The sequence below is a fragment of the Mobula birostris genome, chromosome 10 (assembly GCF_030028105.1).
Source record: "Mobula birostris isolate sMobBir1 chromosome 10, sMobBir1.hap1, whole genome shotgun sequence".
Lineage (NCBI taxonomy): Eukaryota > Metazoa > Chordata > Chondrichthyes > Myliobatiformes > Myliobatidae > Mobula > Mobula birostris.
The window spans coordinates 4,015,195-4,087,283 of NC_092379.1; the positions used below are offsets into that span (position 1 = coordinate 4,015,195).

Here is a 72,089-nt window from a genome sequence, read left to right on the forward strand (position 1 = left end):
GTAACACCAACACACTGTAACACTGACACTATTACACCTACATACTGTAACACCAAAACTCACAGGCTGATGCACTGTAACACTGACACACGACACACTGTGATACCGTCACACCCCTCACTGTGACACTGACACACCCCCCACCCCTCACCTCACACCAGAGCGTTGGAATGTGTGGCGTCTCTTGCGGGCTGCCCTCGCACAATCTTTGGTGTGTTAGCTTGTCAGTACTTGTTTATGTATAACGTTTCATAAAATGTTGGTATATTTCGACTTTATCTGAAATAAAATTAATCTCAATGCAGCATCTGGGAATATATAGGTACTTTGATGACAGCATTGCTGTGAAATTTCGAGGTTCCTTGTGTGACTGGGCTTTGACTCTTGCCAGCCGTGAGTCACAGGTCGGTTTTGCAGCGGGTCCCGGGCGGGGTTCGCGTCGCGTTCGCCTGCTCCGCCCGGCACCCGTAGCCGGCGGGAGGGGGGCGCCGAGAGCGGGCAGTGCTGCGCATGCGCCCATGGCGGCAGCCATGGATTTCGAAGCGGGCCACGGCGGCCCCGGGTTCGTGGGGATCCGGTTCTGTCAGGAATGGTGAGTGTGGCCGGGGCTGGTCGGAAAGGCGTGGGGACGTGGGGTGAGGAGTGGGTGTGTGCGGAATGCTGGGGTTGTGTGTGCAGGAGAGAGCGGGGCGGAAGGATGGGGTGGACGGGTCCTGTGACCCTTGGGGCATTTTCTGATCAATAATTAACGATGACCCTTTTTTGTTCTCTTGTTTCAGCAATAACATGTTGTACCCGAAAGAGGACAAAGAGAACAGAATCCTGCTTTATGCGGTGAGTTCGAGCATGAATGACGAATGGGGTTAAGGATGTCTCTCTGTCATACTGACATCATAATCATAGTCATAGTCAGACTTTATTGATCCCGGGGGAAATTGGTTTTCGTTACAGTTGCACCATAAATAATTAAATAGTAATAGAACCATAAATAGTTAAATAGTAATATGTAAATTATGAAATAAGTCCAGGACCAGCCTATCGGCTCAGGGTGTCTGACCCTCCAAGGGAGGAGTTGTAAAGTTTGATGGCCACAGGCAGGAATGACTTCCTATGATGCTCTGTGTTGCATCTCGGTGGAATGAGTCTCTGGCTGAATGTACTCCTGTGCCCACCCAGTACATTATGTAGTAGATGGGAGACATTGACCAAGATGGCATGTAACTTGGACAGCATCCTCTTTTCAGACACCACCGTCAGAGAGTCCAGTTCCATCCCCACAACATCACTGGCCTTACGAATGAGTTTGTTGATTCTGTTGGTGTCTGCTACCCTCAGCCTGCTGCCCCAGCACACAACAGCAAACATGATCGCACTGGCCACCACAGACTCGTAGAACATCCTCAGCATCGTCCGGCAGATGTTAAAGGACCTCAGTCTCCTCAGGAAATAGAGACGGCTCTGACCCTTCTTGTAGACAGCCTCAGTGTTCTTTGACCAGTCCAGTTTATTGTCAATTCGTATCCCCAGGTATTTGTAATCCTCCACCATGTCCACACTGACCTCCTGGATGGAAACAGGGGTCACCGGTACCTTAGCTCTCCTTAGGTCCACCACCAGCTCCTTAGTCTTTTTCACATTAAGTTGCAGATAAATCATGGGACCAAGTTGAAGTTTATTGTCATCTGACTGTGGATATATAAAACCACACGGAACAGTGTTTCTCCTCGTGAAACACGCTGCGGTGTGACAGTAAACAGCTCACTATCCTTGTGACGAGGCCTCGGTGGTGGCAGGGTACTCTCACAACCCGAGGGAAGAAGCTGTTACCCAGTCTGACAGTCCTAGTCCTGATGCTCTTGAACCTCCTTCCCAGTGGTAGTGGGTCAAAGAGATTGTGGGATGCTTTGGCTCTTTGTATAAAATGTCACAACTAGGTGGGGTTGGTGGTGTTGCTGAAACCCCGGTAATCCTCTTGGCAGCATCTTACTTCAGACTTGGTTGCCAAGTTCTCGGCTGGATTTAAGTTAGCGTTCTCGCCTTCCACGCAGTCATTGCACACTACATATCAACAGAATATGTTTCTGCAAAGTGTGCCTGTGTCATGAATCGAAGTGCCCGGGCCAGCTGTGTGATGGGCACTTTTCTGTAAAATGTTCAAGTGATCCCTGCCCCACGTCACCGCAATTTTAGCTGGAAATTCACCCTTACGCAATTAGTAATCCGCTCCTCAAAAATTTCAGAAACGGTGCAAAGTTTGTCCTCTCAGAACTTATGTAAACTCTACTGCCCCAACGAGCCCCCCATCAGAATCAGGTTTAATATCAAATTTGTTAACTTAATGCAATACAAAATAGTAGAAAAGCTGAATTATATTTTATATATTAAATAAGTAGTGCAAAAATAGATATTAAAAAAGTAGTGAGGCAGTGTTCATGGGTTCAATGTCCATTCAGAAATCGGATGGCAGAGAGGAAGAAGCTGTTCCTGAATCACTGAGTGTGCGTCTTCAGGCTTCTGTACCTCCTCCCTGAGAACAAGGCAAATCCTGGGTGATGGGGGTCCTTAATGATGGACACCACCTTTTTGAGTCATCGCTTCCTGAAGATGTCCTGGATACTACAGAGCCTAGTGCCCAGGATGGAGCTGATTAAATGCTTAACTCTTTGCAGCTTATTTTGAAACTGTGCAGTAGCCCCTTCCCCACCCCCACCGAATACCAGACAGTGATGCAGCCAGTTAGAATGTTCTCCATGGTACATCTGTAGAAATTTGCAAGTGTTTAGGTGACGTACAATATCTGCTCAAACTCCTAATGAAATATAGCTGCCATCATGCCTCTTTGAAGCTGTATCGATATGTTAGGACCAGGTTAGATCCTCAGAGATGTTGACACCCAGTAAATTGAAATTGCTCACACTCTTCACTTCTGACCCCCCCCCCCATGAGGACTGGTGTGGGTTTCCTCGTCTTACCCTTTTGAAGTTTGCAATCAGTTCTTCGGTCTTACAGATGCTGAGCACAAAGTTGTTGCTGTGACACCACTCAGCTAACTGGTGTATCTCGCTCCTGTACATCCTCTCATCGCTGTCTGAGACTCTGCCAATATCGTCAGCAAATTTATCACCGTGATCAACTAGCCTGCACATCCCTGGATTGACCCACAAGGGGAGAATGTGCGATCTCCTTACAGACACGGTGGGAATTGAGCCTGGCTTGCTGGCTGTGTGACAACACTGTATGACCAACTACACTGCCATGCTGCTTGAAAGGGGCTCCCCCATCAGTGTGCAAATGGAGACGCCTGCTGAAGAGGTTTGATGCAAGTGAACCTCCCAATCCATCCGTGCTTTGCAACTCCAAAAAAAGCTCAGGATTTCATGTTGTGCAAATGAGTTATAAACACAGAGAAAACCTGCAGATGCTGGAAATCCGAGCAACACCCACTAAATGCTGGAGGAGCTCAGCAGGGCAGCATCAATGGAAATGAGTATACGGTTTATGTTTCAGGCCAAGGCCCCTCCTCAGGACTGGAAAAAAGAATGAGGTCAGAGTAAGAAGGTGGGGGATGGTAGGAGGAAGTACAAGGTGGCAGGTGAAACCGGCAGAGGAGGCAGGGTGAAGCAAAGAGCTGGGAACTCAATTGGTGAAAGCGATACAGGTCTACAGAAGGGGCAATCTGATAGGAGAGGTTAGAAGACCATTGAAGAAAGAGAAGGGGGAGGAGCACCAGAAGGAGGTTATGGTAGGTAAGGAGATATGATGAAAGAAGGAAACAGGAATGGAGAATGGTGAGGGGGAGGGGGCAATTACTGGATGCTCGTGCCATCAGGTTGGAGGCTACCCAGACAGAATATGAGGTGTTACTCCTCCATCCTGAGAGTGGCTTCATCGTGGTGGTAGAGGAGCCCGTGGACCGACATGTCGGAATGGGAATGGGTAGGGGAACTGAAATGGGCGGACGAGATGTCAAATGATTTGTATCTTACCTACAGTGTCGAAACTGTGACTACCAACAGGAGGCTGATAACAGCTGTATCTACGTCAATAAGATCACGCACGAAGTTGAGTAAGTAAAGCTCGAGCTCGTCTGTTGTGTGTTGGTTTAAGCTGTGCATCATTGTGATTTAAGTTCAAAGTCAATTTTATTGTCAAAATGCATACACGTAGCTGCTGAGATTCATTTCCCCGCAGGCATAATCTGTAGAATAGTAACTGCAAACAGGATCAATGAAAGATCAACCAGAGTGCAAAGACAACAAATTCTGCAAATGCAAAAATAAATAGCAATAAATAAGAGAACATGAGATAAAGAGTCCTTAAAGTGAGATCATTGGTTGTAGGAACATCTCAATGGATGGGCAAGTGAGTTTACACAAGACCCTGATGGCTGAGGGGTAGTAACTAGTCTTGAACCTGGTGGTGTGGGTCCTGAGGCTCTTGTACCTTCTACCTGATGACAGCAGTGAGAAAACAGCATGACGTGGATGGTGGTGATCTCTGATGGATTCTGCTTTCCTACGAGTGTTTCATGTGGATGTGCTCAGTGGTGTTAAAGGGCTTTACCAGTGATGCACTGGGCCAAATCTGCTACCTTTTGTAAGATTCTCCGTTCAAAGGTATTGGTTTTCCAATTCCAGGCTGTGATGCAGCCAGTCAATACACTCTCCACTACACATCCACAGAAGTTTGTCAAGGTTTTAGGTGTCGTGCCGAATCTCCACAGTTTCCTCAGGAGGTAGAGATGCTGCCGTGCTTTCTTCGCAATTGCATTTACATGCTGGGCCCAGGACAGGTTCACTGAGGTAGTAACACCCAGGAATTTAAAGTTGCTGACCCTCCCCACCTCTGATCCTCTGATGAGTACTGGCTCACGGACCTTTGGCCTCCCTCTCCTGAATTCTATAGTCAGCATCTTGGTCTTGCTGACATTGAGTGCTTATGGTTTCTTGGAAGGACAATAGACTGCAAATTCTGGAATCTGGAGCAACATACAATCTACTGAAGGAACTCAGTAGGTCAGGCAGCATGCGTGGGGGGAGGTGGACGGTTGGCATTTCAGATTGAAACCCTTCATTGGGTCTGAATGATGGAGGGGAGGTAGCAGGCACAAAGCAGTGGAAGGAAGGGTTCGGAGCCAGGGCTGGCAAGCAGTAGGTCGGATCCAGCTGAGGAAGGGTGGGTGGTAGGCAGATCGGGGAAGGGAGTTTTGGAACAGCGAGGTAGGCTGGCTGAAGGTGATGATGGGATCACATAGGCGAGGAAATTGGAGCATGGAATGAAGGGAGAGTGGTTGAAGGTGGGGGGGCAGATGGGAACAGTGGGGAAGATACATAATTTACAATAAGTGTATGAAAAATCCATTAAATAAGTTGCACAAAGAGAGGAGAAAATACCAAGGAACTATTCATGGGTTTATTGTCCGTTCAGAAATGGGATGGCAGAGGGGAAGAAGCTGTTCCTGAGTCGTTGAGTGTGTGTCTTCAGGCTCCTGTACCCCCTGTGTGGTTGCAATGAGATGACAGCATGTACTGAGTGACCCGGGGGGGGTCCTTCAGGATGGTTGCCGCCTTTTTGAGGCATCGCTCCTTAGAGATGCCGGGGAGGTTGGTGCCCGTGCCCGTGCCCGTGATGGTCTGACTTTCTGCAGCTTATTTCGATCCTGTGCAGTGACCCTCTTCCCCCCATACCAGACGGTGATGCAACCAGTTAGAATGCTCTCCACAGTTTATCTGTAGAAATTTGCAAGTGTCTTCGCTGACTCACCAAGTCTCCTTACACTCCGAATGAAATTTAACTGCTGTTGTGCCTTCTTTATAACTACATCAGTGTGTTGGGCCTAGGATAGATTTTTAGGGATGTTGACAACTGTTCACCCTTTCCACTGCTGATCCCTCTATGATAGGGATTTTAATGCCATGGACCTCTACTGTTAATTGAGAGGTCTGTGGTCCCCAGATTGGGAACCCCTGCTCACTGAGGGCTGGTTCGTGTCCCCTTGACTTGCCCTTCCTGAACTCCACAATCAGTTCCTTGCTCGAAGAGTTGGAGAGCAGCGGAGCTCACGGAATGGGAGCAGTGGGAGAGAGTCTCCCTGAACTCCTGTCAAAAGAAAGATGTAAATTTCGTCAGGGTAGGCGTCCCTCAAAGAGACTGTACAGTGTCCTTCTGAATTGTACTGCGTTTCCGAACCTCTGATGCTGGAGGTTGTCGGGTTAAAGCCTGATTTATACTTCTGTGTGAACTGGACACCATAACCTTCGCCAGTGACTTACGCGCGTTGTGAGCATTCATACTTGTGTGTTGGTGTGTCTGCGCCGCTCTGCAATTCGGGCATGTCACGCGTGCGCACACACCTGCCTGTGCAAGGCTTCATGGTCATGGTAGTCTTTCTCGGGGTAAACAAGACGCGAGCTTCTTTTTTCGTAAAAACAAAATGTGTCCTCCATAATTTCAGAGGTCTGTAAAGCTTTATGGAAAGCATTGCAGCCAGAGTTCCTTCCCTGCCCTTCAGTCGTCCATTGGGAAGCTATTGCAGTGTAGGAGGAAATGCGGACCAATCACAGTTCTTACGATCTGCGTTGCCGCGAGACGCGGTTACATTTTGGGAGAGATGCACGTCGCGGCAACGCAAGCTCTCGCGTAGGCTTCCGCGTTGGCTTTGCGTAGGGTTTGCGGTGACGCGTTGACGCAGAGGTATAAACCAGGCTTTAGTCTGATTACTGGCTCATGTGCAAGGTCAGGACAGAAGTTGTGCATTTATCAGTCTGCAGCTCAACGTGATGAATGGCTGGTTTCTGATTCACCAGACAACGGTACGTGTCCAAATATCCGGAGGTTTTCTGCTTCCTCCATCAGCTGAAAAGGAGTGGTCAAGTGTGTGCTTGTTGCTGTCACCTAATAATTAGTGCATTTCCAGCATTCCATTAATTAGGAGTAATATCCTCATATTAAAAATTACTTGGCCACACCAGCAGAGGCTGTTGGCTTACTTGCACTGCATCATTTTTTCATTGCTCTATTTATTCTGTAATCAGAATCAGGTTTAATATCACTGGCATATATTGTGAATTTTGTTGTTATGTGACAAGAGTACATTGTAGTAAAATCTGTGAATTACAGTAATAAGTATATATAAAATAATTAAATAAGTAGTGCAAAAATAGAAATAACAAAAGTAATGAGGTAGTATCATGGGTTCAATGTCCATTCAGAAATCGGAAGGCAGAGGGGAAGAAGCTGTTCCTGAATCGTTGAGTGTGTGCCTTCAGGCTCCTGTACCTCCTCCCTGATGGTAGCAATGAGAAGAGGGCATGTCCTGGGTGACAGGGTTCTTTAATGATGGACGCTGCCCTTTTGAGGCGTCCTTCCTTGAAGACGTCCTGGATATTACAGGGGCCAGTGCCCATGATGGAGCTGACTGAGTTTACAACTTCCTGCAGCTTATTTTGAACCTGTGCAGTAACCCCCCCCCGGTGGTGCAGCCTGTTAGAATGCTCTCCTCAGTACATCTGTAGAAATTTACAGTAATTTTATGTTTTGGCACTTTACTGCTGTCACAAAGCAGATTATCACAGACTGATAATAAGCCTGATTCTGACACATCCTTACATTGAGCAACAACTTGTGTTTTGTCTGGGTAGCCTGCAACCCTGATGGTATGAATATTGATTTTTCCTTCTGGTTTAAAAAAACGTTTTTCACTTCCCTTCCCCTCCTTCTATTCCCCACTCTGGCCTCTTACCTCTTCTTACCCACCTACCACCTCCACTTGGTTCCCCTCCTCCTTCCCTTTCTCCTATGGCCCACTCTCCTCTCCTGTCAGATTCCTTCCTCACCAGCCCTCGACCTTTCCCACCCAACTCGCTTCACCTATCACCTTCCAGCTATTCAGCTTCCCCTCCTCCCACCTTGTTATTCTGGTGTCTTCCCTATTCTTTTCCTGGCCTGATGTAGGATCTCGGCCTGAAACATCGACTTTCCATAGATGCTGCCTGACCTGCTGAGTACCTCCAGCATTTTGACTTTTCTTTCTGACAAACCCCTTTAAATGCAGCTTGAGGACAGAAAGGTGCTGAGTTTTGTCACAAGGGGGCACCGGAGAGCTAAGTTAACATACAGGATTTCAGGTTTATTTAGTGTCATGTTTATTCAGGGTAGAGCACGGCCCTTTGAGTCGCACTGCCCAGCAACCCCCGACAAACCCAATTTATCCCACCACTGCCTGTAAGGAGTTTGTATGTTCTCCCAATGACTGCCTGCATTTCCTCCGGGGCTCCAAAGGCATGCTGGTTGATAGGTTAATTGGTCATTGTAAATTGTCCTGTGGTTGGGCTAGGATTAAGTTGGGGGATTGCTGAGTGGTGTGACTCGAAGTGCCGGGAGGGCCGGCTCCAGGCTGTATCTCTAAATAAATAAATCCTAAACTAGTTACCGGACAATTTACAGTGACTCATTAACCTACAGTGGCATGCAAAAGTTTGGGCACCCCGGTCAAAATTTCTGTTACTGTGAATAGCTAAGCGAGTAAAAGATGAACTGATTTCCAAAAGGCATAAAGTTAAAGGTGACACATTTCTTTAATATTTTAAGCAAGAAAACTTTTTTTTATTTCCATCTTTTACATTTTCAAAATAGCAAAAAAGGAAAAGGGCCCGAAGCAAAAGTTTGGGCACCCTGCATGGTCAGTACTTAGTAACACCCCCTTTGGCAAGTATCACAGCTTGTAAACACTCTGCTCTTTTGAGGTCTATCCACCGATTCTCGATGATGTTTAGGTCGGGGGACTGTGAGGGCCATGGCAAAACCTTCAGCTTGCGCCTCTTGAGGTAGTCCATTGTGGATTTTGAGGTGTGTTTAGGATCATTAGCCTGTTGCAGAAGCCATCTTTGGCTTTTTTATAGGTGGTGTGATGTTTGCTTCCTGAGATTGCTGGTATTTAATTGAATTCATTCTTCCCTCTACCAGTAAATGTTCCCCGTGCCACTGGCTGCAACGCAAGCCCAAAGCGTGATCGATTCACCCCCGTGCTTAACAGTTGGAGAGGGGCTCTTTTCATGAAATTCTGCACCTTCTTTTCTCCAAACGTACCTTTGCTCATTGCGGCCAAAAAGTTCTACTTTAACTTCATCAGTCCACAGAACTTGTTTCCAAAATGCATCAGGCTTGTTTAGGTCTTCCTTTGAACCTTTTGAATAGAACTTTTTGGCCCAAACATGAACTGAAAGACTCTTAGCTGGCTACAGAAAGCGTTTACAAGCTGTGATACTTACTAAAGGGGGTGTTACTAAGTACTGACCATGCAGGGTGCCCAAACTTTTGCTTCGGGCCCTTTTCCTTTTTTGTTATTTTGAAATTGTAAAAGATGGAAATAAAAAAAAAATTATTGTTTAAAATATTAAAGAAATGTGTCATCTTTAACCTTATGCCTTTTGGAAATCAGTTCATCTTTTACTCGCTCAGCTATTCACAGTATCAGAAATTTTGACCGGGTTGCCCAAACTTTTGCATGCCACTGTACTAACTGGTACGTTTTGGACTGAAGGTAGAAACCCACCCGTTTTCGGGAGACTGTACAGAATTGAACTCTCAGCTATCTGCTACGCTACTGTGGCTGGCCATATGCACCAGGGAGGAATGAAATTCCTTGTGCAATGTGCACAGTAAACAGTTGGCAAGGTACTAATAATTACAGCGATGAGCACGAAATGGGATGGTGCAGAGATTCAGTGCAGCCTGAGTGCAAATACAATGGTAGATATGGACATAAAGCTCTTAGTACATAGCTCGTTCATTGCGAGACATGTCGTATGACGTGGGTGATCATGGTCTCTCCATGATCATGATTGTTCTGCAAATTTTTCTACAGAAGTGGTTTGCCATTGCCACCTTCTGGGCAGTGTCTTTATAAGATGGGTAACCCCAGTTATTATCAATCCTCTTCAGAGTTTGTCTGCCTGGCGTCAGTGGTCACATGACCAGGACTTGTGATCTGCACCGGCTGCTCATATATATTGCAGTTGTTTTAGACCCATTTCTGAGGATGCTGGGATTGAACTCTGAACTCGCTGATACCGTGGCAGCACCACCTGACCCCATGGGCTCACATGACCCTGATCGGGGGGGGGGGGGCGCTAAGCAGGTGTTACACCTTGCCCGAGGGTGACCTGCAGGCTAGCGGAGGGAAGGAGCTCTTTACACCTCCTTTGGTAGATACGTATCTCCACCTCGCCACATTGACCTTCCTAAATCAAAGTAATGAGTCCAGGAGTTGAGATTTTATGCTGAAGTTGTTTAAAATATTAGTGTGGTGAAATTTGGAGTGTTGTGTGCAGTTCTGATTATTGATTATGTATCAATAAGATTGGAAGAGTGCAGAGAAAATTTACAGAACTTGAGTTGTGGGGAGAGGTTGAGCAGGTTAGGACTTTATCCCCTGGAATGTAGGAGAATGAGGGGAGATTTGATAAGGGTTTGCAAAATTGTGAGGGGTAAAGGTAGAGTAATTACAAGCAGGATTTTTCCACTCCGGTTGGGTGAGACTAAAACTAGAAGACATGGGTTAAGGGTGAAAAGTGAAATATTTCAGGGGAACTCAGAGGATGGTGAGAGTGTGGAACGAGTTGCCAGCCGAAAAAGTGGTGGATGAGGATTCAATTTCATCGTTTAAGAGAAGTCTGCATCGGTACATGGATGGGAGGGGTTCGGAGGGTTATGGTCCCAGTGCACATTCATAGGACTAAGCAGAGTAGCAGTTCAGCACAGACTAGATGGGCCAAAGGGCCTGTTTCTCTGCTGTAGCGCTCAACAACGGGAAGAAATGCTAACAGAGAGAAGCAGAATGAATGTGGAGAACGTGGCAACACCACGGCAAACGGCATGAAACAGAAGTGGTTACTTCAGATGATCAGTAGCAGTGGGGAAAGAATGGTTCAGTAGATGCTGTTTTTAATGTTAATTATTGATTTTGTGATCAGCCATGCCGAATGTCTGTTGCCAGTACTCGTTTCAGATTCAGATTTATTTATCATGCGTCCATAAAAACATTGAGTGAAGTGTGGTGTTTGCGTTAACAACCAACAGAACCTGGGATGTGATGGGATCAAGTCCACAAGCGTTGCCACACGTTCTGGCGCCAAAATAATGTACCCAGGATGCTCAGCAGAACACCACAAGCAACAACAACAGCAGCAAAACAAACCCCTTTCCCACCCTCCCACGAACACAGACAGGCTTCAGTCCCCAGAATAGGCTGCCTCCAAGCTTTAGCCCTGGACTCACAGTTATCGTGTCTCCCACCTCCATTCCCTGCCCTGGACCCACAGTCATCAGGCTCCCGAGCTCACAGACTCGCAATTATCGGGCCTTGGGCCTCAGACCTCCAGTCCATGGCCCAGACTCGCGGTCATTGGGCCTCTGATCTTCAGTCCCTAGCCCGGACCCCCTCTGGGCCACACTCAGTCATTGGGCTCCTGACCTCCAGTCCCTGCCCCGGGCACACAGACTCGCAGTCATCGGGCCACCAACCTCCAGTCCCCGCCTCAGACTCACAGATTCACCGTCCCCGACTCCTGACCCCCACTCCCTGCCCCGGACTCTCAGACTCACAAGGCCACCTGGGGATTTTCACCTGGCAGCTTTCTACCTCTGGACTTGCTGACTTTGTCAGTCTTCACATCAACAAGTATTAATTCTTTTGTTTCATCCAAGCCCCTTGCCCTGCGTATAATCATAGTCATAGTCATACTTTATTGATCCCGGGGGAAATTGGTTTTCATTACAGTTGCACCATAAATAATAAATAGTAATAGAACCATAAATAGTTAAATAGTAATATGTAAATTATGCCAGTAAATTATGTAATGTCCAGGACCAGCCTATTGGCTCAGGGTGTCAGACCCTCCAAGGGAGGAGTTGTGAAGTTTGATGGCCACAGGCAGGAATGACTTCCTATGACGCTCTGTGTTGCATCTCGGTGGAATGAGTCTCTGGCTGAATGTACTCCTGTGCCCACCCAGTACATTATGTAGTGTATGGGAGACATTGACCAAGATGGCATGCAACTTAGACAGCATCCTCTTTTCAGACACCACCGTGAGAGAGTCCAGTTCCATCCCCACAACATCACTGACCTTACGAATGTGTTTGTTGATTCTGTTGGTGTCTGCTGCCCTCAGCCTGCACACAACAGCAAACATGATAGCACTGGCCACCACAGACTCGTAGAACATCCTCAGCATCGTCCAGCAGATGCTAAAGGACCTCAGTGTTCATGAATGTCTCCTTTTTTTCTTCAAACAGTGAACTGACACAAATAATAGCAGACGTGGCGCAGGATCCGACGCTGCCCAGAACAGAAGACCATCCTTGTCCAAAGTAAGTAGAACTTCACCACAACTTCTAGCCTTGCTGTCCTGTCTTGTCTTTGTCTACAGTGGGAGTGCATTTCACTCTATCTTTTGATGTCCATGTGACAAATATAGCTAATCTTTAAGTAATCCTTCCATTTCCTGCACTTTCATGTACCTATCGAAGCACCTCTGTTGAATTTGCCTCCACGATGACCCCAGGCAGCTTATTCCAGGCACTCATCACTCTCAGTAAGAGCAAAAAAAATATGCCCTGGACATCTCCTCTCAACTTGTGCCTCTCACCTTAAATGTATGATCTCTGATTTTCTTTGGAATGTGTGTCTAAATAACAAATGTTATGACATGTGCTGGTGATATTAAACCTGATTCTGAATAAGTAGTGCAAAAAATGAGGTTAAAAAAAACGAGGTAGTATTCATGGGTTCATTGTCCATTCAGAAATCTGATGGTGAAGGGGAAGAAGCTGTTTTTAAAACGTTGAGTATCTATCTTAAGGCTCCCCTACCACCTCCTTGATGGTAGCAATAAGAAGAGAGCACGTCCTGGATGATGGGGGGTCCTTAATGACGGGTGTGCCGTTTTGAAGAATCACCTTTTGAAGGTGTTTTCAGTGCTGGGGAGGCTGGTGCCCATGATGGATCTGGCTGAGTTTGTGACTTTCTGCAGCTTTTTCCGATCCTGTGCAGTGGCCCCCTCCATTCCAGATGGTGATGCAACCAGTTAGAATATATCTGTAGAAATTGTGAGTGTCTTTGAGGACATACCAGTTCTCTTCAAACTCCTTTGTAATTGCATCAATATGTTGGGCCCAAGATGGACCTTAGAGATGTTGACCCCCCCCCCACCCCCTCCAGAAACTATTCAAGCTTTCCACTGCTGATCCCTCGAAGGGAACTGGTATGTGTTCCCTCAACTTCCCCTTCCTGAAGTTCACAATCAATTCCTTGGTCTTATTGAAGTTGAGTGCAAGGTTGTTGTGACATCACTCAACTGGCTGATCTGTCTTGCTTCTGTTTGCCTCCTTGTCACCACCTGAAATCCTGCCAACAATTGTGTCATCAGCAAATGGATAGATGGCATTTGAGCTGTGTCTTGCCACGCAGCCATGGTTGTAGAGGGAGTAGAGCAGTAAGCTATGGAGCATCCTTGAAGTGCATTGGTGTTGATGAAGAAGAGTTGTCATTTCCTATCTGGACTGACTCTGGTCTCCCAATGAAGAAGTCAAGGATCCAATTGCAGACGGAGGTACAGAGGCCCAGGTTTTGGAGTTTGTCGATTAGGACTGAGGGTATGTTTGTGTTGAACAGTGAGCTGTAATCTGTGAACAGCGGCCTGATGTAGGTACTGCTGTTGTCCAGGTGATCCAAGGCCGAGTGTAGAGCCAGTGAGATTACGTCTACTGTAGACCTGTTGTAGCAATAGGCAAATTATGGCAGGTTCGGCAGGAGTTGCTATAATTTGCCTGTACTTACTTAGGCAGGAGTTGATTCTAGCCATGACCAACATCTCATAGCACTTCATCACAGTAGATGTGAGTGTCACTGAGTGATGGTATTGAGGCAGCTTACCCTGCTCTTGGGCATTGGTATGATGGGTCACCTTTTGGGAACCTCTGACTGCATCAGTAAGAGATTGACGATGTCCTTGACCAGCCGGTTGGCGCAGGGCTTCGGTGCTCTACCCAGATACACCATCAGGGCCTGACACCTTGCAAGGCTTCACCCTCTTGAAAGATGTTCTGACACTGGCCTCTGAGACAGATCATAGGGTCACCGGATGCCTCAGGGATCTGCACCGGTGTGGTTTTGTTCTCCCTTTTAAAGTGTGCCTAATAGGCGCTGAGCTCATCTGAGGGTGAAGCATCACTGCCATTCATGATGTTAGGTTTTGCCTTGTTGGTAATAGTTTACAAACCCTCCCGCAGCTGACATGCATCTGATCCTGTCTCTAACTTCAATCGCAATTCTTTTTCCCGTAGCTCGTACCTGGACTTGAATGCCATTGATAAGACCATAAGATATGGGAGCAGAATTAGGCCATTTGGCCCATCAAGTCTTCTCCGCCATTTCATCATGGCCGATCCAATTTTCCGCTCAACCCCAATCTGCTGCCTTCATGCCTTGACCAGTCAAGAATCTATCAACCTCTGCCTTAAATATACATAAGGGCTTGGCCAGCACAGCTACCTGTGGCAAAGAATTCCACAGATTCACCACTCTCTGACTTAAGAAATTCCTTCTCATCTCCATTCCAAAAGGACACCCCTCTATTCTGAGTCTGTACCCTCTGGTCTTAGACTTTCCCACCAGAGGAAACATCCTCTCCACATCCACTCTATCCAGGCCTTTCACCATTTGATAGGTTTCAATGAGGACATCTCTCATTCTTCTGAATTCTAGTGAATACAGGCCCGGAGCCATCAGACGCTCTTCATATGACGAGCCATTCAATTCTGGAATCATTTTCGTGAACCTCTTCTGAACCCTCTCCAGTTTCAGCACATCCTTTCTAAGATAAGGGACCCAAAATTGCTCATGATACTCCAAGTGAGGCCTCAACAGTGCTTTATAAAGTTTCAACATTGCAGCCTTGCTTTTATATTCTAGTCCTCTTAAAATGAATGCTAATGTTGCATTTGCCTTCCTCACCACAAACTCAACCTGTAAATTAATCTTTAGGGCATTCTGCACAAGGACTCCCAGGTCCCTTTGTGCCTCAGGTTTTTGTGTTTTCTCTCCATTTAGAAAACAGTCAACACTTTTATTTCTTCTACCAAAGTAAGTGACCACATACTTCCCATCTGCTGCTTCTTTGCCCATTCTCCTAATCTGTCTCAGTCCTCTGTAGCCTCTCTATTTCCTCAAATCTACCTGCCCCTCCACCTATCGTCTGCAAACTCTGCAACAAAGGCTTCAATTCCGTCAGCTAACATGAAAAGTAACGGTCCCAGTACAGACCCTTGTTAACACCACTAGTCACTGGCAGCCAACCAGAAAAGACTCCCTTCATTCCCACTCTCATTCTCCTGCCAGTCAGCCACTGCTTGATCTGTGCTAGAATCTTTCCTGTGATACCGTGGGCTCGTAACTTGTTAAGCAGCCTTCTGTGTGGCACCTTGTCAAAGGCCTTCTGAAAATCCAAGTACACAACATCAACTGATTCTCCTTTGTCTATCCTGAATGTTATTTCTTCAAAGAATTCCAACAGATTTGTCAGGCAAGATTTTCTTTTGAGATCTAGCTCTCAATGGAGGGCTAGATCTCCTAGTTGGATGAATCTCCTAGTTCATCCAACCTCCAACCTGATGGTATGAAGATTGACTTCTCAAACTTCCGCTAATGCCCCACCTCCCCCTCGTACCCCATCCGTTATGTATTTATATACACACATTCTTTCTCCTACTCTCCTTTTTCTCCCTCTGTCCCTCTCACTATACCCCTTGCCCATCCTCTGGGTTCCCCCCCCTTCCTTCTCCCTGGGCCTCCTGTCCCGTGATCCTCTCATATCCCTTTTGCCTATCACCTGTCCAGCTCTTGGCTCCATCCCTCCCCCTCCTGTCTTCTCCTATCATTTTGGATCTCCTCTCCCCCTCCCACTTTCAAATCTCTTACTAGCTCTTCCTTCAGTTAGTCCTGACGAAGGGTCTCGGCCCGAAACGTCGACTGTACCTCTTCCTAGAGATGCTGCCTGGCCTGCTGCATTTACCAGCAACTTTGATGTGTGTTGCTAGTTCATCCACTGCTTTTTGTGGTATGTCTGGTGTGTTCTCGAAGGTATGCACTCAGGTCTTGATGAAGCCCATGACAACTGTGACGTAGTCATTTGGATTCGAAGATGAATCCTTGAATATTGTTCAGTCCACTGACCCAAAGCAGTCCTTTAAGCACTCCTCTGCCTCCTTTGACCATACACCTCAACACTGGTGCTGTGGTCTTTAGTCTCTGCCTATTTGCTGAGAGTAGAAATACAACCAGGGGATCAGACTTCCCAAAGTGTGGCTGTGAGATGGCTGGTAAGCGCCTTTGATGTTTCTATAACAGCGGTCAAGTCTGTTGGCGCCTCTGGTTCCACAGGTGATAGCTGGTGGTAGTTGTTCAGAGACTTCTTCAAATCTCTTGCAATGATAAGGAAGGCATCAGAGTAATTTGTTTCGTGACTGCTGGTCACGGTGCTCAGCTCCTCCAGTACCTGCCTGATGATGGCCTCAGAAGGAATGCACACCACCACCAGAGTCTTGGCAGCAAACACCCTCGGCAAATAAAATGAATGACACTTGATTGCTCGATGAGCAGTACTGGGCCAGAACCGCCATGACTGTGCACCAAGGCGAGTTAAACATAAAGCACACTCCACCTCCTCTGCTTTAAAAGATTCAGGTGTCCTGTCTTTGCAATGACTGGTGAAAACCTTGGGCTGCAGCGCTGCATCCAAAATGGCCACATTTCTGTGAACCAAATACACAGCAGTTGCTGATATCTCTCTAGATGTTCCCATACCTCTGTGAAGCTCCATAGTTTACATTCTTTGCATCCTTTATTCCACAATGAATACTGTTAATCTTTCTGTCACGTGCAATCATTAAATTCTGAAACTGTGTTTTGCTCATTTTTGCAGGTGCGGACATAAGGAAGCGGTATTTTTCCAATCACACAGCGCAAGGGCTGAGGTATGACAAGTCCCAACGCAGCTTAATCATGCAGCTGTCGTGGTATCTAGTCAAACCATATACATATCATTCTTAATACAACTAATAACTTAACAATTATTTATTTCCACCATTTTCGTTGGGAATAAGTCTGAATTTTATCCTTTTGTGAATAGAAGTCAATATTTTAGTTTCTGATTTTCTTTCATTGGTGAAGCTCCTGCTTGCCGGTTGTGGGAGTGCAAGTATTCAGATTATTGCATTCAGAGTCAGAAGTGCTTTATTGCCAATATAAGGAATTTCTTTAGCCAGAGAGTGGTGAATCTGTGGAACTCGTTGCCACAGGTGGCTGTGGAGGCCGTTGGGTATATTTAAGGCAAAGGTTGAAAGATTCCTGATGGGTCAAGGCATGAAGGGAGATGGGGAGAAGGCAGGAGAATGAGGTTGAGAGGAATAATAAATCAGGCATGATGGAATGGCGGAGCAGACTCACTGGGCCAAATGCCAAATTCTGCTCCAGTGTCTTATAGTCTTCCTCCAAGAGGACCACACGGAGGCTTGCGTGCCTCAATGGCCCTATGTTGGCTGGAATCGGGGCTTTATGCTTTGGGTCTTGGCAGGGTCACCCATGCCAAACAGGTCAAAGGGTAGAGGGCAGACTAAGAATGATCCACCGGTCCTCCGAGTTCAAGGGTTCAACTCTGGGCCGACAGCCCTGGCTGGTTAAATGAAACTGTTACGGAAACAGCAATGAAGAATCCTTCTCCATTTGAGTGGCCAAGGACAGGCAATGATGGAGGACCTTTACTGCTGCCCTGAACATCAGCAGTGTGACGGGCAGCAAGTAAGTCTTACGGACTTGCGTCATCCCTTCCACGTTGCCCTCCATTTTTCTTTCATCCATGTGCCTGCCCAAGAGTCTCTTGAATGTCCCTAGTGTATCTGCCTCTACCGCCACCCCTGACAGTGTGCTCCACACACCCACCCCTCCGTTTAAAGAACACTAACTCTAAGCACAAGTAAGACTGCAGATGCTGGGAATCCAGAGCAACGCACCGCAAGATGCAGGAGGAACTCAGCAGGTCAGGCAGCATCAATGGAGAGGAATAGGTAGCCGACAGAATTCTGTCAGCACCTCCATACTTCCTTCCAATCTATTAGCCGTTCCCACACTGGGTAAAAGGTGCTATCTCTCCACTCTATGCCTCATCACCCTAATATTTCTAACAGCATTTTGTATAGAGAGGAAGACATAATACTGACTACCTATGTACATAGAGCTTGCTTGAAAGCTCAGCCCTCCTCTGGCACTCTCACACCAGTGAAACAGAGTCGGATCTGATGATCTCTCAATCCGCAGGTTCTTTCAGCAGTCCAAGAATGAGTTGAAGACATGTTGCTTTGCAATCATTCATTGGAAGTTTAAATAAAGCAGCAAGGTTAGGGTTACTAAAGAAAAGAACTGAGAGCAAAGACAAGATGGTGATTTTTGCAGAAAAAGATACTGTTATACTGAGATCAGGTAAATTCCCAAGATAAACAAGGGCCAGTTAGAAGACAAAAATGTTATACCTGTGTAACACTTAGTCAATGAAAAATGAAAGATGATAAACTGTTATGTGACTGTCATAACATTTTCCCACCAATAGGTGGAATGTAATTGTGAAAAATAAAAAGTTAGAGAAGTACGAATTATATGTTAGTGAAACTACAAATTTAGTCTTGCTACAAACTCATTAATTCAACTAATACTTTTTTTAAAAAACATAAAGAACAACCAATCCCAACAGTGGTCTTGTGCTGCGTGGCTTGGGGTCAAGTGTATTCTGGTGAGGACTGAAGCAAATAGCACTGATGCTTATCACTAAGATGTGGGGTCCAGGCTGTTTGCTAGTTTGCAGAGTTACAATCAGCTTTGTTATCAGTAAAATAGGTCATGAAATTCATTGCTTTGTGGCAGCAATACAGTGCAAGACATAAATAATTATAAGTTACATTATTGTATAAATACAGTGGATTATGGTTAATTGGGTCATATCGGGTCCAGTATATTTTGGTCCAATTAAGCTGGTGCCTTAATTAGCCAAAGTTTCATGGAAATAGTTAAAAAGGTATAACAAAGGCAAACTGCTGTTTAACTGAGTAACAGATTATGTATTTAGATACAGACCAAATTAGAGCACCACCAATAATACTGGTGGTTGCCGTCACATCTGACAATGACAGGAAACCTGTGCGGGAGGTTTTTAAAGTGGAAAAGCCGCTGCCCTGGGCCAGTTCCACTCTCTCGACCTCAGGAGTCTGGATCCAGTGCTACAAACTGGGGTCTTCCTCGGATGTGGTGGATGACCATGAAGTCTTCTGTGACTCATCATGCTCTTCGCTCTCCATAGAGCGTTGCAAAAGTGCCTTCCTCACTGTAGATCACACACCCTTCTTCTTTAAAAGAAGAAATAGCGAGGCTTCTGGAAAGAAATGACTCCATGGGGTAGCCGCAGCATGGATTCAGCAAAGGCAGGTCCTGTTTGACAAACTTACTGGAGTTCTTTGAGGATATAATGAGCCCAGTGGATAGAGGGGAACAGATGGACGTTATTTACTTGGATTTCCAGGAGGTGTTCGATAAGGTGCCACATAAAAGACTTATCCATAAGATAAGGATGCACAAAGTTGGGGGGTGATGTTTTAATGTGTATAGAGGATTGGTTAACATAGAACATAGAATAGTACAGCACAGTACAGGCCCTTCGGCCCACATTGTTACGCTGACTCTCAAACCCTGCCTCCCATATAACACCCCCACCTTAAATTCCTCCATATACCTGTCTAATAGTCTCTTAAATTTCACTAGTGTATCTGCCGCCACCACTGACTCAGACAGTGTATTCCATGCACCAACCACTCTCTGAGTAAAAAACCTTCCTCTAATATCCCCCTTGAACTTCCCACCCCTTACCTTAAAGCCATGTCCTCTTGTATTGAGCAGTGGTGCCCTGGGGAAGAGGCGCTGTCTATCCACTCTATCTATTCCTCTTATTATCTTGTACACCTCTATCATGTCTCCACTCATCCTCCTCCTCTCCAAAGAGTAAAGCCCTAGCTCCCTTAATCTCTGATCATAATGCATACTCTCTAAACCAGGCAGCATCCTGGTAAGTCTCCTCTGTACCCTTTCCAGTGCTTCCACATCCTTCCTATAGTGAGGCGGCCAGAAGTGTGGCCTAACCAGAGTTTTATGGAGCTGCATCATTACCTCGCAACTCTTAAACTCTTATCCCTGGACTTATGAAAGCTAACACCCCATAAGCTTTCTTAACTACCCCATCTACCTGTGAGGCAACTTTCAGGGATCTGTGGACATGTACCCCCAGATCCCTCTGCTCCTCCATACTACCAAGTATCCTTCCATTTACTTTGTACTCTGCCTTGGAGTTTGTCCTTCCAAAGTGTACCACCTCACACTTCTCTGGGTTGAACTCCATCTACCACTTCTGCAACCTATCAATGTCTCTCTGCAATCTTCGACAATCCTCGACACTATCTACAACACCACCAACTTTTGCGTCGTCAGCAAACTTGCCAACCCACTCTCCTACCCCCACATCCAGGTCGTTAATAAAAATCATGAAAAGTAGGGGTCCCAGAACCGATCCTTGTGGGACACCGCTAGTCACAACGCTCGGAATGTACTCTCTCCACCACGACCCTCTGCCTTCTGCAGGCAAGCCAATTCTGAATCCACCTGACCAAACTTCCCTGGATCCCATGCCTTCTGACTTTCTGAATAAGCCTACCGTGTGGAACCTTGTCAAATGCCTTACTAAAATCCATATAGATCACATCCACTGCACTACCCTCATCTATATCCCTGGTCACCTCCTCAAAGAACTCTATCAGGCTTGTCAGACATGATCTGCCCTTCACAAAGCCATACTGACTGTCCCTGATCAGACCACAATTCTGTAAATGCCCATAGATCCTATCTCTAAGAATCTTTTCCAAAAGCTTTCCCACCACAGACGTAAGGCTCACTGGTCTATAATTACCCAGATTATCCCTACTACCTTATTTGAACAAGGGGACAACATTCGTCTCCCTCCAATCCTCCAGTACTATTCCCGTAGACAACGAGGACATAAAGATTCCAGCCAGAGGCTCAGCAATCTCTTCCCTCGCCTTGTGGAGCAGCCTGGGGAATATTTCATCAGGCCCCGGGGACTTATCCGTCCTAATGTATTTTAACAACTCCAACACCTCCTCTCCCGTAATATCAACATGCTCCAGAACATCAACCTCACTAATAGAAAGCAGCGATTTGGGATACATGGGTGTTTCTCTGGTTGGCAATCAGTGGTGAGCAGTGTGCCGCAGGGGTCGGTGCTGGGCCCACAACTGTTCATGATATACATTAACAATCTGGAAGAGGGGACCCTGTGTAGTGCATCTAAGTTTGCTAATGATGCTAAATTGAGTGGAAAAGCAAATTGTGCAGACGATATGGAGAGTCTGCAGAGCAATGAAGATAATTTAAGTAAGTGGGCAAGGGTCTGGCAGATGGAGTACAATGTTGGTAAATGTGAGATCATCCACTTTGGAAGGAAAAATGGAAGATCAGATTATTATTTAAATGGTAAAACATTGCAGCATGCTGCTGTGCAGAGGGACTTGGGAGTGCTTATGCATGAATCACAAAAGGTTGGTTTGCAGGTGTAGTAGGCTATCAAGAAGGCAAATTGGATGTTAGCCTTCACTGCTAGAGGGATTGAATTTAAGAGCAGGGAGGTTATGCTACAACTGTACAGGGTACTGGTGAGGCCGCACCTGGAGTACTGTGTGCAGTTCTGGTCTCCTCATTTGAGGAAAGATATACTGACTTTGGAGGAAGTGCAGAGGAGGTTCACCAGGTTGATTCCAGAGATGAGGGGGTTAGGCTATGAGGAGAGATTGAGTGTCCTTGGACTGTACTCACTGGAATGAAGAATGAGAGGAGATCTTGTGGAAACATAAAAAATTATGAAAGGGATAGGTAAGATACTGGTAGGTGAGACTAGAACTAGGGGACGTAGCCTCAAGATTCGGGGGAGTAGATTTAGGACGGAGTTGACCAGGAGACATAGGAGCAGAATTAGGCCATCTGTCCCATTGAGTCTGCTCCGCCATTCAATAAGAACATGGCTGATCCTTTTTTCCCTCCTTCTCAACCCCAGTTCCCGGCTTCTCCCTGTAACCTTTGATGCCATGTTCAATCAAGAACCTATCAATCTCTGAGGAAGAACTGCTTTTCCCAAAGAGTAGCAAATCTGTGGAATTCTTTGCCCAATGGAACAGTGGAGACTACCTCAATAAATACATTTAGGACGAGCTTGGATAGATTTTTACATAGTAGGGAATTAAGGTTTATGGGGAAAAGGGAGGTTGGTGGAGATGAGTCCATGGCCAGATCAGCCATGATCTTATTAAATGGTGGAGCAGGCTCGATGGGCCAGATGGCCGACTCCTGCTCCTATTTCTTATGTTCTTATGTGCAGCCAGTCTGCTGGAGCTAAGTTCACATTGCTAGGACAGGCATGTCCCTATCTCACCGGGGTATGAGGCCACCAGCTACCCTCATCTGGTTTAGCCCACCTGTCGAAGCGGTGTACCGGGGTGTGGTCACTGTCACACGCAACAGCTACTGCAGTCACAGGTGAGAGCTGAGTGTCCGGTGGGGACCGAAGGTAACATTCAAGATGATTGTTTTTGCTTTCAAGTCCTTCGTAGTTCCTGACTTGATGAAGTAGTGAAATTGTTCCAGTTTCACTCCCAGCTCTTTCTGACATCTCCAAGCCTGAATGCTTGAAACTGAAGAGCAAAACAGTTCTGAATTGTCTAACCGCTTATTTCTCACCAGCTATCAGTGACAAAAATCACTGCTTTTTGAACACAAGCACATACTACTGACGCTGTTTAAAAACTACTTGCTTTAAGCATGTGTAGTGTTTAACAGACACACGACTGAAATCTAGTTAGAAGCTGTTCAGTAACAGTCTCCTGTCCCAGTTAGGCAGCATAGTGTCCCAAATAAACGTAAGGAATCCCGGCTATCTTATTGATTTGTTTTTGTTCTCTGAGAGTTGGCCCAAATCAGCTGCTGCCTCAATTAACTGGAATCCACTGTATTGCAAAAGAGGAATAGTGTGGTAGTGTTCATGGACCATTCCAAAATCTGAGGGCAGAGGGGAAGAAGCTGTTCCAAAAACACTGAGTGTGGATCCTCAGACTCCAATGGTAGTAAGGAGAAGAGGGCATACACGAGGAAATCTGCAGACGCTGGAAATTCAAGCCACACACATCAAAGTTGCTGGTGAACACCAGCTGCCTGGCCTGCTGCGTTCATTTATTTATACACACACACTCTTTTTCTGTCTCTCCTTTTTCCTCCCTCTGTCCTTCTCACTATACCCATTGCCCATCCTCTGGGTTTTCCCCCCTCCCCCTCTTCCTTCTCCCTGGGCCTCCTGTCCCATGATCCTTTCATATCCCTTTTGCCAATCACCTGTCCAGCTCTTGGCTCCATCCCTCCCCCTCCTGTCTTCTCCTATCATTTTGGATCTCCCCCTCCCCCTCTCAAATCTCTTACTAGCTCTTCCTTCAGTTAGTCCTGACGAAGGGTCTCGGCCCGAAATGTCGACTGTACCTCTTCCTAGAGATGCTGCCTGGCCTGCTGCGATCACCAGCAACTTAGAAGAGGACATACCCTAGATGGAGAGAGTCCTTCGTGATGGTTCAAAATAAATTTATTATCAAAGTTCCTGTATCTTACCATATGCAACCCTGAGATTCATTTTCCTGTGGGCATCCTCAATAAATCCAGTAGAACCAATGAAAGACCAATGTGCAAAAGACAGCAAGCTGCAAATACAAAAAGAAAAAAAGAGGATAATGGTAAGAAATAATAAGCAATAAATATCAGGAACGTGAGATGAAGAGTCCTTGAAAGACTACACATGAATCAGAATATAACCATATAACAATTACAGCACGGAAACAGGCCATCTCGGCCCTGCTAATATGATGCACCTTACAATGTGGTTATAATCATATTACAAAATAATCAGAAGCGTTTACATTAAATGCGGTATACAAACAACATACACATTTTTTTTTAAGGCATCCGTTAGTCTTGCGAGACCATGGATCTGCGCCTGGAAAGTCTTCACTCTCCAGGGCGCAGGCCTGGGCAAGGTTGTATGGAAGACCAGCAGTTGCCCATGTTGCAAGTCTCCCCTCTCCACGCCACCGATGTTGTCCAAGGGAGGGGCATTAGGACCCATACAGCTTGGCACCAGTGTCGTCATATTTACACATCCCATTACTAAAGTGATGGAATATTCTGCCGGATATGGTGGAAAAGGCACTGTAAAGCCAACCCAAGTGCATCAGCTCAGTTTGGGGCCCGTTATGTGAAAATATACCAAGGAAGACGTCGACAAGCGTACACTTAGCACTACGGCAACGAGAAGGCAATGTTTGTGTGTGTGAGGAGTGCGTTCATTGAGTACTCTCTGTCAAATGCTACGCTCATGGGTCCCTGTTACGGTATGTAATACATGTCCCAATGATGTGCAAGTAAGTTCAGTGGTACCTGTGACTGGTTGGTGACAAGGATTGAGAGTTTGCTGCATGTCTCCAATACACCCTTTCCCTCCCTGCAGGACGCCATGAGACTGTACTACGTGTGCACAGCCGTACACTGCGGCCATCGCTGGACTGAGTAAGAACACGGTGGTGCCCTCTTATCGCGTTGTTGTACCTGTACCGGCTGTGGTATCCACCCAACTTGTCAGCGGCTCACGTCAGAGACTGTGTACAAGTTATGACTGAATTAAATGCTGTGATAAAGTATTTACCTTCTTGAAAGCATTTTTTTCTAGTTTTCTAATCTTGTAAATCTTGCAATAAAATTTTTTTTTAAAGTTGGAGTGGTGTACTTTAATGGGTCTTTGTGTGATTTGTTTCACTGCTGATCAGGTCCATTAGGATCTGGTCTGCATCCTCCCTGTTTTACTTCACTGGATTCTGTCTCTTTGTCTTGGATTTGATTTGCCCATATTCTGTATCCTTCTCTAATACCTTCTCTGTAAAGCTATGGGATGTGTCCTGTATGGGTTAATGAACCTTGACTCCCACCTTTAGGACCCTCTCTCTCTACCCATCTCTGTATCTCTTTGTGTTTTGGCTACTTATTCCAGTAACTCCTCTGTCACTTTGGTGTTACCCAAAGAGATTCAAGACGCTTTGCATTGAGAAAGTTAGTGGAAGAATGGCAAAAGAAATTTAGACCGTAAGACACTGGGGCAGATTGGGCCAGTGAGACTATTGAGTCTGTTCCATGATTCCATCATGACTGATTTATTATCCCTCTCAACCCATTGTCCTACTTTCTCCCAGTAAACTTTGACACCCTTACTAATCAAGAACCTGTCAACCTCCTCTTTAAATGTACCCAATGACTTGGCCTCCACAGTCATTTGTGGCAATGAATTCCACAGATTCATCACTCTCTGCCCAAAGAAATTCCTCCTCATCTCTGTTCTAAAGAGATGCCCTCTGGTCCTAGGCTCCACTTCTATAGGAAGCGGTCTCTCCACATCCACTCCGTCTAGACCTTCCAATATTCGATGAGGTCCATCTGTATTCTTCTGAACTCCAGTGAATACAGGCCAAGAGCAATCAAGGCGGGGTTCATTCTTGTGGACCCTTTCCAGTGCCAGCATATCCTTAGATAAGGGGCCCAAAAATGCTCACAATGTTCCAAGTGCATCTGACCAATGCCTTATAAAACGTCAGCATTACATCTTTGCTTTTATTTTCTAGTTCTCTCAATAAATGCTAACATTGCATTTGCCTTCCTCACCACTGACTCAACCTGCAAGTTAACCTTCAGGGAATCCTATACGAGGACTCCCAAATCCCTTTGAACCTCTGATTTCTGAATTTCCTCCCAGTTTTGAAAATAATTTGTGCCTTTATTCCTTCTATCAAAGTGCATCATCTTTCTTTGCCCATTCTTCTGATCTGTCTTAATTCCCTTGGCAGCCTCCCTGCTTCAGTACTACCTACCTCCGTATCGTCCGCAAACTTGGCTGCAAAACCATCAATTCCATTATCCAAATCATTGATATAATGTAAGAGGGAACAGTCTCAACACCAATCCCAGCGGTACGCTAGTCACTGGTAGCCAATCAGGATAGATCTCTTATTCCCACTCTTTGCCTCCTGCTAGCCAGCCAGTTTATGAATGTCTGTACACCAGCTTTCCTGTAATATCATGGACTTCTTAGTGTTTGTTAAGCAGCCTCCTGTGTGGCATCTTGTCAACAGTCTGAAAATCCAAGTAAGCAACATCCACTGACTCTCTGTATCCTGTCTGTTATTTACTCAAAGAATTCCGACAGATTAGCCAGGCATGATGATGATGTCAACTCAGACCTGAGATTTCCCTTTAAGAAACCCATGCTGTCTTTGACCTACTTTATCATGTAACTCCAAGAACCCCAAAATCACATCCTTAATAATGACTCCAGCATTTTCTCAACCACTGAAGTCAGACTAACAGGCCTATAATTTCCTGTATTTTGTCTCCCCTTACTTCTCGAAGAGTGGAGTGACATTTGCAAATTTCCAGTCTAGTGATTCCTGAAAGATCATTACTAATTGTGCTGTATGTTTTCTAATGCAGCTGCAATCTCTTCAGCTACCTCTCAGAACTCTTGGGGTGTAGTCCGTCTGGCCCAGGTGACTTATCTACCTTCAGACCTTTCAACTTCCCAAGTACCTCCTTAGTAATAACAGCGACACTCACTTCTTCCCCTTCCTTCATCAGGTCTCCGCCTGAAACGTCGACTGTTCATTCCCTTCCCTTAGATGCTTCCTGTCCTGCTGCGTTTCTCCGGCCTTTTGTGTCGCTCTGGATTTCCGGCATCTGCAGAATCCCTTTTGTTTATGATAAACCATGCAATGCCTTTTCGTTCTTGGATTCATAGACTATGTGTTAAGCTGTGTTCACATACGTTCCTTAAAACCAGTAGTTGAAGTTCAGTTTATCGTCACTCAGTCATACGCATGTATACCACCAAAGGCAACGATGTTCCTTTGGACCAAGGTGCACAGCACAGTATGTATAACACACACAACTGTACACATGTATACCTCCAAATGAAACAACATTTCTCCAGACCAAGGGGCACAACACAGTACATATAACTCACACACAGCACATAAAGTAATATTACCACAAACAACTTAACAAATAATAAGGTGCATTTAAGACAAAGTTAAAAAGTAAACAGTATAATGTTACTGGTACTTCATGTGTGATGAGATCTGGGTGGTGGCAGCGAGTTCAGTAGACTTACGGCCTTGGGGAAAGAAGCTGTTACCTACCCTAGTGTCTAAATGTTATGATACAACTTTGTTGTAATTTGGAGGCCTGCGTGCCTCAATGACCCGGAGAGCAATATTGGCTGGAGTCAGGTCTTTATGCTTTAGCTCTTGGTAGGGTCACCTGTGCCAAACAGGTCAAAGGGTAGAGCCAGACTAAAAGTTGTCCACTGGACCCCCAGGTTCAGGGGTTCAGCTCAGGGCTAACAACCCTGACTGGTCAAACAAAACTGTTACGGAGACAACGATGAGGAATCCTTCATCTGAGTGTGATGGTATCCCTGAGTCTTCACCTGAGACTTGTATGACAGCAGTGAAAAGCAAGAGGTGCTACTGACACAATGAAGGAAGCCCTGACCACCGCCAGAGATGGAGGACCTTCATTGCTGCCCTAAACGCCAGCGGTATAACAGGCAGCAAGCACCTCCTGCCTGGTGGTAAGGGGTCAAAGATTGATAGGAGGGATCTTTGACAATGCTAAGGTCCCTGCATATGCAGCACTTCTGAAGCACCCCGCAGTGGGTAGGACTCCTGCCACTCGTATGCCCCCCTCCCAGGGTGGTACTCAGCCATAATAATTGAGGGGGCTTCCTCACCCACTCTGTCCCATTGCAGAAGAACCCTACACTGTGGTGCTTTACTGATTCCCGTCTGACCTCTGCCCCAATGTCTGGTCGTGGCGGAAGAGTGTGAAACCTGACCACTTAACTATTTCCATAAAGTACATACACACACTTCAAAAACACAAATGGTTAGGGTATGAATTGCAAATGTGTTTTGGTAGATTTGGATGTCAGTTCAGTCGTTGCCTGCTCCCTCATGATTTGTGTTTGCATCTTATTTGTGCCCTGTCTGTCCAGGTGTTCCACCAGTTTTATTATTCATTTTTCTTCTCCACTTTTCCTCAGAAATCATTATTTAAATATAAACTGGTGTCCCTTTATGTTTCTTTTTCAAAGTTCAAAGTCTATTTATTATCAAAGTACATACATGTCAGCATGAGATTCATTTTCTTGCGGGCATACTCAATAAATCCAGTAATAATAAACATCATCATCATCATTATGTGCCGTGTCGTATGACATCATCATGCTGTGCCGTATCATATGATGTGGGCAAACATGGCTTTCCATCACTATGATTGTTCTTGGCAAATTTTTCTACAGAAGTGCTTTGCCATTGCCGCCTTCTGGGCTGTGCCTTTACAAGACGGGTGACCCCAGCCATTATCAATACTCTTCAGAGATTGTCTGCCTGGCGTCGGTGTTTGCAAAACCAGGACTTGTGATACACACCAGCTACTCGTACGACCATCCACCACCTGCTTCACGTGACCCTGAATGGGGGGGGGGGCGCGGCTAAGCAGGTACCACACCTTGTCCAGCAGGTTAGTAGAGAGTAGGACTGCCTTACACGTCCTTTGGTAGAGACATATCTCCATTCTTCCACCCAAATAACCATAAGTGAATCAATGAAGGACTACACCAACCAATGTGCAAAAAATAGCAAACTGGGCAAATAAAAAAGGAAGAATTATAATAGCAATAAATAGGCAATGAATATACATTTTGTAAACTTGCTTGTAAATTTACAGAAAGTTGATGGATTCAACAAACTTTTGCCAGTGGTATTTTGTTTACAGACTCTAGTGAAATTTGGACGAGGCAGTCGCTGACCTCGTTGAGGTTTGGGAGGAGGATGTGGAGAAAGATGCAAGGAAGGGCCTCTGTCACGCTTCATCCTGAGCAGCTGCGTGACAGAGAACTCCCTGATCTACACGGGAAGGTTCTTCAGATGCTGGAAATCCAAAGCGGTACACACGCAAAACGTTGGAGGAACTCAGCAGGTTAGGCAGTGTCCATGGAGAGGAATAAACAGCTGATGTTTCGGACTGAACCGCACACACACAGATGAACATCAGGTGCTGTTGGGAGACCACCATCTCACTGAATGACGCTCTGTGGTCTCCCCAGAAACCTGTTGGTCGGTCAGCGCATAGGGATGTCCGTAGAGAGGAATGTTGCCGACTGTCCATTCCACACTGAAGCTCTGGCCTGCCACCGTGTGGGCTCGATGGGGAAAGATTGGTGTTGGGTTCTTCTCCTAGTGGACAGGGAGGGGCCGGGTTAGGTGAGGAAGCCCCTCAGTTAATGTAGTGGCAATTGTTACTATTGGTTTTAAAGTAGATAAATGCATTGTCTGTTAATGTAAGAACAAAAGGCAGCGCACGGTTTATTTTTAAATATATAAGACATAGGAGCAGAATTAAGCCATTCAGCCCATTGAATCTGCTCCACCATTCCATCATGGCTGATCCCGGACAGCAATCAACCCCATACACCTGCCTTGGCCGATCAGGAAATGATCAGTTTCTGCCTTAAATATACCCACAGACTTGGCTTCCACTATAGATTCACTACTCTCTGGCTAAAAAAAAGTCCTCCTTACCTCTATTCTAAAAGGTTTCCCCTCAGTTTTGAGGCTGTGCCCTCCCATTCTGGATACCCGCACCAGAGGAAACACTCTCTCCACACCCATCCTATCTAGTCCTTTCAACATTTGGTAGGTTTCAATGAGATTCCACCCCACCCCACCCCTGTATTTTTCTAAATTCCAGTGAGTACAGGCCCAAAGCTGCCAAACGCTCCTCATATGTTAACACTTTCATTCCTGGAGTCATCCTTGTAAACCTCCTCTGGACTCTCTCCAATGACAATACATCCTGTCTGAGACATGGGGCCCAAAACTGTTGACAATACTCCAAGTGCTGCCTGACTAGTGTCTTATAAAGGCTCAGCATTATCTCCTTGTTTTTATTTTCTATTCCCCTTGAAATAAATACCATGATTGCATTTTCCTTCTTTACCACAGACTCAACCTGTGGATTAACATAGAATCATAGAAAACCTACAGCACAATACAGGCCCTTCGGCCCACAAAGCTGTGCCGATCATGTCCTTACTACAGAAATTACCTAGGGTTACCCATAGCCCATGTACCTATCCAGGAGTCTCTTAAAAGACCCTATAGTATCTGCCTTCACCCCCGCCGCCGGCAGTCCATTCCATGCACTCACCACTCTCTGCGTAAAAAACTTACCCCTGATATCTCCTCTGTATCTACTTCCAAGCACCTTAAAACTGTGCCCTCCAGGCCATTTCAGCCCTGGGGAAAAAGTCTCTGACTATCCACATGATCAATGCCTCTCATCACCTTGTACACCTCTATCAGGTCACCTGTCATCCTCTGTCGCTCCAAGGAGAAAGGGTCTTCTGGGAGTCTTGCACAAGGGTTCCAAGGCCCTCTGCACCTCTGTTGTTTGAACCTTCTCCCCATTTAGATAATAGTCCTCACTACTGTTCCTTTTACCAAAATGTATTATCATGCACTTCCCAACACTGTATTCCGTCTTCCACTTTTTTGCCCATTCTTCCAATTTGCCTAAGTCCTGCTGAAATCACATTGCTTCCTCAGCACTACCTACCCCTCCACCTATCTTTGTATCATCTGCAACCTTTGCCACAAAACCATCAGTTCCATTATCTAAATCGTTGACAAACAATGTGAAAAGTAGTGGTCCCAATACTGACCCCTGAGGAACACCACTAATCACTGGCAGCCAACCAGAAAAGGCCCCTTTTATTCCCACTGGCTGCCTCCTGCCTGTCAGCCATTCCTCTCTCCATGCCAGTATCTTTCCTATAACGCCATAGGATTTTATCTTGTTAAGAAGCCTCTTATGTGGCACCTTATCAAATACCTTCTGAAATTCCCAGTAAATGACATCCACTGCCTCTCCTTTGCCCACCCTGCTTGTTACTTCCTCAAAGGACTCTAACAAATTTGTCCGGCAAGATTTCCCTTGACAGAAACCATGCTGACTTTGACTTTTATTTTATTATGAATAAAATTCAAAATTGATTTTGATTTTAAAAACTGTTCCTCTATGGTAGGCCAGATCAGCCATGATCTTATTGAATGGCGGGGCAGGCTCGATGGGCCGAATGGCTGACTCCTGCTCCCGTTTCTCATGTTCCCATCAAGTCTGCACTCAGCACCTACATCATTTGTCATCAAACACCGTTGAATCGAGGCTATAGAGGGCAACACAAACTTGCTGCACTAATATCTTTTGCCATGTTCCTCACAGCTGGCTGACCCGAATTCAGACCAAGGTTACTCAATTCACTTCTCACATTGTAAAATTATCTGTTGGAGGAATCGTTCACTCAGAGGAGCAGCACCTCATGGCATGAACATCGATTTCTATAACCTCCGATAATTTCCTTCCCTGCCCTCCCCAACACTTCTTTCCTTTTCCATTTAATCCTCACCCGCCCATCACCTCTCCCGATGTCCTACCCTCCCTTTCTCCCATGGTCCACTCTCCTCTCCAATCAGATTCCTTCTTCAGCCCTTTACCTCTTCCTCCTATCACATCCCAGTTTCTCACTTCATTACCTCCCCCCCACTTACCCCACCTGCTCACTATTGCCTTTATCATTTAAACACAAGAGATTCTGCAAAAGCACACACGCAATACTGGAGAATAACCCTCCATTGATGCTGCCTGACCTGCTGAGTTCCTCCACCATTTTGTGTCTGTGCAACTATCAGCTGCCTGCCTAGGCTTCTTCCCCCTTTCCCTCCCTTCTTCTTCTGTTTTCTTCCCACTTCCTCTCCAGTCCTGATGAAGGGTCTCTGCCCAAAACGTTGAGCGTGCATCCGTCTGTTGAGTGTTTATGCCCGACCAGCTGAGTTCCTCCACCACCTTGTGTGTGTTGCTCTGGATATTTTTATGAAGGACCTGTCCTGGCCTCAGCACGAAATGCAATTACGAAGAAAGTACAACAGTGCTTCTACTTCCTTAGGAGTTTGAGAGATTCGGCACAATGTCTAAAACTTTGACAAATGTCTATAGACGTGTGATGGAAAGTATATTGACTGGCTGCATCACAGCCTGGTATGGAAACACCAATGCCCTTGACTTCACTCAACTTCGCTTGCCCCATCATTGAAATGTCCCCACAACCAATGGGCTCACTTTTAAGGACTCCTCATCACATGTTCCCGATATTTGTTGTTTATTTATTTACTTATTATTATTTGTATTTGCACACTTTGTTGTCTTCTGCACTGTGGTTGAACGCCCTAGTTAGGCAGCCTTTCATTGATTCTATTATGGTCATTATTCAGTATTCCCACAAAAAGTGAATCTCAGGGTTGTATATGGTTCTTTGATAATAAAATTTACTTAAAATAGGGCTTTGGTGAAGGTCCGGAGGAGGTTCACAAGAATGATTCTGGGAATGAAAGGGTTAATGTGGGCCTTGAAGGACTCCATCTTGCTCCACTGGGCCTGGACTCACTGGAGTTCAGAAGAATGGGGGGGGGGGAATATATGAAATATGAAATATATTGAATATTGAAAGGCTGAGATAGAGTGGACGTGGAGAGGTTGTTTCCTACAGTGGGGGAGTCTAGGACCAGGGGGCACAGCCTCAGAATAGAGGAACGTCCATTTAGAACAGAGGTGAAGAAGAATTTCTTTAGCCAGAGGGTAGTGAATTTGTGGAATTCATTGCCACAGATGGCCGTTGAAGTCAGGCTATTGGATATATTTAAAGCAGAGGTTGATAGGTTCTCGATTAGTCAGGGCATCAAAGATTACAGGTAGAAGGCAGAAATATGGTGTTGAGAGGGATAATAAATCAGCCATGATGGAATGGCAGGGAAGATTTGATGGGCTGAATGGCCTAATTCTGCTCCTATGTCTTACGGTCTAATGGATTTAATTACTGAATGTAGGAAATGTGTGCAGCCGAATTTGGAGCATTCCACACAGTTCTGGTACCCTACCTACAATAAAACTATCAGTAAGATTGAAAGAGCACAGAGAAAATGTATGAGGATGTTGCTGGGAGTTGAGGGCCCGGGTTATAGGGAAAGATTGACTTTATCCCCTGGAGCATAGGATAATGAGAAGAGATTTCATAAATATATACAACATTATGAGGGGTACAGATAGGGTAAATGCAAGCAGGCTTTTTCCACTGAGGTTACGTGAGAGCACAACTAGAGGTCATGGGTTAAAGGTGAAAGGTGAAATATTTAAGGGGAACCTGAGGGGGGAACTTAGAACATAGAACACAGAACAGTACAGCACAGGAACAGGCCTTTTGGCCCAAAATGTTGTGCTGAAACAGCTAAAAAGTACATCGAAAAAGCCCCGAAAAAATAATCCCTCCTACCCACACAATGTCAACATCCCTCCATCTTGCTCCTATTCGTGTGTCTGTCAAAACGGCTCTTAAAAGCCTCTAGTGCCTTCACTCAGAGGGTGATGTCAGTGTGGAACGAGCTGCCGGTGGAGTGGTGGATGTGGGTTTGGTTTAAAATTGTAAGAGAAATTTTGATAGGTACCTGGATGGGAGGGGTATGGGGGGAGGGAATATGGTCTGGGTACAGGTTGTTGGGTTTTGATGGGCTGAAGGGCCTGTTTTAGTGCTGTACTGTTCTACTACTATGATATTGGCCATTTGTCAGTTTTTATGTATAGTTTTTCATAAATAACATTATATTTCTTTATTTTTCCTACTGATGTCTGCAAGAAAGTGAATCTCAACGTAGTTTGATAATAAGTTTTAGTTTGATAATAAATTTCACTTTGACTGTGAATTTTCACAAGTAGTGTGGGAAGAGCAGCATTCCAATTCTGTTCTGGACTGGCGTGCGTTTCCGTAGGAACTTGCACAACGCGGGGTTCGTGGGGTGATTGTCCCTGATGTGGAGGAAGTAGGTGTCACCCTGAGTCGCCGTGAAACCGCACTCCTCGCACACGAATATCTTGGAGCGGCGTTCCCGGTAGGCGTAGTTCTGGTGCACGTTGTGAATCTTCTTCAGGTGTGACTCCAGCGAGCATCGCTGCGTGAAAGCCTTCTCACACCGGTCGCACCTGTACGGCCGAATACCTGTTTGAGCAAACGGGGAGGCGTTGAGAACATTCTGAGCCCAACTGCAAAAGTGCGACACAAAAATATAAAGCGTCCTGGTCTCCTCGTTATAGGGAGCTTCAGAGAGAGTGCAGAGGAGATCTACCAGGACGTTGCCTGGATTAGAGGACATGTCCTATGAGAAAAGGTTGAATAAGCCAGGGCTTTTCTCCTTCGAGCAAAGGAAGATGAGAGGTGACTTGTTAGATGTGTGAAAGATGTTAAGACCATAAGATATAGGAGCAGAATTAGGCCATTTGGGCCATCGAGTCTGCGCCACCATTTCATCATGGTCGATCCATTTCCTCTCTCAGCCCCAAACTCCTGTCTTCTCCCCCGTAACCCAATCAAGGCACCAAAGCACAACAAGAGGCAGAGATACAGCAGACCTTTTCCCCAGGGCTGAAATGGCTAACACACGGGGGCATAAGTCCCACGCTGATGTTTTAGAGAGGGCGCAGAGGAGATTCACCAGGATGGTGCCTGGATTAGAGAACGTGTCTTATGATAGGTAAGTGTGCTAGGGCTTTTCTCTTTGGAGTGAAGGAGGATGAGGGGGTGACTTGTTAGAAGTGTACAAGATGATAAGTGGGCAGCCAGAGACATTTTCCCAGTGCAGAAATGGCTAGGTTGCGTAATTTTAAGGTGCTTGGGGGAAAGTGTGGTTGGGGGATGTCAGAGGTAGGTGTTTACAGAGAGTGCTGGGTGAAGGGAACAAGCTGCCAGGGGTGGTGACAGAGACAGATGCCTTACACAAGAGACTCTTTGTTAGGCACGTGGACGATAGAACAACAGAGGGCTATTTGGGAGGGAGGGTTAGACTGATCTTGGAGTCGGTGGCACAACATTATGGGCCGAAGGGCCGGTGCTATGTTGTCCAGAATCTGTCCTGGGCCCAGCACGCAAGTGCCATTATGAAGAAACCACGGCAGCACCTCTACTTCCAATACACGTTTGCGAAGATTCAGCATGGCATCTAATACTGTGACAAGCTTCCATAGATGTGTGGTGGAGAGAATACTGACAGGCTGCATCACAGCCTGGTATGGGAACACCAATGCTCTTGAATAAAAAAAATCCTACAAAAATTAGTGGACACGGCCCAGTGCATCACAATCCCTCCCCACCACTGAGCACATCTACACGGAGCACTGTCGCAGGAAAGCAGCATCCATCATCAGGGACCCCCGCCACCCAGGACACGCTCTCTTCTCACTGCTGCCATCAGGAAGAAGGTTCAGGAGCCTCTGGACTCGCTCCACCACGATCAGGAACAGTTATTACCCCTCATCAGGCTCCTGAACCAGAGGGGATAACTTCACTCGCCCCGTCACTGAACTGTTCCCACAGCCTATGGACTCACTTTCAAGGACTCTTCATCTCGTTCCTGATATTTATAGCTTATCATATCTGTACTCTGATAACTTACTTTGAACTACGTTTTATGTTCTATGAATATAGGAGTATTTTTATAAAGCATTTCAGAATGTTCTGCCACGTGGGGACACTTCTAATCTTGGAGAACCAGCAACAGTTTGTAAGTTAATATTCTCTCAACAGTAATGGTGGCTATTGGCAGGTAATGACCGGGGTCCTGGTTGCTGAGCGGATGAACTCCTGTTTCAAAGAACGCCAGGAAATCCTTTGGATCCACTTGGTGGGGCTTCAGGTTGCACGGGTCACAGAATATTACAGCATAGTACAGGCCCTTCGGCCCATGTCCTTGTGCTGGCTCTTTAATCTATAGTCTTATGTACATATCTATATGGATATTATAGATAGAGACAGTGCAGAGAAGATTTACAGGGATGTTGCCTGGATTGGAGGGCGTACCTTATGAGAATAGGTTGAGCGAACTTGGCCTTTTCTCCTTGGAGCGACGGAGGATGAGAGGTGACCCGATAGAGGTGTATAAGATGATGAGAGGCATTGATCGTGAGGTTAGCCAGAGGCTTTTTCCCAGGGTTGAAATGGCAAACACAGAGGACATAGTTTTAAGGTGCTTGGAAGTAGGTATCGAGGGGATGTCAGGGGTAAGTTTTTCACACAGAGAGTGGTGGGTGCGTAGAATGCACTGCTGGCAGTGGTGGTGGAAGCGGATACAATAGGGTCTTTTTTAAGGGACTCTTAGATGCATGGAGCTTAGAAAAATATGCTCAAGGGAAATTCTAGGCAGTTTCCAGAGTAGGTTACCTGGACGGCACAACATTGTGGGCTGAAGGGTCTGTAATGAGCTGTAGATTTCTATGCTCTATGTTCTAACTCTAGCTTCAGCGTAGGGTAAGTCCTCACCTGTGTGCGTCCTCAGGTGCCTCTTCAGATCGAACGTGTCGTTGAATCCTTTCCCACAGAACCGGCAGACGTGCCTCTTCACCACACTGTGGGATTTCAGGTGACGGGTGAGCGTGCGTTGCAACGGGAAGACCTTCCAGCAGCAGAAACAGACAAAGTGGCCCTGGCCGCCGGCCGGTTTCATCTTAAAAAAAAAACGAATTTTAGTCATTAGGGAGAACACGAAAACATTGAGGGCATTCCTCTTTCAGGGCAGGAGACGCAGAGGTGACTTGACAGAGATGACGAAAGGGATAGTTCGAGTGGACAGCCAGATACTTCTTCCCAGTGCAGAAATGACCAATACAAAGAACACAATTTTCAGATGCTTAGAGGAATGTCAGAGGTAAGTGTTTTTTTTTTTACGCTGAGAGTGGTGGGTGTGTGGAACGTATTGCCGGGGGTGCTGGCGGTTAGGAACATTTAGGAGACCCTGAGATGGATGAAGGATAAATGGAAGGCTGTGTTGGAGGGATGGATTAGACTGCTCTTGGAGTAGACTAAAGGGTCAGCACAACATCATGGGCCGAAGGGCCTGTAACTGTGCCGTACGGCTCTGTGTTGTGCTCTGACCTACCTGTCTCAATCTGCTGAGGAGCTGAGGTGGGACGAGGCTGATGGAGGCTTCTGTTCTTGTATCTGTCTTTACTCTGCAGTACGAGGTTAATCCAGTAACTTTTAGCAACCACCAACGGTAGTTAAGGTGAGGTTGATTGTCATCTTTAAACCAGATCCCCCGAGGGAGAACCGACACAGTCACAAGCGAGGCAAATGAGCTTTTGATAACCAATGTTTTTTGGGGAAAATGGAAAAGAAATGAAGTTCGGGGGCTCCTGGACTTTGCCCTCTTCCTTTCCAGTCCTGATGAAGGGCCTCAGCCTGAAACACCAACTGCTCATTCCCCGTCATAGATGCTGCCTGACCTGCTGAGCTCCCCCTGCATTTTGTGTACGCTGCTCTGGATTTCAAACACAACCTCTTGTGTTTTAAATTTGGGGGATTATATGGGATCTGATCAGGAGTTCCCAACCTTTTTCATGCCATGGACCCCTACCATTACCTGATGGATCCACAGACCCCAGGCTGGGAACTCCTGGGTTAGATTGTACATTATCTGAATGACCACCAGGCCTGACATTACCATAACCCATTTCTCTCTCTGTTATATAACCAGCTTCACCTAAGCTGTTCACCTTAACCTCTCCTGTGGTAAACGCAGAAGGGAGAATGCTGAAAAAAAACTTGGCAGGCCAGGCAGCGGCTATGGGGGAAGAGAGAAAGAGAGAACATTTTTAGTTGTTTCATCATCTCAATCCATACATTCCAGTTAGGATTTCCATCATCTGTAGCTTTTCTTGATTTTTGGTTATAGAGGAGAAGGGTCTGGTGTGGGGAGGGAGGGGATGGTGTGCCAAGGGTCTAGTGTAGGAGTTCCCAACCTTTCCTTTTGCCCTACCATTAACAGAGGGGTCTGCAGACCCCAGCTTGGGAACCCCTGCCCTGGAGCATGGTGCAAGGGAACTGTGAGTGGAAGCAAGGGGTTTGCTGAGGAGTGTGGGGGTGGGGAGGGGTTTGCTGAGGAGTGTGGGGGTGGGGAGGGGTTTGGTGAGGAGTTTGGGGGTGGGGAGGGTTTTGGTGAGGAGTGACGGCGTGGGGAGGGGTGTGGTGGGGAGTGTCGGGGTGGGGAGGTGTTTGGTGAGCAGTGTGGGGGTGGTGAGGGGTTTGGTGAGGAGTGTGGGGGGTGGGGAGGGTTTTGGTGAGGAGTGTGGGGGTGGGGAGGGGTTTGGTAAGGAGTGTCGGGGTGGGGAGGGGTTTGGTGAAGAGTGACGGCGTGGGGAGGGGTGTGGTGGGGAGTGTCGGGGTGGGGAGGTGTTTGGTGAGGAGTGTCGGGGTGGGGAGTTGTTTGGTGAGGAGTGTGGGGGTGGTGAGGGGTTTGGTGAGGAGTGTGGGGGGTGGGGAGGGGTTTGGTGAGGAGTGTCGGGGTGGGGAGGTGTTTGGTGAGGAGTGTGGGGGTGGTGAGGGGTTTGGTGAGGAGTGTGGGGGGTGGGGAGGGGTTTGGTGAGGAGTGTGGGGGTGGGGAGGTGTTTGGTGAGGAGTGTCGGGGTGGGGAGGTGTTTGGTGAGGAGTGTGGGGGTGGGGAGGGGTTTGGTGAGGAGTGTGGGGGTGGTGAGGGGTTTGGTGAGGAGTGTAGGGGTGGGGAGAGGTTTGGTGAGGAGTGTGGGGGGGTGGGGAGGGGTTTGGCAAGGAGTTTGGGAGTGGGGAGGGGTTTGGTGAGGAGTGTGGGGGTGGGGAGGGGTTTGGTGAGGAGTTTGGGGGTGAGGAGGGTTTTGGTGAGGTGTGACGGCGTGGAGAGGGGTGTGGTGGGGAGTGTCGGGGTGTGGAGGTGTTTGGTGAGGAGTGTCGGGGTGGGAAGGTGTTTGGTGAGGAGTGTGGGGGTGGTGAGGTGTTTGGTGAGGAGGGTGGGGGTGGGGAGGGGTTTGGTGAGGAGTGTGGGGGTGGGGAGGGGTTTGGTGAGGAGTGTGGGGGTGGGGTGGGGTTTGGTGAGGAGTGTGGGGGTGGGGAGGGGTTTGCGGAGGAGTATTGGGGGTGGAGGTGAGGTCCAGATTTCCAGCATTTGCCGTCTCTAAACTTAGAGGATTAAAAGTTGAAAATGCTAAAAATACTCGGCAGGCCGGGCAGCAGCTACGGGGAGAATATTTCAGGCTGATTGACCTTTTCAAACCACATATTCCAACATTTTTTCCTGCACATTTTCCAGCACCTGTAGTTTGTGATTCTCAAGTACTTCCGAAGCTGTAAATCTCAGGGCAAAGTCAGTTCCCTGAAATCTCCATTGGGCCGTTAGTACGTTATTTGGAGCATGCACTCATGATACACAGGTTTAGATGTGGACTCCCTGCCCTAAAGTGGAAATTTCTGCCGTTGCCTGTAAGGACTTTGTACGTTCTCACCCAGTAACCTCATGTGTTTCCTCTGGGTGCCATGGTGTCCTCCCCGAGTCCAAAGACGTATCAGTTGGTAGGCTAATTAGTCACTATAAGTTGTCCTGTGATTAGGCTGGGGTTAAATGGGGAGTGCAACGTGGCACGGCTCGAAGGGTAGGAAGGGCTGTCCACACAGTATCTCCATTTTTTAAAATGATCTAGTCTTTCAGAGTATTAAAAACTTCAGTCAGTGCCACTGTGACTTCTGATAAATATTGAGTTTGTTCACATGTTCACGTTTATTTAAGTTTGATCACTGATGTTTGCGCATGGGACCGTTCTACTAATTGTCGATTGCTCTTGGCTGTTTGCCCTATTGTCTTGTAAATTGTGTTGTCTGTTCTGGTATTGTCCTGTGTTCTGCGCTTGGCACTGAACCACAATCAATTCTGGTCTGTTTCACATATTCGCAATTTGGATTTGGATTCAAGTTTGCATTCTACTTGTCACCATCTCAATCGCTGTTGCTGGCCCTGCACCCCCCTTCACTAGCTCTCGTCTACGGGCGGTGCCCTGATACACGGCCCAGGTCAGTACCCTTCACTGGCTCTCGTCTACGGGCGGTGCCCTGATACACGGCCCAGGTCAGTACCCTTCACTGGCTCTCGTCTACGGGCGGTGCCCTGATACACGGCCCAGGTCAGTACCCTTCACTGGCTGTCGTCTATGGGCAGTGCCCTGATACACGGCCCACGTCAGTACCCTTCACTGGCTGTCGTCTACGGGCAGTGCCCTGATACATGGCCCACATTAGTACCCTTCACTGGCTCTCGTCTATGGGCAGTGCCCTGATACATGGCCCAGGTCAGTACCCTTCACTGGCTCTCATCTACGGGCAGTGCCCTGATACACGGCCCACATCAGTACCCTTCACTGGCTCTCATCTACAGGCAGTGCCCTGATACACGGCCCATTGACCCATGTCAGTACCTTTAATACATTGGATGACCTGTCGTGTCTCCAGCATACAGATGCAATCACAAAGAAGGCAAGCTAGCCTCTTTGCTTTCTTAGGACATTTATAAGTTTATGCATGCCGCCGAACACTCTAACAAGCTGCTACAGATCTTTTATTTTATTTATTTATTGAGATACAACAGGGAACCTCCCTCTGCAATTGGATTGGTGATAACATCTCCACCTCGCTGACGATCAACACTGGTGCACCTCAGGGATGTGTGTTTAGCCCACTGCTCTACTCTCTATATACCCATGACTGTGCGGCTAGGCATAGCTCAAATACCATCTATAAATTTGCTGACGACACAACCATTGTTGGTAGACTCTCAGGTGGTGACGAGAGGGCGTACAGGAGTGAGATATGCCAACTAGTGACGTGGTGCTGCAGCAACAACCTGACACTCAACATTAGTAAGATGAAAGAGCTGATTGTGGACTTCAGGAAGGGTAAGACGAAGGAACACATACCAATCCTCATAGAGAGATCAGAAGTGGAGAGAGTGAGCAGCTTCAAGTTCCTGGGAGCCAGGATCTCTAAGGACCCAACCTGGACCCAACATATCAATGTAGTTATAAAGAAGGCAAGACAGCGACTATACTTCATTTGGAGTTTGAAGAGATTTGGTATGTCAACAAATACACTCAAAAACTTCTATAGATGTACCATGGAGAGCATCCTGACAGGCTGCATCACTGGCTGGTATTGGGGGGGGGGGCTACTGCACAGGACCGAAAGAAGCTGCAGATGGTTGTAAATTTAGTCAGCTCCATCTTGGGTACTAGCCTACAAAGTACCCAGGACATCTTCAAGGAGCGGTGTCTCAGAAAGGCAGCGTCCATTATTAAGGACCTCCAGCACCCAGGGCATGCGCTTTTCTCACTGTTACCATCAGGGAGGAGGTACAGGAGCCTGAAGACACACACTCAGTGATTCAGGAACAGCTTCTTCCCCTCTGCCATCCGATTTCTGAATGGACATTGAACCCGTTAACACAACCTTACTTTTTTTAATATATATTATTTCTGTTTTTGCACGATTTAAAATCTATTCAATACATATATACTGTAATTGATTTACTTACTTATTTCTTCTTATTTTATTTTTTTTCTTCTTCTAGATTATGTATTGCAGTGAACTGCTGCTGCTAAGTTAACAAATTTCACATCACATGCCGGTGATAATGAACCTGATTCTGATTCTGAATGGGCCTTTCCGGCCTTGCAAGCCTCGACACCCACCAATCACGCTATTTAACTCTAGCCTAATCACAGGACAACTTACACTGACAAACTAACCTACCAACTGGAGTGTGGGAGGAAACCCACGTGGTCACGTACAAACTCCTTACAGGCAACGGCAGGAATTGAGCCCGGGTCGCTGGTATCGTGCCGTGCCGCCCTTTCCCGATGAAAGTATCCTGACTGGTTGCATTGTGGTCTGTTGGCAATTGGAATGCGCAGAAACGTGGGAAGCTGTAGGGAGTCGTGGAGTCAACCCAGTACATCACGGGCACCTCCGTCCCCACCATCAAGAGGCATAGCCCCTCAAAAGCAACGTCCGTCACCAACGAGCCCCACCATGCTGGCCAAGCAGCTACCATCGGGCAGGTAGTACAGAAACAACGATGCTGGGAATCCAGAGCCTCTCACACAAAAGGCTGGAGCAACTCAGCAGGCCAGGCAGCATCGATGAAGGGGAATAAACAGTCAACGTTTCAGGCCGAGACCCTGAAGTCCCACACCCTCCGGGTTCAAGAACAACTATTTCAATTCAACCATTCGATTCTTGTAGCAACCCTCATCGCTGGCAACATCGTGACCTCGAATCTCGGAACTGTCTACTGCATACATGCTTTGACGATAAGCGAACCTTGAACCTTGATCAATTTACACTAAATAGGACATTTCTCGTTCTAATCATGTTCTTTCTTGTAAAAATGTGTATAATTTGTTGCTTTTCTCGTGAATGCCGCTTACCTGCTGCCATAAATAAGTTTTTCATTGCACCTGTGTGTACGTGTACGAGAGTCATAGAAAACTACAGTGCAGAAACAGGCCATTTGGCCCATCTAGTCTGTGCTGAACCATTTAATCTGCCTGCTCCTATTAACCTGCACTGGGGCCACAGACCTGCATACCCGTCCCATCCATGTACCTATCCAAACTTCTCTTAAACCCTGAAATGGAATTTGCATCCAGTTCTCCACTTGTCTATACGACTGTGGTCAATAGAAGTTAAGTGACACAGTGAAAAACTTACTTGCCCCTCTCACCTTGCTGAAACGTTCGTGATTAAATTTACTCAAAAGTTAATTGACCTTACATAATGGTTACGGCCAGTTACTCAAACCTGTCATCGGGTCACAGAGCACTACACTGCAGAAACAGGCCATTCGTCCCATCTAGTCTGTGCTGAGCTGGTTCCATCAACCCGCACCCGGACTGAGTTCAAGCTTTTGATCTCCTCCACGTTAATGTAAGATGTTTTTGAAATTCTAAGACTGATGTGATTATTGGTGTGGACCGTTTATGTTGGTTTCCTTCAGTCTTCTGCGTTTTCTTTCTTGTTGATTGGGGGCTTGGGGCTTGGGGGGGGTTTCATGTTCTTTTTGCCATTTTCTGGGTGGGTGAGGGTGATATGTTAGTTTTTGTGCGGATTGGGGATTTGAATTGAATGAATTAAATTGACTTTACTTCTTACATCCTTCACATACATGAGGAGTAAAAATCTTTACGTTACATCTCCATCTCCGTTCGGGGCCTGTTGTTCCTGTAAGTGGTTTTTCCGTCTGGGAAGTCTGTTAGCTTTTGTGTGTGAGAGAGGGGGTTGGGTGTTTGCGAGGCAGAGGATTGGGGATTTAGGGGTTTGATGTTCTAGCTGCCATTTTCTCTGTGCAGAATTGGTTAGTTTTTATGTGAGGGAGGGGTGGGGAGTTGTGTTTTGCAAGCTTTGTTTCTTTTTCTTTATCATATGGGTGGGGGGTAGTAGACATCTTTCCTTTCAATGACCTACATGTCTCTTTTTGTATTTCATGGCTGTCTGGAGAAGGTGAATATCAGAGTTGTATTCTGTGTACATTCTTCGAACCTTTGAACCATAGCACTGAAAACCCCTCCCATCCATGTACCTACCCAAATTTCCCTTAAATGTTGAAATCAAACCCACATCCGCCACTTCTGCAGGCAGCTCGTTCCACACTCTCACCATCCTCAGAGATAGAACATAGAACATAGAATAGTACAGCATAGTACAGGCCCTTCGGCCCACAATGTTGTGCCGACCCTCAAACCCTGCCTCCCATATATGCCCCCAAATTAAATTCTTCCATATACCTGTCTAGTAGTCTCTTAAACTTCACTAGTGTATCTGCCTCCACCACTGACTCAGGCAGTGTATTCCACGCACCAACCACTCTGAGTAAAAAAACCTTTCTCTAATATCCCCCTTGAACTCCCCACCCCTTACCTTAAAGCCATGTCCTCTTGTACTGAGCAGTGGTACCCCGGGGAAGAGGCACTGGCTATCCACTCTATCTATTCCTCTTATTATCTTGTACACCTCTATCATGTCTCCTCTCATCCTCCTTCTCTACAAAGAGTAAAGCCCTAGCTCCCTTAATCTCTGATCATAATGCATACTCTCTAAACCAGGCAGCATCCTGGTAAAATGTTCCCTCTCAGGATCCCCTGAAATATTTAAGGAGAGCATTCCAACTGGCTGCATTACCATCTGGTATGGTGGGGCCCTGTACAGGATTGAAATAAGCTGCAGAAAGTTGTAAGTTCATCATGGGCCCTAGCCTCTGTAGTACCCAGAACATCTTCAAAGAGCGGTTTCTCAGAAAGGCAGCGTCCATCATTAAGGACCCCCACCACCCAGGACATGCCCTTTTCTCACTGTTACCATCAGGGAGGAGTACAGGAGCCTGAAGACACACACTCAACGATTCAGGAACAGCTTCTTCCCCTCTGCCATCAGATTTCTGAATGGATATTGAACCCATCCACACTACCCCTCAATACAATTTTTTTCTCTTTTTGCACTATTTATTAAATTTAACTTTAAGAGCAATATATATATATAATGCATAAACTCTTCTCGGGTTTCGGCTGGATACAGGTGTGGATTATAACTGGAAATGGCAGATATTGTCATCGAAACATCAGTTAAGATCGACCTGTACCCAGCTGGAGGCCCAAGAAGAATTTATGCGTCATGTACACCAGAAAAGCACTAGACCTTTTATCATATATTTGATATATATATTTATACTTTTGCCATAATTTACAGATTTATTATTATGCATTGCATTGTATTGCAGCTGCAAAACAACAAATGCCATGACTTATGCTGGTGATATTAAACTTGATTCTGATTCAGATGACCCATGACCTCCAGTTCTAGTCTCACCCAGTCTCAGTGGGAAAACCCGACTTGTATTTACCCCATTTAAACCCCTCATAATTTTGTATACCTCTATCAAATCTTTCCTCATTCTCCTAGGCTCCAGGAAATAAGTCCTAACCTAATCAACCAGCCCCTATAACTCAAGTTCTCAAGTCCCAGGAACATCTTTGTAAATTTTAGTCATAGTCTTAGTCATACTTTATTGATCCCGGGGGAAACTGCTTTTCGTTACAGTTGCACCATAAATAATAAATAGTAATAAAACCATAAATAGTTAAATAGTAATATGTAAATTATGCCAGGAAATAAGTCCAGGACCAGCCTATTGGCTCAGGGTGTCTGACCCTCCAAGGGAGGAGTTGTAAAGTTTGATGGCCACAGGCAGGAATGACTTCCTATGATGCTCTGTGCTGCATCTCGGTGGAATGAGTCTCTGGCTGAATGTACTCCTGTGCCCACCCAGTACATTATGTAGTGGATGGGAGACATTGTCCAAGATGGCATGCAACTTGGACAGCATCCTCTTTTCAGAACCACCGTCTCTGTTCTCTTAATCTTATTTACATCTTTCCAGTAGGTAGGTGACCAAAACTGCACACAATGCTCCAAATTAGGCCTCACTAACGTTTATGCAACTTCAACATAACGCCCCAACTCCCGTACTCAGTACTTTGATTTAAGAAAGCCAAAGTGCCAAAAGCTTTCTTTATGACCCGATCTGCACGTGACGCCACTTTCACGGGATTATGGATCTTCATTCCCAGATCCCTCTGGGATAAAAGAAACTGAACCCAGTTAGAGATGTACCTTGGCTTTGCCGTTCGGAGATTGTCCTTCCAAATGAGGTTCTTCTTGGAATGTTCCCTCAAGCAACGTTGCAGATAGGTTATGCGACCTCGCTTCTGGGTCGATTACCGCGTTTCGTTCAGACAAAGACTGCATTGCTTGTCCGTATGAGCATTCTGTGGAAAGAAATAACACCTACTTACTGCACGTCATGGGTACGTAGATAAAGATTGCTTTTGTGGTTGGAGCAGTGACAGGTTCCTCTGGCCATTGTGCAATAGCTAAGATATGTATTGGTCTAGTTATATGGTCTCTGCTGAAAATGACCACAAGTTTTTTGTAGTTTTTGATATAAGACCATAAGATGCAGGAGCAGAATAAGGCCATTTTGCCCATTGACTCTGCTCCGCCATTTCATCATGGCTAATTAATTTTCCCTCTCAGCCCCAATCTCCTGCCTTCTCCCCGTATCCCTTCATGCCTCTGCCTTAAATACTCCCAATGACTTGGCCTCCTCAGCCGCCTGCGGCAACGAATTCCACAGATTCACCACTGTCTGGCTAAAGAAATTCCTCCTCATCTCTGTTCTAAAGGGACACCTCTCTACTCTGAGGCTCCCCCCTGCAGGAAACATTCTCTCCACATCCACTCCACCGAGGACTTTCAGCATTTGATAGGTTTCAACGAAGCCACCCCTCGTTCTGATTCCATACTTCCTGAAGTCTGTGTTCCATCATGCGGGAACGGAGGGCAATCAGTTTTACAACATAGAACATTCCATCACACTACTGGCCCTTCAGCCCACAATGTTGTGCCATCCGTTTAACCTTCAACCTAACCCTTCCCTCCCCCATTGCACTCCATTTTTCTTTCATCCACGTGCCTAAGAGTCTCTGAAATATCGCCAATGTATCTGTCTCTACTACCAGCCTGAGCAGGCATCCAACATATCCACCAATCTCTACATAAAACGAATCTGCCTCTGATATCCCCCCTCTCTATATTTTCCTCTATTCACCTTAAAATTATGCCATCTCCTATTAGCCATCTTCTGGGAAAAGTCTCTGGCTGTTCACTCTTTCATTACGTCTTATCATCTTGTACACCTCTATCAAGTCACCTGTCATCTTCCTTCGCTCCAAAGGGAAAAGCCCGAGCTCACTCAATCTAACCCCACAAGACATGGTCTCTCATCCTGGTGATTTTCCTCTGTGCCCGATCTAAAGCTTTGTGCAATGACTTCTTGCAGTCTGCAACGCAGTGGTTGTGAGATTCCCTGGGGGAGGTCGAGGAGAGAGTGTTGGTGCGTGACTCTGGTGAGAGCTGACTGTTATTTGGCACTCGCCCCGGGGCCCTTCAGTTTCAGCAAACAGGGTTATAGAGCCTCGGTTTAACACCTCAGAGGGCAGGCAGCACGGTAGTGTAGTGGTAAGTATAGCGCTTTATAGTTCCAGTGACCCGGGTTCAATTCCCACCGCTGTCTGTAAGGAGTTTGTACGTTCTCCCCGTGACCGTGTGGGTTTCCTCCAGGTGCTTTGGTTTCCTCCCACAGTCCAAAGGCATATGGTTAGTAGGTTAATTAGTAAATTGCCCTGTGATGAGGCAAGGGTTAAATCGGGGGATTGCTGGGTGGTGCGGCTCAAAGGCCAAGAGGGGCCTATTCCGCGCTGTAGCTCAAGAAATAAATCACTGAAAATAACTCTCCCTTTCTACCTCCCCACATCAGCTTCTCCTCTCTTTCTCTCCCCCTTGTCAATTGCTGTCACTTTTTATTCCTCCTTTCCTCAGTTTTCTATATCCTCGCCTTTCCTTGTTTCATGTATATCTCCCTCTCACTCTCCCATTCCTGGACTTCCTCCCCTGTCTCACTCCATTTATCCTACCGTATCTCAGTCAGGGGTTCCCAACCTGGTGTCCACAGACCCCTCACTTAATGGCATAAAGACAATTGTGAACCCCTCTACCATTATTCCTGCTTATTCAACGTTCCCCCCCCTTGTTCTTTTCCATCTTTCTCTCTTTTTACTTATCTCTCTTTCCTTTTCTCTCCTACTTTCCCTCTCTGTCTCCCTCTTTCCTCCCCTCTCTATCTCTCTCTCTTTCTCTCTTTCCTTCTCTCTCCCCCTTCCCCCTCTCTTTCTTCTCTCTCCCTCTTCACCCACCCTCCCTCTTTCCTTCTTGCTCCCCCTTTCCCCTCTCTTTATCTCTCACTCCCTCTTTCCCATTCTGTCTCTCAAAGTTCAAAGCTGGAAGTACATTTATTATCAAGACACGTATACCGTACGCAGCCTTGAAATCCGTCTCCCTGCGGGCAGCCACAAAACAAAGAAAACCCGTTAAAGGAGACGATCGAGCAGAGAGAGAAAAAAACAAGTCGGGCAAACAATTAAAGCAAGCAAATAGTGTTCAGAATAGCACTCTCTCTCTCTCTGTTTCTTTCCTCTCTCACATACACTCACTTTCTCCTTAATCTCTCTACTTGCTCCTCTCTGTCTCTCCCTCTCTCCCTGCACCAGGGGAAGTTTGGGATTGCACTGTAGAGAGAGCCTACCTGGAACATAGAAATCCCCTCGCTGGTCATCTGACACGTAACCCCAGCTGCGAACACCACACACACGCTTTTTGACGAGGAACGACCGGGGCATGGCACTGGAAAGGGGGGCAGCCGACTCCAAGGTTAAAAGCTGAGGCCGAGATCACAGCAGGGGAACAATATTTCTCAGAGCTGAAGACCCCAAACACCCGCAGTCTGCCCACCATACAGCTGCCCTTGCTCAAACTCTGAACTGTCTTCCAGAGTTAGTTGTATTTAACTCCAACTGCGGGCTCATTTACGTAATGAAACCAACGCAGTTAATGTGGATAGAAAAAGCTGTTTGAATGGAATGTATTTGAATTTGTTCAGACAGTTTCAAAAGCTTTCCTTTTGTATATATGCACATTGTGTGAGATTTTGCAAATTAGATCAATTACAATTTCTCCATCCTCTTTATGTAAATCCCAAAGTTGCTATAGACATACAAATTACGGTTATATTTAAAGATTCAAAGATTCAAAGTACGTTTATTATCAGAGTATGTATGCAATATACAACCCTGAAATCCATCTACCCCACAGACAGCCACGAAACAAAGAAGCACCATGGAACCCGTTCAAAGTAAAGCATCAAACACCCAACAGGCGAAAAAAGAGAGCAAATTGCACAAATGGCACAAAATGAGTGAAAAACACAGAATATAAAACATCAAACCTCAGAGTCATCGAAACAACCTAGGAAAGTTCAGTTTAGTTCAGTTCAGTTCAATTTAGCACTGAGCTGTTCTGTCACTGCAGGCCGCCGAACCCGTCTGCCCCAATCAAAAACGCACAAAATAGCAATTAAAATAGGCATCCGTTAGTCTCGTGAGACCATGGATTTGCGCCTTGGAAGGATTCCAGGATGCAGGCCTGGGCAAGGTTGTATGGAAGACCGGCAGTTGCCCATGCTGCAAGTCTCCCCTCTCCACGACACCAATGTTGTCCAAGGGAAGGACATTAGGACCAATACAGCTTGGCACCAGTGTCGTCGCAGAGCAATGTGTGGTTAAGTGCCTTGCTCAAGGACACAACACGTTGCCTCAGCCGAGGCTCGAACTCATGACCTTCAGATCACTAGACAAACACCTTAACCACTTGGCCACTTGCAATTAAAAGAGGAGCCTGAAACTAGAAACACATCATAACATGGACCACAGAATCCAAACCACAAACCGTATTGATGAAGCCTTGCCCAAGACACAAGACTCTAGCAGCATCAAGCGAAAGGGAGAGAGAGAGACCGATCAAACACAGGGAACTTCCACGAGGAATTCTGCAGATGCTGGAAGTTCAAGCAACACACCTCAAAGTTGCTGGTGAACACATCAGGCCAGGCAGCATCTCTAGGAAGAGGTACAGTCGACGTTTCGGGCCGAGACCCTTCGTCAGGACTAACTGAAGGAAGAGCTAGTAAAAGATTTGAAAGTGGGAGGGGGAGGGGGAGATCCAAAATGATAGGAGAAGACAGGAGGGGGAGGGATGGAGCCAAGAGCTGGACAGGTGATTGGCAAAAGGGATATGAGAGGATCATTGGACAGGAGGCCCAGGGAGAAGGAAAAGGGGGAGTTGGGGGAAAGACCCAGAGGATGGGCAAGGGGTATAGTGAGAGGGACAGAGGGAGAAAAAGGAGAAAGAGAAAAAGAATGTGTGTATATAAGTAACGGATGGGGTATGAGGGGGACCCATCTTTTGGGTCCCCCTGCCCCCCCCATCTTTCTTTCCGGACCTCCTGTCCCATGATCCTCTCATATCCCCTTTTGCCAATCACTTGTCCAGCTCTTGGCTCCATCCCTCCCCCTCCTGTCTTCTCCTATCATTTCAGATCTCCCCCTTCCCCCTCCCACTTTCAAATCTCTTACTCACTCTTCCTTCAGTTAGTCCTGACGAAGGGTCTCGGCCTGAAACGTCGACTGTACCTCTTCCTAGAGATGCTGCCTGGCCTGCTGCGTTCACCAGCAACTTTGATGTGTGTTACAGGGAACTTCCTCCGGGAGCAGCAAGCGAAAGGGAGAGTGAGACCAGTCACATGCAAATAGACGGCACTGAGCACTGGACCGAAAGGTGTAGGTAATTGTCAGGGAAGGTTGAAGTTCCTGGTACGATTGTCACCCCATTGATTCGATTAGTGGATGCTTGTACAGCATGAGCGTACAGTAGCTGGCAAACGCGAGACTCGAGAGACGGCGCCTGCTGGAATCTGCAGCAAAAAGAAACAAACCGCTGGAAGAGCTCAATAGGTCAGGCAGCATCTGTGGTGGGAAATGGACAGTTGAGGTTTCGGGTCGAGGTGCTTCAGTCCAGATGGGGGGTCTTGACCCGAAATGTTGACTGCCCATTTCCCTCCAGGAAAAGAATTATCCTTTGTCTACAAAGTGAAGACACTTGCGGCATTAGAAAGGTTTGCATCTCATGGCAGCTTAGGCCAATCCTGAATCACAGAGCTATACAACACAGCAACTGGCCTTTTGGACCACGTCATCCAGGCTGACCAACGTGTCTATCTAGGCTAGAGTCATAGTTATATAACATGGATAAAATTCCTTTGGGCCAACTCATCCTTTCCAACCAAGGCTTCTCTCTCCGCCTTCTCCCTCTCTCTCGTTCTCTCCTTCCACCTTTCCCTTTCTCCCTTCTCTCTCCCTCTTTCCCCTTCCTTTCTTTCTCTCACTCCCTTTTTCTTCCTCTCTCCCAAAGTTCAAAGCTCAAAGTTGAAAGTACATTTATTATCAAAGTGTGTATTATATTATACAACCTTGAGATTCACCTCTTGCCTGGCTGACACAAAGCAAAGACTCTCAATAGAACCCGTTAAGAAAAGCTTCCAAAAGGTTCCTGAGCTGGTCCCATTTGCCGGCATTTGGCCCATTTCTCTCTAAACCAGGGGTTCCAATCTTTTTTATGCCATGGACCAAAACCGTTAACTGAGGAGTCAGTGGGCCCCAGGTTGGGAGATCTTGCTCTAAACCTTTCCACCCCAAGCACCTGTCAAAGTAACTTTTAAATGTAACTGTAACCATCTCTACCACCTCCTCTGGCAGCTTACCTTCTGTGTGGAAAAATATTCCCCTTTAAAACTTTTCCTCTCACCTCAAACCTACTCCTTTTAATTTCAGATGCGCCTACCCCAGACAAAAAGGCTGTGACCGCTGACTTCATCTACAACTCTCATCTTCATTAAGGTTACTCTCTATCTCCGATGCACCCAGCCTATCCAGTCTGTGAAAATCAAGTTCCAGTTTATTGTCATTCAACCCCTCCCCCCCATCACCCGGGACATGCCCTCTTCTCATTGAAACCATCAGGGAGGAGGTACAGGAGCCTGAAGACACACACTCAATGATTCAGGAACAGCTTCTTCCCCTCCGCCATCTGATTTCTGAACGGACATTGAACCCATGAACACTACCTCACTACTTCTTTATTTCTGTTTTTGCACTACCTATTTACTGTAACTATTATATATATGCTTTCTGTAATTCTCAATTTTGCAAAGTTAACAAATTTCACGACATATGCCGGTGGTTAAGAAGGCATACGGTGCATCGGCCTTCGTCAATCGTGGCATTGAGTTTAAGAGCCGAGAGGTAATGTTGCAGCTATATAGGATCCTGGTCAGACCCCACTTGGAGTACTGTGCTCAGTTCTGGTCGCCTCACTACAGGAAGGATGTGGAAACCATAGAAAGGGTGCAGAGGAGATTTACCAGGATGTGGCCTGGATTGGGGAGCATGCCTTATGAGAATAGGTTGAGTGAACTCGGCCTTTTCTCCTTGGAGCGACGGAGGATGAGAGGTGACCAAGATAATGAGAGGCATTGATCGTGTGGATAGTCAGAGGCTTTTTCCCAGGGCTGAAATGGCTAGCATGAGAGAGCACAGCTTTAAGGTGCTTGGAAGTAGGTACAGAGGAGATGTCAGGGGTAAGTTTTTTACGCAGAGAGTGGTGAGTGCGTGGAATGGGCTGCCGGCGGCAGTGGTGGAGGTGGATACGATAGGGTCTATTAAGAGACTCCTGGATGGTTACATGGAGCTTAGAAAAATAGAGGGCTCTGGGTAAGCCTAGGTAGTTCTAAGGTAGGGACATGTTCGGCACAGCTTTGTGGGCTGAAGGGCCTGTATTGTGCTGTAGGTTTCTGTGTTGCTATGATATTAAACCTGATTCTGATTTGAATTCGGATTCTGATGTGTACACCAAATGAGCGACTGTCGGGTACTGTAATGGGCGGAAACATATGTATAATTCACAACCACTGACAGTGGGTTGGGGTTCATTTGAAGGGGCTGGTCTGACATGATGACATAATGACGTGAAGTTTTTTTTAACCTTGGTTTATGATCTGTGTTTGGTTGAGAATAAAGAATTTGTTATGGTTTCCCTTAAACTTAAGACGTTTCTGCCATTTTAGTTATGAAAACCTGCAGGGCGTTCCTCTGGACTAGAGTTTCCCAATCTTTTTCATTCACTGGACCTTTACCATTAACTGAGGGGTTCATGGACCACAGGTTGGGGACCCCTGCTCCGGACCACACGCACAAAACAGTACATATAACACACACTCACACAGAGACACACAGACACACACTCACACACACACACACACACACACACACACACTCTCACACATACACACACAGACTCTCTCACACACAGACACACATTCACACTCACTCACAGACTCACACACACACACACACACACACTCAGACACACACACTCACATACACACACTCACACTGACACACACACTCACACAGAGACACAGACACACACACAGTCACACACACACTCACACACGAACACACACACTCACACAGAGACACAGACACACACACAGTCACACACACACACACACACACGAACACAGACACTCACATACACACACTCACACTGACACACACACACTCACACTCACACACGGGCACACACACACTCACACACACACGGACACACACTCACACACTCACTCACACATACACACACTCACACACACACTCACACTGACACACACACTCACACACACACAGTAATATTACCACTAATAAATTAACACATATTAAGGTGTATTTAAGGCACGTTAAAAAGTTAAAAAGCCATCTAACGTGACTGGCACTTCATAAGTTATGAAACGTGAGTGGTGACAGGGAGCTCAGTAGACTTACGGCCTGGGGGATGAAGTGGTTTCCCATTCTAGCGATCCTTGTCCTAATGCTACGGTACCCCGTGCCTGAAGGCAGGAATTGACAGAGATTGTTGGGTGGATAGGGGGCATCTTTGACATTGCTGAGGGCCCTGCGTACACAGCGTTCCTGATAAAGGAGCTGGAGGAGGTGGTAGAGTTGGGTACGATCACGATGTTTAAAGGAGGTTTAGACGGGTACGTGGATCGGAAAGGTTTAGAGGGATAAGGGCCAGTTGTAGACAAACGAGGACCGGCTGAGACACTCACCTTGGGTGGCATGGCTGAGTTGTGTCGAAGGGCCTGTTTTCTCCCGAAAAGTCAAGCTCACCAGTCCTGCGAGTGTGACTATCAATCTTTTCTGCTCCCTCTCTGGCATAGTCACACCCTTCCTATTACTAGGTGACCAAAGTTCAAAGTTCAAAGTCAATTTATTTTCAAAGTTCGTATATGTCATCAAGAGATTCATTTTCTTGCAGGCATTCACAGGAAAATAAAGAACTACAATAGGATTTATAAAACTGTGAAAAACTGACAAACAACCAATGTGCAAAAAGACAAATAGTGCAACAAATAAAAAAGTAAATAAATATTACAGAGAACAGAGAGGAGATTTGACAGAGGTCCACAAAATTATGAGTATAGATAGAGTAATTGCAAAACAAGCTTTTTCCACTGAGGTTGGGTGAGACTAGAACTAGGGGCCATGGGTTAAGGGTGAAAGGTGAAAAGTTTAACGGGAACATGAGGGGAACCTCGTTCACTCAGAGGGTGGTGAGATTGTGGAACGAGCTGCTGGCGGAAGAGGTGAATCCAAGCTCTGCCAACAATTAAAGAGAAACTTGGATAAGTACATCGATGGGAGGGGTGTGGAAGGGTATGGTCCGGGCGCAAGTCAATGGGAGCAGATAGATTAATGGTTCAGCACAGACTAGGTGGGCTGAAGGACCTGTTTCTGTACTGTACTGCTCTATGATTCTAGGACTCTCAAAAATTCACCAGCCTCTGCTTGAAGAGATTTCTACCCACCGGGGGTTTTAGATGACCAGCACATTACCTTGAAACTTTGTGTCCCCAGTGTTTGCTCAGCAGAAAACTAGGTCTATTGCAATTGACTGAAGATTTCAATGGGCTGGGGAGGTCTGGACTATATGCATGTATATTCCGTGTCGTTGTATTTTAATGGTATTCCATATGGGTTTGGTGACTTGTGTGTGTGAGGACTGGGCCTCAGGCTGTGATGTCGCCTGGGGGAAGGGCGTCGAGGCGAGTATTTTCCACTGAGGGCAGTACTCAGGCTGGAGTTAGTACTGCCCATAGTGTTCACTCAGTGGGAGACCGTCTCTATTATGGTCGACTCTTTTATTGTGTGTTGTGATACCATTTGTGCTTCTATCTTGTGTGTGCTTTGTGCCATGTGTGACTGTTGGTACTATGTTTTGTACCTTGGCTCCGGAGCAGCGATGCCTCATTTGGCTGTGTTCATGTACGGTTGAATGACGATTAATCTTGAATTGAATTGAATTGTGTCCTCATTCAACATCGTCCCACACAAACTGCACCCTGCGAACTCACGCTCTTGTGAAAAAGAATCTAGTGCTTTCTCGGCGTATATGAGGAATAAACCCTTCTCAGGCTTCCAGCTGGGTACAGGTATCAATTACAGCCGACGTTTTGATGACAAGTTCTGCCATCTTCATTAGGGATCAGTTATAATCGACACCTGTAACCAGCTGGAAGCTCGAGAAGAGTTTATTCAACACAATCTGGTTTTCTCACCAACTTAAGACACCAAATTTGGGAGGCTGTAGATACACCTGCAAAGTTCAGTAGATGTTGATGTCTCTCTATCCCTATTACGTTCCTCTTTTAGTCTCTCACAATGTATACTGAGTTCTCCAATACAGCAGATGTTAATATTTTGTAAGTGGAACTGCATTTAAAGGGAAAAAAATATCATTTCCAGAGTTCTGCACAAAAAGAGCTGGAGGAGCTCAGCTAGTCAGGCAGCATCTACGGAGAGGAATAAACTGTGGACATCAGGACTGGAGAGGAAGTCGGGGGGAGGGAGAGGAGTGCGAGCTGGAAGCTGATAGGTGAGACCAGGTGAGTGGGTGGAGGAGGAGGGTACTGAAGTAAGATGCTGGGAGGTGATTGGTGGGAGAGATAAAGGGCTGAAGAAGGAGGAATCTGATAGGAGAGGAGAGGGGACCAGGGAGGAGAACCAGGGGGAGGTGATGGGCAGGTGGGAAGGGGTGAGAGGGTACCACAATGAGGAATGGAAAGAGAGAGAAGGGAGAGGGGGAGAGTAATTGGCAGAATTTGGAGAAATCGATGTTCATGCCATCAGATGGGAGGCTACCCAGAAGGAATACGATGAGTTGTTCCTTTGACCTGAAAGTGGCTTCACAGAGGAGACCATGGACAGCATGTCAAAATGGGGAAGGGAGATCAAACTGAAACGGGCAGCCTCCGGGAGACCGTGGCTCTCACAGCGGACAGAGCAAAGGTATTGGACGAAGTGGACCCCTAGTCTGCGTTGGACGTCAAAACCGTAAACCACGCAGGGTTTCTACCGGGCTATCCAACTGTGCCATGTTTACACTGCCTGTTAGTGGAACACGAGAGGGCAGCCGACTCCGTTCTCACTGTTTCCAGCCTCTCGCAGCCTCTCTGGCGACTGATGTTTAACCCTTTCAGAATTGTGTTCATAACGCAATGCTTGAAACCAGCTACACACAGAATCCTCTCACTTCCCAGTGTCTCCCTCAGCAGAGACCAGCCCCCTGTCCGAGCAATACTAAGCTTAAACTAGGCAATCAAAGTAAAGAGCTAATTAACAAAGATGCAGGAGACACAAAAACTAACACTTCGGTTTAGTTTGTGTTTGTGGGAAGGTCAGCCTTGCTACAATCACACTGGGAGTGTGTGATGGGACAGTGTAGAGGGAGCTTCACTCTGTATCTAACCCGTGCTGTCCCTGTCCTGGGAGTGTGTGATGGGACAGTGTAGAGGGAGATTCACTCTGTATCTAACCCGTGCTGTCCCTGTCCTGGGAGTGTGTGATGGGACAGTGTAGAGGGAGCTTCACTCTGTATCTAACCCGTGTTGTCCCTGTCCTGGGAGTGTGTGATGGGACAGTGTAGAGGGAGATTCACTCTGTATCTAACCCGTGCTGTCCCTGTCCTGGGAGTGTGTGATGGGACAGTGTGATTCTGTATACAAACTATATTGTCCCTGCCATCTGATATTTCACTCGACTGCTTTTTTTTGCATTTGCATTGGCCTTTGAATGTCATCCCCCCACCCCCACCCCAGCAACATCTGTTCTCTCTCCTCCGGTTCTGTCCATTCCCTGTGTTTGCCACTCTCCGTACGTTGGAGATTTTTTGCAATAGAGCACGGATTACACCCTTCTGGCCCTTCGAGGTGTGCTTTTCCGCAACCCCCGTCAGCCCTCATTTAACCCCAACCTAACCACAGTGACCAACCGACCTCCTAACCCGGGGAAAACCCGCACGTTCCACGGGGAGGACGTACAAACTCGTTACCGAGGACGCCGGCTTTGAACTCCGAACTCCGACGCGCCAAGCTGTAACGGTGTCGCGCTGGCCGCCTGGCACCCCGCAGCGGGCAGTTAACCCGCCGCCGCTTCTTACAGGACGACAGCGGAGCACCGGGCGGACACCCACGCAGTCACGAGGAGAGCGTGCAGACCCTGCACAGAGAGTACCGAGAGGTTGGGACCTCCCTGGGGTCCTTGGAGGCGTGAGGTTGTGACAACAATTACTGCACCACTGTGTCGCACTAGCCAAAGTCGCCCTCTTCTGAACTACTGTCTCGTTTTGTGCAGGTTATTTTCTCTCTCTTCACTGTCGTAGAGGACGGCACGGTAGGGTGGCAGTCAGCAAAATCGCTTCACAGCTGTAAGATAGGGGCTTCTGTTTGTAAGGAGTTTTTCCATTCTCCTGTGACCGTGTGGGTTTCCTCCAGGTTCTCTGGTTTCCTCCCACAGTCCAAAGACATGTGGGCTGGTAAGGGCTAGTGAGTTGTGGGCATGGGGACAAGGGCAACACTTGCAGGCTGCCCCCACCCACCACAGCATTCATAGATTTGCTTTGGCAGAAACGGCAGCAATTCACTCCACGTTTTGATGTAGATTTGTCAAACGACAGCGCGCGCGACCTCTTCGGTGATGATACCTGTAATCTGTCAAGTAGGGGACCGTGCATGATTCTGATTTGCTGGAGATGGACGTGAGATTATGGAGGAACATCTGGAAAACTTCTGAAATACCTGCTTCGCTGCCGCTGCTACTGTGTGGTAACCGGAATCTCCGGAGCAGAAGGCCCCGAAATCCTCAGCTTTGCGTGTTTCAGCGGCTGGGGAGAGGTCGAAGGCGCTCGGGAGGCTGTATCGGAGGGGCTGGTCAGAGGCTGGAAGTTTTCAGGCGGACGGACTCAGTGTCGGCTGTGGTCGGCTGCTTCCAAGGTATCGGCAAGTTGATGGTGCCTGGAGGTTCATGGCAGGGAGTTTCTCCCTTTTGCTGTCTGCTATCGGGGACTCGGGAGTCGATCAACACAGGACTTTGAGACTTTATTTACTGTGCCCATGGTTTGTTCTTCATCAAATTATGGTATTGCTTTGCACTGCTGTAACTGTATGTTATAATTATGTGGTTCTGTAAGTGTTAGTCTTCGGTTTGTCCTGTTTTCTGTGATATCACTCCGGAGAAACATTGTATCATTTCTTAATGCATGTATGCATTTCTAAATGACAATAAAGGAGGACTGAGTGTTCTCATAATCTAAATGAAGCTAATCTTCAGGAATCTTTTTCTTTAGTGGACCCACAACACCAGGTTCAGGGACAGTTATCAACCATCAGGCTCTTGAACCAGAGGGGATAACTTCACTCAACTTCACTCGCCCCATCACTGAACTGTTCCCGCATCCTATGGACTCACTTTCAAGGACTCTTCATCTCACGTTCTTGATACTTCATGATATTTACATTTGCACAGTTTGTTGTCGTCTGCACTCTGGTTGAATACTGTCGTTGGGCGGTCTTTCACTGATTTTGTTATAGTTACTGTTCTATAGATTTGTTGAGTATGCCACAATGAAATGAATCTCAGGGTTGTATATGGTGACGTGTATGTACTTTGATCATAAAAGTTACTTTGAATTTTAATGGTTAGCACAATGCATTACAGTACCTTTGACACCGATACAATTCCTGCTGCTCTCTGTTGGAGTTTGTACGCTGTAAGGTTACGTTTGAAGATTAGGCTGGGGTTAAACCGGGAGCTGCTGGCCAGCATAGCTCGAAGGGCCAGAAGGGCCAACGCTGCTATCTCAATAAATTAATAAATTTCTCTTTTGTGTTTTCTCTGACCCTACGATCCTGTTTCAAACAAGTTTTTCATTCTGCATATACCACTCGGTTCGTGTCAATAAACCAAATTTTGAAAGCAACAAACCTCTTTCTATCCCATTAGCCATGATGATGAAGATCCCAGCAGGTCTGGTGAGGACCAAACTGTCGACGTTTCAGGCCGAGACCCTTCATTGGGACTCAGGCCAAAACATGGACTCTTTTCTCATCTGTATCGATGCCACCTGACCTGCTGAGTTCCTCCAGCGTTTCGCGTGTGACGCTCAAGGTTTCCAGCGTCTGCAGAACTGGTTGTGTTTATGTTAAAGATCCTGTAAGCGTTCCTTCTGCAGCCACTTCCATGGGGCAAAATTTACCCCTGAACCAACATGTCCAAAAGTAGATCTTCTAACCACCTCCCTTTCCACCGGCCTTACAAACCACGTCAGTGGATTTGGAATGAGAGACCTTGCTGAGCCAGGCTCTGTCCGTTTGACGTGGGAGCCCGGGAGTTGAAGGGGATTTGCATGGGGTACTATTGTGTGTCTGTGGCGGTACAGTCAGCTGGCTCCAGCGTTTGTTGACTGCGAGGCGTGCGCGTGGAAGGCAACGATGGTACCAGCTGTGTCAACAATACCAGGTCTGATGTAAATTCAATGCGTTGAAAGAGTTAGTTACTGCAATAGTATTCCCCGTAACTATACACACACACAGACACACACACACACTCTCACAGATACACAGAGTCACACACATAGACACATACACACAGACACACACACACACACACACACAGATACATATTCACACTCACACACACACAGATACACAGTCACACACATAGACACACACACACAGACACACACTCACACACACACATAGACACACACACACACACATAGACACACACACACACACACAGATACACAGATACACAGAGTCACACACATAGTCACACACACATAGTCACACACACACACACACAGATACACAGAGTCACACACACAGACACAGACACACACACACACACACACACACAGATACACAGAGTCACACACATAGTCACACACACACACACTCTCACAGATACACAGAGTCACACACATAGACACAGACACACACACACACACACACACAGATACCAACAAACACACACACACGTTCTCACACAGACCTTTATACTTCTATTTTTTACTTTTTGCAGGTCGTTGGGTGGTGGCGTGGAGATACATCTCTACCAAAGGAGATACAAGGTGCTCCTTGCCTCCGCTAGCTTGCAGGTCACCCTCGGACAAGGTGTAGCAACTGCTCCCCCCACCCCCGCCCGATCACGGTCAGATGAAACCATGGGAGCAGGTGGTGGATGGTCGTATGAGCCCAAGTGCTGATTATGGGACTCAATTTGCCAGCAACGATGATGGTCATGGAAAGACCATGACCATCCTTGTCATACGACAGGGCACACAATGGTGATGTCACACAGTGAATGAACCCAATCATTTTTTCATTGACATTTGTGGGAGCATGACAGTACTAGAAAGAGACACAAAGCCCTTTGGCCATTGTTTCCCTGCAAACCATCAAACATCCATTTCCTTGAAACCAACCCATCCCAGTTTATTTCCCAGGCAATGGGAGGAAGTCAGGGGAGAGTGAATGCACACAAAATATCTACTCAGTTAAAAACAACACAACGGTAACTACACTTTAAAAACAATTCAGTGCTGAGACCAGAACTGTAAGTACTCTTCCTTCTAAAATTTCTTTTGGCAAAGTTTAATCTTTGATTTTGCACATCCCACACTTTACGTCTCCCAAAAAGAGATTCATCCACTCCTAGTCTCCCTCTGTAACAGATCCATCCAATCCCTATCTCTATCAATAACAGATTGACCCAATCCTTGTATTCTTCCTTAACAAATCCATTGAATCCTTGCCCGTCACTCTAACAAAACCACCCAAACCTTAGCCTTCTCTGTAATAGATCTGTCCACTAATTGTATCCCTCGTCTGATATTCATTATAATAATAATCACAATAATCAAAATAATAATTAGTAGTTTATGGATCCCAAGTGGGAAATTATTTCATTACAGCAGCAACATTTAAAACACACACTTAGTAATAATAATAAATATAATAATAATATTACCTAATAATGAAGTACAGAATAATAATATACACAATAATAATTTACCAATGTCCATTACTATGCAATAATAATGAAACAGAGACCATTGTACTATGAAGTGTGTTGTCCTGTCGCACAGAGATGAACTGTTGTATATGCTTATTGCATTCAGTAGGAAAGATTTTCTGTAACAATCCTTGTGACGGTGGAGCTGAGTGAGTCTGTTTGAAAGGGTGCTCAGCTGCTTATTCGGTAGGTCATGGTGAGGATGTATCAGATTGTCCATAATGGATAACTGTTTGTTTAGTGACCTCCTCCCCACCACTAACTCAAAAGTGTCCAGGTTGTAGCCAAGGATGGAGCCAGCCTTTTTGATGAGCTTATTTAGTCTTTTAGCATCACCAGCACCAATGCTGCTCCCCCAAGACAAAGCCACAAAGAAGACTGCACTTGCTACAACAGACTGGTAAAAGGTGTTCAACATCCTGCTGCACTCGTTGAAGGATCTCAGCTTCTTTAGAAAACAGAGTCTGCTGGTCCCCTTCTTGCAAACAGCTTTGGTGTTGGTTTTCCAGTATGGTCTGTTGTCGAAGTGAACACCCAAGTATTTGTACTCCTCTACCACCGCAACTTCTTCTCCCATAATGTATATAGGATTTGTCACAGTCTTCTTCCTTCTAAAATCAATATCCATCTCCCTGGTTTTGGCCACATTCAGGAGCAGGTGATTATAATCCCTGCATTCGGGTGACACAGCGGTGTAGGGGCTGACTCCACTGTGTAACGTTTTGTACAACTCCTTACAACTGCCAGCGGTAAGATTGGGTTAAGCTGCTGCCGACATCTGTAAGGAGTTTGTACATTTCTTCTAGTGACCATGTGTGTTTCCTCTAGGTGATCCAATTTCCTCTCACGTCCCAAAAATGTTCTGACGGGTTACGATCAGTACGCTGTTTGTCTTTGGAAGGGTAGCAATACTTGCAGGCTGCCCAGCACAGTCCTCACTGATTTGATTTGACACAAACATCAAATTCCACTGTATGTTTTGATGTACATGTGACAAATAAAGATAGTCTCTCTTTCTTTCCCTCTTTCTCTCCCTCCCTCGCTCTCTTTCTTTCTTTCCTTTTTCTTTCTTTCTCTTCTTTCCTTCTCTCTTCTTTCTTTCACCCTCTCTCTCTCTCTTTCTATCTTCCTTTCTTTCTTCACTCTGTGACAAAACCATGCACTCTTTGCCTGTCTCTGTAACAGATCGGTCAGACCCTGCCTCACCCCAGAACAAACCTGCCCTGCGCCACAGGCAATGTTCACCCCCTTTCAGCCTCATCACTGTTACTCTGGGTAACAGGCACAAAAACGCCGGAGGAGCCCAGCAGGCCAGAGTACCGTCGACGTTCCGGGCCGAGGCGGGAGGAAAACAGATGAGGAGTCAGAGCTGGAAGGGGGGGAGAAACACAAGCTGACAGGTGAAACTGGGAGGGGGAGGGATGAAGTAAAGAGCTGGGAAGTTGATGGGTGAAAGAGGCAGAAAGAAGGCCACGGAAGAAAGAAAAGGGGGGAGGAGCACCAGAGGGAGGGGGTGGGCAGGCAAGGAGACAAGGTGAGAGAGGGAAAGGGGGATGGGGAATGGTGAAGTGGGGGGGGGTTAGGGGGGAATTTCCGGAAGTTTGAGAAATCGATGTTCATGACATCAGGTTGGAGGCTACCCAGATGGAATTTAAGGTGTTGCTCCTCCAACCTGAGTGTGGCCTCATCACGACAGTAGAGAAGGCCTTGGACTGACGTGTCAGAATGGGAATGGGAAGTGGAATTCAAATGGGTGGCCACTGGGAGATCCCGCTTGTTCTGGTGGACGGAGCGTAGGTGCTCGGCGAAGTGGTCTCCCAATCTACGTCAGGTCTTGCCAACCTCCAGGAGGCCTCACTGGGAGGCCCAGATGTAGTAGATGACGCCAACAGACTCACAGGTGAAGTGTTGCCTCACCTGGAAGAACTAGTTGGTGCCCTGTATGGTAGTGAGGGAGGACATGTAGGGGCAAACGTACCACTTGTTCTGTTCACAAGGGTAAGTGCTGGGAGGGAGATCAGTGGGGAGGGACGAATAGACAAGGGAGTGACGTAGGGAGTGATCCTTGTGGAAAGTAAAAAGTGGGAGGGGGGAGGGAAAGATGCTGTTGAAGATGGCAGAAGTTCTGGAGAATTACGTTCCGGATGTGGAGGCTGGAAGGGTGGTAGGTGAGGACAAGAGGAACCCTATCCCTGGTAGGGTGACGGGAGGGTGGGGTGAGGGCAGATGAGCATGAAATGGAAGAGATGCAGTTGAGAACAGAGTTGATGGTGGAGGAAGGGAAGCCCCTTCCTTTGAAGAAGGAGGACATCTCCTTCATTCTGGAATGAAAAGCCTCATCCTGAGAGCAGATGCTCCTCCATCTCTGTCACATCTGCTCCCACCTTCTCCAGCCCTGTACCTCTTTCACCAATCAACTTCCCAGCTCTTTACTTCACCCCTTCCCCCCTCCCAGTTTCACCTGTCACCTTGTGTTTCTCCTCTCCCCACCCCCCCATCTTCTAACTCTAACTCCTCTTTTCTCCAGTCTTGCTGAAGGGTCTCGGCCCGAAACATCGACCATATTCTTTTCTATAGACGCTGCCTGGCCTGCTGAGTTCCTCCAGCATTTTGTGTGTGTTGCTTGGATCTCCAGCATCTGCAGATTTTCTCTTGTTTGTCACTGTTACTCTAGACAAGAACACCTGCAAAGCAACTGTCTTGATCTTTGCACAAGATAAATTTGAGCCCACAACCTTCAGACTCATTTGAAAACAACTCTGAGTATCTGTGCTCCAGAAGTGGGATAAACTCAGGCGAGCTGTTTGATAACACAAATCTGAAATGTCACAGAAAGGTAGAATAAACTGTTTACAGACATTTCTTTGATAAGAAAGCTTGATTGCAGTGTTTTATCCGGTCTGCAACTCAACCAGCTTCTATTTTGTTCTTAACTGGGTGACTGCTCATGCAGAAACAATTGTCCTTTCAAAACTTGATCCAATATTGACAGATCTGAGCACAATCATTCTGATTGGCTGGAATACCCTCCGCTTGCCCACTGATGTTCCAGCACCAAGTCCACCATTTAGTGCGGCACCAAGCACTCTGGAACAGGGAACGTTTGGTTTGAAAGTTGTTAGCCCTGCTTTAGTGGATCAACGACTGTGCAGCCAGAGCAGCCGTTCCCAACCTTTTTTATGGCATGAACCCCTAGCATTAACCGAGGGGTCCGTGGACCCCAGGTTGGGAACCCCTGAGCTTGAGGAACTCAATGGTCCAGCATCTGTGGAAGGAGGGGAGTTGTCTACCTTTTGAGTCGAAACCTTGCATCAAGGTGTCACAAGGTTTCATCGTACCACAGCGCACATTGGTTGATGGTCAGTCTTTGTTGAAAAGGTTCAAAGGTTCATTTATTATCAACGTGTGTGTGCAGTATACAACCCTGAGATTCGTCTTCTCCAGATAGCCACGAAACAAAGAAAACCACGGAAGTCGTTCAAAGAAAAAAACATCAACCCCCCACCCTTCCCCACCCCGCACAAAAAAAAACAAATCACGCAAATGACAACATGATCATCCACCACCCCCACCACCGAAAAAAAAGGAACAAAATCGCACAAACGGCAACAGGAACATCAAACCCTCCCTCCCCCCACGCAGAAAAACAAATCCTGCAAATGGCAGGAGCATCAAACTCCCAAATCCTGCCCCCCCAGACAAAAAATATCCTAACAAATCGTGCCAAAGAGCAACAAGAGGGAACGGGTGAAAACACTGAATAAAGCATAAAGCTGAAAGAGTTCTGTTTGAGCTACAGCCCACAGTCCATAATTTGTAGTTTTTCATTGAGTCTATTGTGTTTCTTTGTCTCTACTGTGAATGCCCACAGAAAATGAATCTGAGGGTGAGAATCAACTTAATGTCAGCTTTGAATGTTCAACAATTCCTTCTCCACCTCCCCCCCTCCTCACCACCACAGGTGCTGCTCGACCTGCTGACTTTTTCCAGGAGACTCTTGCTTCAGATTTCGGCGTTGGTAGCCATCTCTCGCTCCTCTGGCTTTTGGAGACATAGCTGGGGCAGCGGACACTGCCTGGAATGGAGTGTTTACTCAGAAGGGGAGTCATCCTGACTGGACCGTGGGAGACTGAGGGTGACCTTGGAAGACTATAAGAAGTGAACGGTAGTGTAAGTGGTCAGCACAACGCTTTACAGTACCGGCAGGCAAGGTTCAATTTCCACCACTGCCTGTAAGGAGTTTGTATGTTCTCCCTGTGACCACCTGAGTTTCCTCCGGGTGCTCTGGCTTTGTCCCACAGTCCAAAGATGTACTGGTTAGTAGGTTAATTGGTCATTGTAAATTGTCTCGTGGTTAGGCTGGGGTTAAATCAGGGGCTGGGTGAGCGGCGGGGCTCGAAGGGCCAGAAAGGCCTACTCCATGCTGTTTTTTTAATATAGGCATCCGTTAGTCTCGTGAGACCATGGATTTGCGCCTTGGAAGGTTTCCAGGGCGCAGGCCTGGGCAAGGTTGTATGGAAGACCAGCAGTTGCCCATGCTGCAAGTCTCCCCTCTCCACAACACCGATGTTGTCCAAGGGAAGGGCATTAGGACCCATACTGCTTGGCACCAGTGTCGTCGCAGAGCAATGTGTGATTAAGTGCCTTGCTCAAGGACACAACATGTTGCGTCAGCTGAGGCTCGAACTAGCAACCTTCAGATCACTAGACAAATGCCTTAACCACTTGGCCACGTGCCAACACTATCTCAATAATAAATAAATAAGACCAGAAGACACAGGAGCAGAATTAGGCCATTCGGCCCATTGAGTTGGCTTCACTACTCGATCATGGCTGATTTATTATCCCTCTCAACCCCATTCTCCTGCCTTCTCCCTCTAACCTTCAATGCCCTGACTAATCCAGAACCTATCAACCTCTGCTTTAAAGATACGGATTGACTTGGCCCCCACAGCCATCTGTGGTAATGAATTCCACAGATTCACCCCCTCTCTGGCTACAGAAATTCCCCCTTATCTCTGTTCTAAAGGAACGTCTCTCTTAATCTGAGGCTGTGCTGTCTGGTCCTAGACTTCCTATTGGAAGCATCCTCTCTACACCCACTTTCTCTCGGCCTGGATGTGGTCAGCCATGCTCTCTGTTCCCGTCGGCCTTTGATTGCTACCACAGACCTGAACTTACAGAGCGCTGCACCTGCTGAAATGCCTTACGGTGCCTTGAGCCCTGCCGCCCTGCAATCACCCGATTTAATCCTAGCCTAATCACAGGACAACTTACAATGATCAATTAACCTACTAACTGATATGTCTTTGGACTGTGGGAGGAAAGGCACGCAGTCATGGGGGGAGAACGTACAAACTCCTTACAGGCAGCAGTGGGAATTGAACCCGTGTCACTGGTACAGTAAAGCGTTGTGCCAACCACCACGCTACCGCGCCGCCTGTTTATTTTGCTTTCATTTGCCGGATTGCCAGCCTCCCTTCAAAGGCCAGCAAATGCTGGCAATTGCTAAATTTCAGAGATTAATTTTAGAATAAACTCCATTGTGGATTTGGAGGCATATCTTTGTCCTTTATAAACATTAGTAAATCAGATAGGTTTTTCACCACACTCCAGTTGTGATCATCAAAATTAAAGGTAATAGTTTTTTAACACGAGGTTTGTTCAGTTAATTAAATTCCCCAGCTGTCATGGTGCAATTCGACTCAGGATCAAAGGTCCATACTTTAAATTATTTATACACCCTTACTAGAAGTCTATCCCCTAATTATTTCCCAATTACCTGATTAGCAAACTTCCTGCCATTGGAAACAGATGGTATTTATTTTAATTAAACAACACTTCAGATGGAAGTTCTGATTAGCTTTTTGGATGGAAGAGAATTCCCTGATGGCCTGTTTGTTAGCTCGATCTTGCATCTCCAATACTGTTCCTTTAGTTTAATCGAAAGTCATTTTCAAGATGCTTTTTCCAAAATCCCACCCTTTGGAAATTCCAGATCTTGAGCCACAGAAACAGGCCCTTTGGTCCATCGAACCTGTGCTGAACTGTTACTCCACCTAGTCCCATCAACTCACATCTGGATCATGGTCCTCAATTCCAAGTCTGCAGTGGAATCCTCATCCACTACTCCCACGGGCATTCAACACCTGCGCCACCATCTGAGTGAAGAAGTTCCCCCTCATTTTCCCCTTCAATATTTCATCTTTCACCCTTACTTATGACCTCCAGACCTTTGCCCAACTCAGAGGGAAGAGCCTGCTTAGATTAGGTCTAGTAAATTTATCATTGAAGAACACATATGTCACCATATACAACCCTGAAATTTATTTTCTTGCAGGCATACTCAATAAAGGGACTTGGGAGTCCTTGTGCAGAACACTCTAAAGGTTAACTTGCAGGTTGAGTTGGTGGTGAGGAAGGCAAATGCCATGTTATCATTCATTTCAAGAGGTCTAGAATACAAGAGCAGGGATGTGATGCTGAGGCTTTATAAGACACTGGTGAGGCCTCACCTTGCGTATTGTGGATAGTTTTGGGCCCCTCATCTTAGAAAAGATGTGCTGGCATTGGAGAGGGTTCAGAGGAGGTTTACAAGGATGATTCCAAGAATGAAAGGGTTATCATATGAGGACCGTTTGATGGTTCTGGGTCTGTATTCACTGGAATTCAGAGGAGGATCTCATTGAAATCTTTGAATGTTGAAAGGCCTAGACAGAGTAGATGTGGAAAGGATGTTTCCCATGGTGGGGGAGTCTAGGACAAAAGGGCACAGCCTCAGGATAGAGGGGCACCCTTTCAAAACAGAGATGCGGAGAAATTTCTTGAGTCAAAGGGTGGTGAATTTGTGGAATTTGTTGCCACATGCAGCTGTGGAGGCCAGGCCGTTGGGCGTATTTAAGGCAGAGATTGATAGGATCCTGATTGGACATGGCATCAAGGTTACGGGGAGAAGCCCGGGAACTGGGGCTGAGGAGGAAGAAAGAAAAAGATCAGCCATGATTGAATAGTGGAGCAGACTCGATGGGCCAGATGGCATAATTCTGCTCCTATGTCTTACGGTCTTATGGTCTAAATCCAATCACCATTATATAATCAGTGAGATACCACACCAACAGGACGGACAACCAGTGTGCAACAGGCAACAAACTTCAAATGCAAAAAGAAAGAAAAGAAAATAATAATAATAAAATAAGCCAGAAGTATTGAGAGCATGAGACGAAGAGTCTTTGAAAGTAAGTCCATTGGTTGTGGTAACTGTTCAGTATTTGCATACCTCTTTCAAATATCCACTCATTCTTCTACACTCGAGGGAATGAAGTACTAACCTATTCAACCTTTCCCTCTAACTCAGCTCCTCAAGATCTGGCAACATCCTTGTAAGTTTTCTCTGTGCTCTTTCAATCTTATAGATGTCTTTCCTGTAGGTAGGTGACCAAAACTGCACACGATACTCCAGATTAGGTCTCACCAGCATCCTAACATAGCATCCTAACTCCCACACTCAATCTCTCCGGTCTTTCCCTGTAATTTAGGATGTGTGGGATTGCCTCAGTAACAGACCTCTTTTGTACCACCATAAGCTTGTGTTTGAAGTTCTGAAGAAGGGTCTCAGACCTAAACGTCGACTGTTTATTCATTTCCATAGATGCTGCCTGATCTGCTAAGTGCCTCCAGCACTTTGTGTGTGTTGCTTTGTCTTTGGTTGTATTTTTTGTCTTGTTTTGCTCAGTGTTTTTGCACTGTCATATTTGATTTATATCGCAAGTGGTGTCTGAACCTAACTACCTGTAATCACACCGCAGGGAAATTTTTCATTGTACCTCAACCTCACCGACTTGTCTATGCATGACAATGAACTCAAGGTACCTTGATTTATTTTCTGCCCTGTCCCCATATTCCTAGCTTGCTCCAGAATCCAGTTATTGGATTTTAGTTTTGAGTAGAGAACATTCTAACTGGTTGTATCACTGCACCTGGTCAGGAAAAGCTGCAGAGGGTTGCAAACTCAGCCAGATCCATCATGGGCACCAGGTCAACATCTCAGAAGATCTAACCTGGGATGCAATTGCGAAGAAGGCACGTGATTTGAAAGAAAGTGGGTTACGAAGAAGGTACCGAATGAAATATAGCCAGTGACTGTATTAGGAGTTTGAGGGGATTTGGTATGTCAACAAGGACTCTAGCAAGTTGCTGTGGAGAGCTTTCAAACTAGTTGCACCACTGTTTGGTATGGAGGGACTACTGCGGAAGATCAGGAAAAGCTGCAGAGGGTTGTAAACTCAGCCAGATCTATCTTCGGCACTGGCCTCCTCCCCGTCGAGGACATCTTCAAAAGCTGGTGTCTCAAAAAGGCAGCCATTAAGGTTCTGTGTAGCTGTACTAAAACACCTTTTCTATTCTTGCACTGAATGGTGTTCAGAAAAAGTAGGCATCAGGAACACAGGAGATTCTGGAGCTGCTGGAAATCTTGAGCATCAAACACAAAATGCTGGAAGAACTCAACAGGTCGGGCAGCATCTATGGAGGGAAGGGGACAGTTGGAATTTCATCCTTAGACAATCCCAATAGAGTCATTCAGGATAATAACGAACTGAGGCTGCACTGGCCATAAACTACCCCCCAATCCTGAACTAATTCCAGGTTTATTTTCTACATGGTATGGTATGGGACTCCATGGGTCAGGGTTGACCATGGATTTAGCGTTCTATCTGTCTAGAGACGCAAGCTAGGGCAGTACGATATGTAGAGCAAGCTGTTGCCCATGTAGCAAGCTCCCCCTCTCCACACATCTGAAGAACCCAAAGGATCGGCAGATACAGTTTGGCACCAGCAGCAACACAGGAGTTGCCAGTCTGCGTTGAACTCAACTTAGGACTCCAGATCCGGACTCTCCCCTCAAGCTCTACTCCCAAAGCCTTCCTCATGAGTGGGTACAGCCGTAAGGCAGCGAGGGTTTGAGAGCAGCCACGGCTGACGGACCCCATCTGCCCGAATCGACTGGTTTTAAGGTGCCAGTAATCCTCCTTTGCCCCTTCTCCTGTCCGTAGCAATTGTTCCGCTGGTTTAGTAGCAAAGCCACACGTGAAGGCCAGGAGCCGGACGAGGTTGCCAGAGGCTACTTGAGGTGAACACCCATTGGGAGCATTCAGTAGGTGGTGGGTTGTAGACCCAGCAACACCACGGGCACAACCATCCCCACCATCAAGGGTGTCTTCAAAAGACAATGCCTCAAGAAGGCATCCATCATTAAGGATGCTCACTCACCACACAGGACGTGCCCTCTTCTCATTCCTACCAGAAGGTGCAGGAGCCTGAAGGCACACACTCAATGATTCAGGAACAGCTTCTTCCCCTCCGCCACCTGATTTCAGAATGGTCCATGAATACTATCTCTTTATTCTTTTTTCTACACAGCTTCTTTATTTTTGTAGATAATTGTAATTTTTATGTTCTCTACTGTACTGCTGTCAGAAATATCATCTTGTATGTCTAAATCAACGATAATAACCCTGACACCAATTCTGATTTCAACTTGCAGGTCTTTGGGCGTGGGAAAAAACCAGAGCGCCTGAGGAAGCACAAACAGTCTCGAGGAGCACCTGCAAACTCCGCGCAGACAGCACGCCAGAGTGCAGGACAGAACCTTTCTCTCTGCTCTGTGAGGTAGTGGTTCTACAGATTCAGATTCAGATTAATTTATCACAGGAGCATCGAAACATACGGTGAAATGCGTCGTTTGCATTCACACCCAACGCAGGCCAGGCATGCTGGGGACGGCCTCAGGGCAGTGCCAGGGTGTCAGAGGACACCTCCTGGTAGCTCCCGAGGTGGCCCCCTCTGCACTGGTGAGACCCGTCGTAAATTGGGGGACCGCTTTGTAGAGCACCTCTGCACCGTCCGCCACAATGGCCAAACAGTTTAATTCCGATTCCCATTCTCTTCCTGACGTGTCGATCCGTGGCCTCCTCTTGTGCCAAGATGAGGCCACCCTCAGGGTGGAGGAGCAACACCTTAAATTCCGTCTGGGTAGCCTCCAACCTGAAGTTATGAACATCGAATCCTCCTTCCTGTGAACAAAATTTCCCTTCCCTTTCCTCTCTTCCCCACTCTGACCTTTTACTTCTTCTCACCTGCCTATCACTTCCCCCTGGGTCCCCTCCTCCTTCCCTTTCTCCTGTGGTCCACTCTCCTCTCCTACCTGATTCCTTCCTCTCCAGCCCTTTACCTTTCCCACCCACCTGGCATCACCTATTACCTTCTTGCTAGCCTCCTTCCTCTCCGCCCCCGCTTTTTATTCTTGCCTCCGACCCCTCCCTTTCCAGTCCTGAAGAAGGGTCTCGGCCAGAAACGTCACCTGTTTATTCATTTCCATAGATGCTGCCTGACCTGCTGAGTTCCTCCAGCACTTTGTGTGTGTTGCCTTGGTGATGAGTTTTACCTTCAGCACCCTAAAAACACAGTTGGGCCTTTAACTTTCACGTGTGGAAAGGATTCGTTTAGTTTTCCAAGGTCGTCTTTTAAAATTCATCGGGTTTCATGATTTGACAATGTTTCCTCTTTCAGCTCAGGCGATAACAGCCCCGATATCCTTTACTCAGTCAAAACCTTGTACCATGCATGATTGTTCAGTGACCGTTCCATTGGGGAAAGGTACCCAATGGCAGTGGAAAAAAAATCTCAAGGACGTTCGCTCAAGGTCTACGGAGAAAGTTACATTTTTCAGATATTTGGTGAAGGAATCCAGCAAAAGAGTTTCACATTTTCGTCTTCACTGCAGGCAAACTTAGAAAGTCATTGCTCTGTTGTTAAGCTATCAGAGCAGAATTAGGCCATTCAGCGCATCAAGTTTATTCTACCTAACAAA

The 72,089-nt window shown here is 46.6% G+C and overlaps 2 protein-coding genes across 2 annotated transcripts; one reads left to right on the forward strand and one right to left on the reverse strand.

Moving 5' to 3' along the window:
- The first annotated feature begins 483 nt into the window (after positions 1-483).
- polr2i (RNA polymerase II subunit I) lies at positions 484-24,972 on the forward strand. Its single transcript, XM_072269827.1, has 6 exons — positions 484-592; positions 780-834; positions 3,993-4,066; positions 12,298-12,372; positions 16,983-17,034; positions 24,708-24,972. Exons 1-6 carry the CDS (start codon positions 519-521, stop codon positions 24,768-24,770), a joined length of 393 nt encoding a protein of 130 aa, XP_072125928.1. The 5' UTR covers positions 484-518; the 3' UTR covers positions 24,771-24,972.
- Positions 24,973-34,116: 9,144 nt separating this feature from the next.
- On the reverse strand, positions 34,117-36,903 carry LOC140204401 (putative transcription factor Ovo-like 1). Its single transcript, XM_072271123.1, has 2 exons — positions 36,720-36,903; positions 34,117-34,406 (listed from the first exon to the last, which is right to left on the reverse strand). The coding sequence occupies exons 1-2, from the start codon at positions 36,901-36,903 to the stop codon at positions 34,117-34,119; spliced, it is 474 nt and encodes a 157-aa protein (XP_072127224.1).
- Positions 36,904-72,089: the final 35,186 nt, after the last annotated feature.

Coding starts and splice junctions, on each gene's coding strand:
- polr2i (XM_072269827.1), top strand. CDS start 519: ATGGCGGCAGCCATGGATTTCGAAGCGGGCCACGGCGGCCCCGGGTTC. Junction 835..3,992: donor ACAGAATCCTGCTTTATGCG/GTGAGTTCGAGC, acceptor TCTTACCTACAG/TGTCGAAACTGTGACTACCA. Junction 17,035..24,707: donor CACACAGCGCAAGGGCTGAG/GTATGACAAGTC, acceptor CCCTCCCTGCAG/GACGCCATGAGACTGTACTA.
- LOC140204401 (XM_072271123.1), bottom strand. CDS start 36,903: ATGAAACCGGCCGGCGGCCAGGGCCACTTTGTCTGTTTCTGCTGCTGG. Junction 34,407..36,719: donor GCACCTGAGGACGCACACAG/GTGAGGACTTAC, acceptor TTGCTCAAACAG/GTATTCGGCCGTACAGGTGC.